This window comes from Hakea prostrata, chromosome 3 (assembly GCF_041222555.1).
Source record: "Hakea prostrata isolate BN-2017 chromosome 3, UWA_Hpros_2, whole genome shotgun sequence".
Taxonomy (NCBI): domain Eukaryota; kingdom Viridiplantae; phylum Streptophyta; class Magnoliopsida; order Proteales; family Proteaceae; genus Hakea; species Hakea prostrata.
Genome location: NC_142602.1, coordinates 30,158,334 through 30,230,422, shown reverse-complemented (window position 1 = coordinate 30,230,422; position 72,089 = coordinate 30,158,334). Strand labels below are relative to the sequence as shown.

At 37.9% G+C, this 72,089-nt stretch overlaps 1 protein-coding gene across 1 annotated transcript; it reads right to left on the bottom strand.

Annotated features, from left to right (window-relative positions):
• Positions 1 to 11,936: 11,936 nt before the first annotated feature.
• LOC149022047 (endoribonuclease Dicer homolog 2-like) lies at positions 11,937 to 69,143 on the bottom strand. Its single transcript, XM_089150239.1, has 22 exons — positions 68,704 to 69,143; positions 68,422 to 68,599; positions 68,198 to 68,311; positions 67,541 to 67,675; positions 66,625 to 66,709; positions 65,991 to 66,055; positions 62,714 to 62,851; positions 56,820 to 56,948; positions 56,592 to 56,721; positions 56,331 to 56,430; positions 53,192 to 53,384; positions 52,949 to 53,109; positions 52,215 to 52,433; positions 47,741 to 47,967; positions 35,226 to 35,500; positions 34,678 to 35,126; positions 33,864 to 33,967; positions 30,989 to 31,185; positions 29,595 to 29,804; positions 29,045 to 29,446; positions 16,824 to 17,102; positions 11,937 to 13,087 (listed from the first exon to the last, which is right to left on the bottom strand). The coding sequence occupies exons 1-22, from the start codon at positions 68,805 to 68,807 to the stop codon at positions 12,740 to 12,742; spliced, it is 4,242 nt and encodes a 1,413-aa protein (XP_089006365.1). The 5' UTR covers positions 68,808 to 69,143; the 3' UTR covers positions 11,937 to 12,739.
• Between the last annotated feature and the right edge of the window lie 2,946 nt (positions 69,144 to 72,089).

The window sequence follows — 72,089 nt, the reverse complement described above, 5'->3', positions numbered from 1 at the left end:
TAATGTGCCCCGAATGCACCACACTTTTGACTAGCATATCATCTACGTAAGCCTCCATATTCTTCCCAATTAGATCACTGAAAATTTTGTTCATTTCCCTCTGACAAGTTGCTCCTGCATTCTTCAAGCCGAACGGCATGACTTTGTAATAGAAACTTTCCCGATCGGTCAAGAAAGCAGTGAACTTTTCATCTTCTTGATTCATGAGAATCTGGTTGTACCTTGAATAAGCATCCATGAAACTTAAAGTTTCATATCCTGTTGTGGCATCTATCAAAAGATCTATCTAAGGCAATGGATAACAGTCTTTTGGACAAGATTTGTTGAGGTCCGTGTAATCAGTACACATCCTCCACTTTCCATTGGACTTCTTGACCATTACCACATTGACCAACTAGGTCGGACATTCAATAGGCTGAATGAACCCTGAATTCTTCAACTTCTCAACTTCGCTTCTGATAGCCTCGTGCTTCTCTATTGAAAAGTTTCTTCTTCTCTGGAATCACTGGTTTGGCCTTCGAATCTATCCAAAGCTTGTGCTCTACTACTTGTCGATCTATTCCAGGCATGTCTTCAGCAGACCATGCGAATACATCTCTGTTTTCCCGAAGGAAAATCTTCAATTCTGACTTGAACTCCTCCAGTTGCTCGGATCCAATATGAGTTGTTCTTTTTTCATCATCAGGATCTAGCTGGATTCGTTCCAATTTCTCTACTGGTTCGGGTCTTTGCATCTCTTCCTCATCCTGATCGTCACGTATCTCAATCAGTAATGTCGTGGCCTTCTTCGGGCCTTCTTTGTCCTTCAAATAAGCTACATAACACTTTCAGGAGATTCTTTGATCAGAAGACACTTGACCAATTCCCTTATCAGTTGGGAACTTGATCTTCATGTGCTTTGTTGAGACCACCGCACCTAGCTTTGTTAGGGATGGCCTGCCAAGGATAACATTATACGCCGGAAGCTCCTGAACCACCAGAAAATTCACCCGAATGGTAGTTTCCTTGGGGAAATTTCCAACTGAAAGGTCAAGCTGAACTAATCCTTCGGCAACAGCCGATGATCCAGCAAATCCATACAAGTGTGTGGATATGGTTCCATAAAATCCTTCTCGATCTTTAGTTTCTGATAAGCTTCGTATGACAAAAGATCTACGGAAGAGCCTGTTTCAACCAACACTCTATGCGCCTCCCGTCGTCCAATCTCCACCTCGATGACTATGGCATCATCATGAGGTGTGCAAATACCTCTCTCGTCCTCATCATCGAAGGTGATCGAACTTTCACCATTCTGTCTTTTCCACTTCTGCGCCTCTCCAGTTCCAACGAACTTAGATTTGGCCTTTAGCTTTCGGAGGGACTCCGGTTCGGGTCCCCCACATATAGTTAGGATAGGAGACTGGCTAGCATCAACCACCTCCTTTCCCTTCTTTGATTTGGAAACCTCGACCCGTCGTTCTTGACTTTCTGAACGGTCCCTCTTCTCGACAGCAACTCTTGGCTCTGCCAGTCGCCCATTAATGAAACTGGAGAGGTGACCTTGAGAGATCAATCTTTCAATGTCGGCCTTCAGGTGCCTGCAATCATTGGTGTAATTCCTATAATCCTTATGAAAACGACAATACTTTTCCATGTTACGCTCTCCAGGTTTGGATATGACCTTTGGGGACCATTTCAAAATTTCTTGTCTTTTGATGATATTTAGAATCTCCGACCGAGGGGTATTCATTGGTGTGTACTCGCTTTGATCAGGAGAACGTTGCCTCCACGCCGAACGGGGCTTTCTTGCTCGATCATGATTGGGCTGCCTAGGCTTCGCCTTTTTTCCAGGACCCTTCTGTTCTCCAGGTTTGGATATGACCTTTGGGGACCATTTCAAAATTTCTTGTCTTTTGATGATATTTAGAATCTCCGACGGAGGGGTATTCATTGGTGTGTACTCGCTTTGATCAGGAGAACGTTGCCTCCACGCCGAACGGGGCTTTCTTGCTCGATCATGATTGGGCTGCCTAGGCTTCTGCCTTTTTTCAGGACCCTTCTGTTCTTTGGTTGGCATGTCTTGAAGTAATAACTCCAAGAGTCTCCGATTTGTGAGTCCAATGAACAGTGCAGTTTTAGCTTCTTGTTTGTCCAGATTCTCAATCTCCATAGTAACTTTGTTGAATCTTTTCAGGTACTCCCGAAGTGACTCGCTTTTCCCTTGCTTTATGGTGAATAGAGTCTCCTTTGTTTTTTTTATCTAGATTACACTCTAGAAACGACCGATAAACTTCCGCGCCAATTCCTCGAAATCGACAATTCCTCCCAAAGGAAGATTTGAAAACCAATTCTATGCTGCTTTGTCAAAGATGAACTGAACACCCTGCAAAGGATTTCATCAGAACTACCAGCCACTACCATAGTTTGTTGATAATAACTAATATGGGCAATGGGATCTACCGAACCATCGAACGAAGAGAAAGTCGAGAGCTGGAAACTGTGAGGAAACACAAATCCAGCTATTGCCTCAACAAAAGGGGTTTTGGATGACCGAATAGATGTCATCGACCATCTTCCCTCGGGAGAGCAATCCCAACCTTTGATTGATATCTGCAAGCTCCTGACCAATGTGGACCGAATGTCCCCCACCGGTCCGATAGCTTTCTCGACCCGAACGTTTTGAGCTTGGCGAGTGAGTGCGTACTCCTTTGCCCAATCTCATTATTGACCAGGTTTGGCTTGATTGCGGCTGTTCCTTCTAGGTAGTTCCCCAGTTCTCTGCTCTCAGCCTCACTCTCTGGAATCCCCCCACAGGTTCGGGCCATAATTTTGGCCTCCTTCCGGTTGCCTATCTCCCTGTGGGGAATGCCCTCGAAGCGGTGGTATGAGCGTCTCTACTTCTCCTGCATGCCTTTTGGCCTCCTAATGATCAGGAGCCTGGGGAGCCACCACTTGTCTGACCAGCGTACGAAGCGTCTTGTTCATCTCCAAAAACTAGAGTTGCATTTGATCCAACTATTGTTGGAGAGGATTAGGAGGGTTTAAGCGTTCGTTACCGCCCAATCCCTCATCTTCACGTACTTCACGAGCACGACTTCCTTCAAGGCTATCTTTTGGAACGTTCCCTTCTGGAAGTCGAATGCTAGGCTCTCGCTATGCCACCGCAACTGCTGCTGCTGACCTAGTAACCATGACTTTCTGAAGCGTTTCCCACAGACGACACCAAAATGCGTCCAAAATCTGCTCAGCCCTTAGATCACTCAAGAGTGACCTGCAAAACAATCGTCAGATGTGGCCCGACCGTGGGGGTCGGGAGTCCACCTTCGATGGCTAAGTCAGTTATTGAACTGATCACAAAGGCTCTGACTGAATGCAGAGCGAAGTATGAATACGAATGTTGGGAATACGAAGTACTAGGGCCAAATTAGGTCTAGCTTAGCCACAAATAAACCCGCAGCAGGAATTATAAAGTAAGGTTCTTGATGAAACCAGCCTGTAGAATGACTCCCAAGTTCTGGTCAAGTGCAGCTTTTATGGTGGAGTATATGTGCCGTAAATTTCACCTTTGGATGGCTCAATCAAAAGATATGGCTGCAACTCCCAATTCCCAAATTAGTGGACCTAAGGTGCTTCAGCTGACCACTGGATTGCAACCAAAGTCTGGTTGAGTGAAACATTGATGGTGGTGAGGCTTGTTCTAAAAGTTCGATGAAGTTCAGTTATGTTGGTTCGGATTGAAGCTATGAAGATGAAGTTAAAATAGAAGGTTTAGTTCTATGGAAGAAATCAACTAATGGATGGATGGAAAAGGTTGTCGAATGGAGGGAATGGATGGGAGAATGGTATGTTTTAAAACCCAGAGGGGTTTGGAGATGGAAGATGGAGAAGAATGTATTTGGTGGTGCAGCAGACACTCAAGTCTCAAGCAACAAGGGTTTGTTCGAATTTAAAATTAGAGAATCAGCAGCACTATAGTTTCGATGAAAGAAGGTGATCAATGGCAGCCTTCAAACCGATTGTTAGAAAAATCACCAGTCTTTGATGGTTCCCTTCAACAATCTCAAAATCTGAACTAGAGTGTGTTTTTGTTGTGAAAATAAGAAGAAATCTTAGGGGAAGAAAATAGAAAGTAGAAGGATAGGAGGATAGGCCCTCTCAGCCAGGCTCCCTTAGCCATTCCTTTCATTCACAATGGGCAACAATGGTCAAAGCATTCTTCATTCATCAGCTAGAAAAATCTTGGCGAGGGTCTTGCAGCCTATTAAAAACATAGAGAGTTTTGGTGGTTACTCTCTAATTTCATGAAAAGTAGAAACTACTTGATGCAGTTATTTTCAGTTCAAACAGAGAAGAACAAAGAAAAGAAGGAGACAGAGAGTTTGAGGAGAAAACGAGAGTTCACTTTACTGATCGCTTTTCCGTATGCCCTGTTTTACATTTATATTCCAAACTATGTTCTAGATACTTCCACTTGTCTTTAGATCTAGATCTACAATCTGTTTGTAACGGATCATTTACAATTAAGCACTCAACTGAATTACAAAGCTTTAAACCAAATTACAGATTATAATCCTTTAAAAAGGATGGTTTACTAGTCTTACGTGTGGACCTTCGTGGGCCTTCCTGTGGATGGACAATTGAAATATCTTCACTCAGCAATTGAGTTGTATCAATCCCACCCCCATGGGAAGCAACCTTGTCCACAAGGTTGAAGGAAGGAAACTGCTTGGTGAAGTCAGCAAGGGAAACCCAAGTTGCTTCAGTAGGGGACATACCAGCCCATTGCACCAAGACCTGTTGCACAACAGAACCCAAGTGCTGCACCTGGCGAGTTTGAAGAACAGCTACTGGAAAGAGCTCCTCAGGAGGGAGAACTGATGAAATATCAGCGATAGGTGCAGTTCCCACATATGGCTTGAGAAGAGACACATGGAAGACGGGATGAATCTGAGATTCCGGGGGAAGCAGTAAGCGATAGGCCACTTCGCCAATTTTCTGCACAATCTGAAACAGACCAAAGAATCGTCTTCCCAACTTGGTATTTAATCGCTGAGCTACAGTAGACTGTTGGTATGGCTGCAACTTGACATAGACCCAATCACCAACATTATATGTCTTTTCCAAGCGATGTTTATTAGCCTGATCACGCATCCTGGCTTGGGCACGCTAGAGATTACATTTCAGATCAGAAAGTAACTGATCACGAGTGCGTAACTCAGCATCCACAGATGTATGAACCGAAGAGCTGGGTATATAGTGTGCAATAGTTGGAGGGGCTCGACCATACAGAGCTTCGAATGGAGTAGTGTTAATTGCAGCATGATGAGAAGTATTATAAGAGTACTCTGCCCACCCTAGGTACTTCGTCCAATGGCTTGGAGCATCCGCGACATAACAGTGAAGGTACTGTTAAAGGGAACGATTGGTTACCTCTGTCTGGCCGTCGGTTTGAGGATGGTAGGAGGTGCTGAAGGCCAAGGTGGTGTCGTTGAGGCGATGTAACTCACGCCATAAGCTGCTCAAAAATAAAGGGTCTCTGTCGCTGACGATGGAGCGTGGAAAACCATGGTGTCGAACGATTTCAAGCATAAACATGGCTGCAAGTTGTGAACTAGTAAAAGATGTGGGCAAAGGGTTAAAGTGAGCATACTTGGTGAGACGATCGACGACTACCCAGATAGTGGTTTTGCCCTGTGATGCTGGTAATCCAGTTATGAAGTCCATGGACAGGTCGTCCCATACCTGCACAGGGGTTGGTAGGGGTTGGAGCAGACCCGGCAGTGCCGTTGGAGGGACCTTTACCTGTTGGCAAATTACACAACTTGCTACATACGCCTTTGTATCTCTAGCCATGCCTTTCCACCATACATTGGCAGAGAGTCGTTTTAGAGTCGTGATATAGCCAGCATGTCCGCTGATGGGAGAATTATGAAATTCATTGAGTAACACTTGCTGCAGAGAGGAGATTTTGGGTATTACCAGTCGACCACGGCGCAGCAATAAACCATTCCGCAAGTCAAATTCTGAAGGGAGAGTAGATTCAGCTGAAATCTGCATGATGATTTGCTGTAACTCCAAAGATGCTGCAACTTCTGCTCGTAACTGAGTTAAAAAATCTGAGGCAGGGGAGAACAGAGTGAAAGCACAACAGTGTCCTTCAGGTGCTCTAGATAGAGCATCAGCTCCTTGGTTATCTCTACCCGGCTTATATTGAATTTCATAATCAAAGCCAAGCAGCTTGGTTATCCAAAACTGTTGATCAGGAGTTTGAATTACCTGAGAATTTAATTCTTTGAGGCCTCGCTGATCGGTCCGAATAATGAAGCGTCAGCCAAGTAGATATTGACGCCACTTAGAAACAGCTTGGACAATAGCGAAGAGTTCTCTGACATATGTGGAGGCAGCCTGCATTCTCAGGGAAAGCTTGCGACTATAATAAGCAATTGGTTTGCCCTGTTGAGATAGAATAGCCCCAATTCCAACACCGGAAGCATCTGTTTCAATTAAAAAATCCTGTTCAAAATTCGGTAAACCGAGTAAGGGTGCTGTCGTCATGGCTTGCTGGAGGCATTTGAATGCATGAGTAGCATCCTCCGTCCACTGAAAATCGCCTTTACGAGGAAGATTAGTCAGGGGAGCGGCAACGCTAGCATACCCTTTTATAAATTGGCGGTAATACCCTGTTAAACCCAAAAAACCTCTTATTTCTTTCAAATTGGTTGGAACTGGCCATGCCAAAACTACAGTGACTTTATCTTGATCAACAGCTAGTCCCTCTTGCGTTACTACGTGACCCAAGTATTCCACTGCTGTTTCACCAAAAGTACACTTACTCTGTTTTGCAAAGAGTTGATGAACTTGTAACGTTTCCAACACGATTTGTAGGTGTTGTAAGTGATCCGCCCAAGTCTTGCTGTACACGAGGAGATCGTCAAAGAAAACAAGCAAGAACCGTCGCAGGTATGGCCGAAATATGTCATTCATGGCAGCTTGAAAAGTTGATGGGGCATTCGTGAGACCAAACGGCATGACGAGAAATTTGTAGTGACCGTCGTGGGTTCGGAAGGCTGTCTTCTCGATGTCTTCTGGCCGAACTCGAATTTGATGGTATCCGGAACGCAAATCCATCTTGGAGAAGAAAGCTGAACCATGGAGTTCATCGAAGAGCTCATCTGCTGTAGGGATTGGAAACCGATCTCGAACTCACACTGTGTTTAGCGCTCTGTAGTCTATGCAAAATCTCCAAGTTCCATCTCTTTTCTTCACAAGGAGCACCGGCGAAGAGTATGGACTGATGCTGGGCCAAATGATGCCGCTGCAAAGCATTGTAGCTACCTGCCGTTCAATTTCAGACTTCTAAAAATAAGGGTACCTGTAAGGGCGAACATTCACCGGCTTTGTCTCCGGTATTAGGTGTATTTGGTGGTCATGCACTCTAACAGGTGGTAGTGTTGTGGGCTCCTTGAACACTGTAGCATATTGGGCCAAAAGCTGTTTTAAGTCTTCATTAGTAACACACGTAGAATTTCCACTTGGGCCTTCCAACTCTAACTTGAATAACATTTCATAATTGTGGGCTTCAACAACTTTTCTCAGCCCATGAAACTGTATTTGCATGGGTGCATTATCAGTTGCTCCTTGTAGCAGAACCTTTTGATTGGCATCTTCAAATTGCATTGTCATCCGTTGATAGTCAAATATAATGGGTCCAAGTGTGGCCATCCACTGTACACCCAAAATTACATCTGCACCATAGATGGGTAATACATGTGCATCAAAAGTAGCAATGTAATCAAGGAAATTAAGGCTAAAATTACGAACTAACCCTTCACATACTAACCGTGTTCCATCTCCAATTACCACTGAAATATTGCATGCCACTTCCATCGTTAGATTGAGATATTTGACAACCTCACTCCTGATAAAATTGTGGGTGCTACCCCCATCAACCAAAACCTGAACCGGTCTACCCGCTGTGAACCCGGTCAGGCAAAGGGTGGTTGGTGAATTAACTCCCATCATAGTGAACAGCTCTCGAGTTGGATTGCCAGTTAACTCAGCATCACTGTTGGCTTCGTCGGAGTCCAGTTCACCTGCAGTTGCAGCGGTCTCCTCTGATTCCATCAAATAGAGTTGTTTAAATTTGCACCGGTGTCTCGGCATAAATTTTTCTTCACATGTATAACATAACCCCTTTTCTCGGCGCGTTTGCATTTCTGCAAGGGATAAGCGCTTAATCGGTAATGTGGCAGTAGCCGGAGAAATTGCCGGTAGAGATTTGACCGCGGTATAGGACGGCGGTGTTGGTAGCAGAGGTGGCTTGGTAGAAATTGGAAGGATGCGGGGAAAAACACGCCGCCCCTCGTAGATCTTAGATTCATATAACCGTGCGAGTTCCATTGCTTGATCCATATCCATCGGACGACAAGCCATTACCTCATGTCGTATATCAGACCGAAGCCCTGAGATAAAACAACTTAACAAGAACTCCGTAGGTAGTTGAGAAACCCGATTTGCCAAAGCCTCATAACGTGCTTGATACTCTGCAACAGACGTTTGTTGTGTGGATTTTGCAAGCATCGCTCGAGGATCCTCAAAGGGATTTGGGCCAAATCGTTTCTTAATTGATCGCTTGAATGCCTCCCAATTTGTGAAGAGATTAGACCTATACATCCACTGGAACCACTGCAGAGCTTCACCATCCATGTGAAACGACGAGATCTTAAGTCGTTGTTCATCCGGTGTAGCGTGGTAATCAAAAAAACTGTTCAGCTTTAAACAACCAGCCGGCTGGATCCGTGCCGGAAAATCTTGGAAAAGACAATCGCACCGCTCGTGGTTGTACAGATCCGCTATTATAAGAACTGAAAGACTCAGTCGGCGATCCGTTCTTACATCGAGCCTCTGGTGTTGGTGGCATCCTCAATACCTGTTCAATTTTTCCATCAAGATAGGTTAATTTCAGCACCAACTCAGTTAACGTCTCACGTTGTTCAGACGCCGTTGCCTGCAGATAAACCAACATTTCACCGTGCTCCAAAGATGTAGAGCTAAGCTGTTTCACCGATTCATCCATTTGAGCCATTCGAGTTCGTTCCGCCATAGATCCGGCAGGTTGGACCAATGATGCAGTTATTTTCAGTTCAAATAGAGAAGAACAGAGAAAAGAAGGAGACAGAGAGTTTGAGGAGAAAACGAGAGTTCACTTTACTGATAGCTTTTCTGTATGCCCTGTTTTACATTTATATTCCAAACTATGTTCTAGATACTTCCACTTGTCTTCAGATCTAGATCTACAATCTGTTTGTAACGGATCATTTACAATTAAGCACTCAACTGAATTACAAAGCTTTAAACCAAATTACAGATTATAATCCTTTAAAAAGGATGGTTTACTAGTCTTACATGTGGACCTTCGTGGGCCTTCCTGTGGATGGACAATTGAAATATCTTCACTCAGCAATTGAGTTGTATCACTACTAATCCTAAGAATGTAATATGACTTTGTTGGGAAGGGAAGTAGAAACTAATCCTTTCAACAATAAAGCAGAGACTGACTTCTATTGAGTGAAAGGGCCCTGTTTTTATGAGTTCCTTTGACATCATTAATGTGTCACATGGTGAATTTATGGGAGAGAGTTGTTGAATCTGCCTATGGAAGGAAACAACTATTTGGTGAATCAATTTGGTTTTATGCTGGGAAGGTCTATTATGGAAACTATTTTCTTATTCTGGAGGGGACGAACGTTCTTATATAGGACCTTATGGAAAGAGATATGGAGGGCAAGAAGGCTGTCTGTATGGCCGTTATTGATATGGAAAACATCTATGAAAGCGTCCCTAGAGAGTTTATTTGGCTTGTACTAGAGAATAGAAGGGTGTCATGCGATGATGTAAACATAATTAGAGTTATGGATGCATGATGGTGCAATGACTAACTGCAAGAACTCTCCCTGAGGGAGGGGTTCCAGCTTTCTAGGTATTGGTTTGCCAATTACAGTTGGGTTACATCAATGATCAATCAGTCTTTGGCTCTTTTTCATTTGCATGTAAAATGCAGTTACATCAATGATCCTTTTGATCCTTATTTCTATTTATATTATTTTGGAGGAAGAGAGAAAAAAAAGGAAGGCAAGTTTAAAATATGAAGATCAACCTTGGAAAAGCTCTTAAAATAATTATAAGATGGAATATATGGTGTGTAACTTTGACCATACTAGGATAGTTTATTAGATAGTGAATATTGATGAGAGAGCTATTGCACAAAGTGATTATATTTGGTATGTGTTTGGTAGTTTATAGTAAATAAAAGAAGGTGAAATAGAAGATGTGGCTGATTTTTTCGTCAAGAGAAAGGGTTAATTTCATTTCTTGATATTTATGGAATTACTTCAGTTACGTAAATGACATTAATTTATAATAATAAAAGGGAAATGGTTCTGTTACGTAAATGGCATTAATTTATAATAGAATGGAAACGGCATTCCAACGGGGGTTAGTCCAAGTGCTAAGCAGCTTGATCCGCTTAAGCAAGGTTCCGGTATCGAAACCTTGTGGATGCAAAAAATCCCCGCTGGGAGACTCACCCACCACAGCCAGGTGTGCGACCCGGGTCGAACACCGGATTAATCAGGGCAAAGCCTTGGAAACCGGGGTTAGCAACCAAAAAACAAAAAAGAAAAAAGAAAATGGCATTTCCTTTCTCTTTCAGATGACTTATTGGCAGCCTCTCTCCTTTTCAATTTGAAAATGACTGAATTCCTTCTGATGTAGCCAACTCATTCAATGAAAGAAATGACTCTTTAAGTTATATGATATAGCTATTATCTTTTATTTAAATCCCAAAATGCTCTTGTTCTAATTTCATAGATGTAGGTGAAGAACTACTCTCCTCACTCACCTTTTATCTCCCTCCTAACTCCTAAGAAAAAAAATGTCAAAACTAACAGGTTGTAATTTTCAATTATTGTAAAATAATAATAATAATATTAAAATTGAGACGATGATTCTTCTCATGAAAATATCTCCAATTTTCTTGAAATTATGAGATTTTAATGAACAAATTGGTGACTTTCTTTCTAAAGAGCCAAAAGACCATGTCTTTTATGGATAGTCAAAACAAGTTCCTCCAAGGGATTTAACACAGTAGTCCTCTTTGATAAATGAGATATCATAGTTTTTCTATACTATAATGTGGGATTGAATCTGTCAATTTCTCTATTCATCTAACACAATTACAGTTTAATTCACAGTTGAATAATAAGGAATCTAAAATTAGGGTTTCGGGGGAATTTTTGTCACGACAACTTATAATCTCATTTGTCATTAAACATTTCTTTAAAGGGAAAATTACATATAGACCCTCTGTGTTTATAATCAATTAAATCTATTATCCCTAGAAAATTATATAGACCCCTTGTGTTTAGAGGGGAAGTATTTGATATATTTGCTAAGCAAGAGGGGAGGTAAGTGATATTATCCAACTAAGAGGGGGTGTAAGTGCTATTTGTCCAGCTAAGAGGGGAGGTAAGTGATATTTACCCAAAAATCAATTACAGATGTCCCCTAACAAAAATTAATAGCTCTAATGATGCGGTAAAAGAACATTTGTAATTAAATTTTCTTTTCAAAAATAATAAATATAATTGCTTCCAAACACATGGAGTTTATATTTAATTTGTCTTTTCTTAAATATTTAATATTAAAAAAAAAAAAAAAAAAGGAAAAAGAAAAACCTAATGTTGAAGACTTTCACAGATACCTTGACATCAAATGAGAACTGTGTCAACTGATGATTGCACCAAAACCCACCCTTTTTGAATAGTTAATATTTTCATGATAAAAAAATTATATATATACATATATCTGCTTGGTCTGGTTGGGGTTTGAACAGGTTCTAAACATCTGTGCTTCAATATACGAGCTCAACTTTCAAGTAATATCAAATCTTCAACTGATTATGCCACTAGAATCTGGGATTTAGATTGCTACACCTAGAATATTTTGCATAGGAGCATATGGGATGTTTAGAGAAGATGGAAAGTGAATAACATAGGAGCTTTGGGACCAGAGAATGCTGCCTGCTGCCTGGTTCTCTAGAACCTGCAAACGCAGGCCAGATAATGAGAGTGCTTTGATATGATTTCCAGCTTATCAAGTACAAGTAAAAGGGAACGGGCGTGTTTGTGTCTAGGCATAGGAACCACCCTACCACATGACCAGCTGGTGTGATTTTTCACTTCTAGTCTAATACCAGAATGGAAACTTACTATTATTGCAAATGGAAAACTGAATTCACTACCTGAAGTATCATACATATTTCTGAAATCAGAACTGTTCTTGTTTCAAATGTCATTCCAAAAGAAATGATAAACAGACAAAATGCAATCACATTTCCATAATTTTGTAGAAAAGCAAAGGAAGAATTGTCAACAATGCACTTCCTTTTGGGAAAGACAATGTGCTTACATCATATTTCAGTATCTCAGAACTCTGCTTGTTGTTTACAGGTAAAAACCAGAAAAAGAAATTTCAAAATTTACTTGAATTTATTCCTTTTACGTGGTTTTTACCTGGAAACAAATGGAGGTCGAGCTTTGAAAAGATAGTAACTAAACAGTAACCATCATTTCCTGGAAACACTGATTCACAACTGCTGAGTAGAGAGGAGATTTTGCCTGTGTTCATTTAGTGGAGATGGAAATGTAGGAAAGTCTAACCATCATGACTTTTTGAGATGAAACTGATTTTGTTGTGCAATTCAGAGACTGGGAATACTTGCCTTCAAGGACTCCAGTAAAGATTTGGAAGCTAGTTTCTTAGCAACCTTCTTATTTGCCCCATATTTTGTTTCCTGATAAGTAGTGCCTTCTGCTTCAACTTCAATTGTAACAGAAACCACACCTTCCTTAAACAGTGGAGTCTTTCTAATTAGATAATGTCTTCTACTGCATAGCTCATCCAGTTCTCTCACAGGATGGAGTTTTACAGTATTTGGTGTCACCATAGGTTCTAGAAAAGGTCGTATTTTCTCCCAGACAACACTGTTATTATATCCAGTATCAACAAGAATTGCGCCAGCTATAGATTCCATTATATCTCCAAGCACCTGCATGGATTATATGGAGACATCTTGGTTATACTCAGAGAACAAGATAACAAAAAATTGCATTTGAAGCATACACAAGGAAAAAAGTGCAGCCAATGAAATTGAGTAACAATATGGAATGGGTTTAGAAGCGGCGCCCATTTGGTTGGGCTTGTGTTGAGGCTCTCTGCCAACCTGAAAACAACCTGAGCTGAAATAACATGTGCATATACTGATCTGTCAGCAGACAACAACAAAAAAGCATTAGCCAAAACCTTGTTGCATGGATCATATAATCTCATCACCTTATGCCAGAGAGTCCCCTAGAATAATATATTTTGACCTGGTTATAGTAAATAGTAAGCAAGGGTTAGCAAGGGCATCACTGTAAATGACACAAAGTCATGAGACCAGGTTGCAGTGACAAATAGTCAATGATTCTTGCACTATGGACTAGTGTGCGTGGGCATGCAAGTCAGAAAGCATAGGACTAGATTAGCATCTTGAAACATAGGGTCTCTATAACAAGAAGCAGAATTGACTGATTTTACAAGAAGAATTTTCAGCCTCATAATATCAGTAAAGTTCATGTGGCAGATGGCTCCCTTTCTCTTGTTACTGGGAAAGACATCATAACTGCAATCCTGTATCTCTTTCCTCCATATTACATCTTCACAATTTCTCTACTAATTTTATTTTACATTAGTAATCTGACATTAGAATTATTCGGTCAACCAGATGGTTGTTGGATCAGAGGAAAGATACATGGTTAGGTTGGTAGCAAGAGGTTTAACCCACACTCATGGGATCAACTATCAGGAAACATCTGCACAATTGATAAGATGAACATTTTTAAGGGTAATTATCTCCTATACAGTTAACCAATGATGGGACCTCCAACAACTTGATGTGAACAATACTATTCTCTACAAGGAGCTTAAAGAGCCATGTTTATATAGATTGCTGATGTGAACATGATTCAGACCCCTGGCTGAAACCCTAAGTGGCTCCCATTAGCATGGCTCTAAGAAACCTCCCTAGGCTGGCCAAACCCCCTTGGAGGGGGATTTTGGACACTTTCTGCCCTATTTGTTTGCTGGAATAATTCCAGTTTCATTATAGAATCCATTTTGGTTAAAGAGTCTTCTTTTAACTTGGTAGTTGAGTTAGTTAGAGTCCTTAGTTCTTCTAAATTCTAGCATGTGGCAATTAGAGTTTTAATTAAAACAGAATTTAAGCATGTGCTTATTAGAGTTTAAGATAATTAATTCTTTTTTTCAGCATGTATCCATTAGGGACCTTTGGATGTTTAGATTTTATTTCAATGGACAAGATTATGTGATGGGATCCTAATTTGTAAAGGAATCCCACTTAGTGTCTAGTTCATTTTAGTAGGCTATAAACTAAAACCAATTCTTTAAGTCTGATTGAATAAAATTAAGGTGTTTGTGAGAAACTGGGTCGTGGTTCTCCTTGGGAGGGCCATGGCGGATTTTGAAGCATTCTTCCTCGACAATCAACAACCATTCTCAAATTCCAGCAACCATTAACCACAAAAGCCTCCACAAAGTAAGAAAACACCCCAGCTCCCTTCCCCCTCCTCTTCCCTACCCAAGCAAGGATCCCCCCACCCTTCATCTTCAGCCCCAGCCCCTCCCCACGCCCCTGTGCAACCCTATTCCCATTCCCCTTTGCTGCTGTTACCTCGCAGCAGCCTTCCCCACTCCCCCTCCTGTCATCCCATAAATTGGGCCTAAAACAGCCTCCTTGGATTGTAGCAACCAAGGCTGGGTGAATGACCTAAGAATTACTTGGCAATTTTTCATGCCCCCTGAGGTGTCCTAAGTACAGTTAGATTCCCTGCCCCATAAGGAGTCAAGAGTTATTTATTTTCTTTAATTGTTTATGGCATGGTCAAGATAATTGGGAATCTTAGTTGGATATATTTGCAAGATTTTAATTGTTTATGTCATGGTCAAGATAATTGGGAGTCTTAGTTGGATCTATTTGCAAGATTCCTTCTACATAATTAGTATTTTATTTTGTTAATATTGTGGTCCTAGTTGGCAATTAGTTAATAATTTATAGGTGTTTTGAAGATCTTTTTATGGTTACAAGTAGTTGAGTTGAATTGCGTTTTCAAGATGGAGTCCAGGTCTACTTTCTTTATTGTAAGGCTATTTATAGCCCCTCGCCACCTTGTGAAAAATTCAGTTGAAGATTAATACAAATTGAAGGCATAGAGTCGTGGGAAGCTACCACATGACCTAGGCTGAGTAGTTTTCTGAAATTCCAGCATTGCTCTTAGGATCACCTCTGCCTCTAAGTCCTAACCAGTAAGTGCATCCCAGCCCCTCTCCTCCTTCCCTAGTCCACGCAAAGACTTCCCTACCCCCCCTCCACTGGAGGACCTCTCCACCCCTTCCCCTTCCATCACAGACCGCCCCTCCCTTGCCTTGTGGCATCCCCAAGAAACCTTTCCCACCCATCCCAAACCTGCGGCAACCCTCCCCAGCCCCTTGTTTCCATTTCCCCCATTCTTCTTGCCCTTTCTTGATCTTGCGGGAGCCTTAGAGAAGAAAGAAAGGAAGGAAAGAAAGAAAAGAAGAAAGAAAAGAAAAAGAGCAAATTACATTTACTTTGAAAAAACTTATGTTTACACCCCTGGAATTTATTCTATTACAAATGTCCCCTTGTGCCTAACACCATTAGTTTTAATCATTAAAAAGACATATTTACCTAGGTTGAACCTTAATCTAAGTTTTAGAAAAATAAAAAATGTGAGTAAGAATCAGTCAATTTTTAGGGTAAATCGACTTCTTTTTAGGAAACTGCTTAGAAAAATCTGCTATATCAAGGAGTTAAGATGTCATGTATGAATATGAAAAACTCTAAAGTTCTATGGCTAGAATATGCCTTTCTTTTTGGGTTTGAATTAAAGAAGGATAATATTGGGAACTTTGATAATACTTATACATGCTGACTCATCATGTAACCCATTTATTCTAAAAATAAGGGCAGGGCTCTTATATAATTCAAAACACAAAGGGTATAAATGTAAGAGAATAGATACTAAGGGGTGTAAACATAATTGTTTGCAAATAGAGGGGGGTGTATGTGCAATTTTCTCAACGAAAAAAAAAAAAAAAGAAGAAGAAGAAAGAAAACAAGAAAGAAAGAAAGAATAAAGAAAGGAGGCAAGATCAAGATTCTTGAACCCATTTCCCTAATTGTTAAACCCTTACCCATCCCATCCCAAGTAGAATTATTTTTGCTCCAAACTTCCTATCCCTTAGGGTTTGTTAAAACCTTGTCTCAATCCACCAGCCCCATCTTAAGGTATGTTAAAACCCTAACATCATTCCCATTTAAGTTTGTTAACCTAAACTTAGCGAAAAGTTCCTCTCCAAATCATCCCATATGAAACCCTTAACTTAGCAATCATAACACAACCCAAACCCAAGTCATAAATAAAATCCTAACCCTCTGATAGCCCATTTATTAGCTGGTTCTATTTAACAGAGGATCCTGACTGGGTTACACCAAGTTGGCAAACCAGTAGGAGATTGGAGAAGTAGAACAAAGAAACACACTCAGAGTACAGATCTGAAAACATATACAAAAATCCATGATATGCATCTACAGTGGTTTTTTTTTTTTTTTTTTTTTTTTTTTTTTTGGGGGGGGGGGGGTGTTGGCAAATCTAGAGTGATTCTATGCAGTTTGAGGAATGATATACAGAAATGAATTATCTTGCCTTTGGAAGGTCTGTCTCCGAATCCCAGCCGAAAGTTGAACCCGAAGATGAGTGCTCAAAATTGTTGACTGCAGATGTGATCTGATTTTGAAGCAGTGACGATGCATGGAGAACATATTTGTACAATCCAGCCTTGAGCACTGCACGTGCATAGCATTCATTATTTACACTAGCAGACCTCAGGTCAGTTAGCAGTCCTGGGAATATATTGGGATATTCCTCATAAAAGTATTTGGTGATGAGGTAATCTAACACCGAATCCCCAAGGAATTCTAGACGCTGCAATGAAGAAATATTTGTAAGATGGCAATGAAGATTACATGATACAAGCATATCTATGCGAACTTGTCATTGATTAGGGAATGCAAAGGTATGCAGCAGATTGTGAAATGTCCTGTCCATCACCATTTGCCAGTTATTGTCAACACTCAGTAGTGAAAAAGTTACTATATGTCAGTTGAGTAAATAAAACTGCAGTCAAAGAATTTATTTAGTCCTGCCCCAGGCTCTATTAGTCCTTCAATATAAATGAAATCACTCGTTTGAGCATAAGCATCCCAAGTCCTCTATTGAACATAGCCATGCCACCTCACATGTATCTCTTGTAGCTTATCATGTGGCAGGGCTACGCCTAACTCAGCCATAATATGGTCATTCTTTTAGATTATCTTTCCCAATTTTTCCACACATTAATGTCAACATCCTCGTCTCTTCTACATTTAGTGGGAGTCCACTGATATTGTCTGCAGGAATACTTGTTGAAAGGGTTCTTTCAAGGAATTTCTTGTATTATGGTCTCATGGGTTTATACTATACATACTACATCTATGCAATTTGCAATCATTAAAATAAGTTAACCAGAAAATAAGTAGATGAGGCACATTATCCTCTCCAACAGTCCCTCTTGAACCCTAGTCTCTTCCCTATCTTCGCTTCCTTCTTCCTACTTTTCTTCTCATGCTCCCCTACTCTCATTGATATACAATTGCAGTGGAATATGCCTACAAGTTGGTACCAGTGAAGGTTTGAGAGAATAGTTGGAATCTCATGAAATCTCGCCAAGATATCACAAGATTTCAGAAATCTCGAGGTCACCTAGATGAAACCAAAGGCCAAAATGATTTTGGAAGAAATTTCACCATTTTGAGCTAGATCTTACCAAATCAAGGGGAAATTTGACAACAATACTGACAAACACATGATTGATGTAGATTGAATCTCCCAACAATAGGATTGAAATGTGTTAAAATATCACTTTCTATTTTAGATTAGGTTTCTAATTTTTGCTACTTTCTATTTTGGTTACTTCCTAATTTTCTTATTGCTTGGTTGACAAGTAATTTCCTAAGATAGTTTTCTTTTTTGTAGATTTTGGGAGATCATATTCAACATGTAATTTTCCTCTTTCCTGCAACTCAGTTTAGGAAAGTTTTCCTAACTGAGATTGGGTCTTACATTACAAATAAAGTCTTACATTATAAATAAAGTACTAGGGGAGAGCCAACATACATGCATGAGCTCTCTCCCTTCGTCTTCTTCTTCCTTGTTTTCTTTTTCAATCTTGCATCTGGTTTGATTCTCAGTGTGATTTCTAACATGAAATCTGACCAATAATCCATTGCTGATTTAAGACTTGTTTAGGTTTTCAGTTTGAAGAACGGAACCCAATTTAATGAAGATGATAAACCATTCAATGAACCAGGGTTCCCATGAAGATTTAAAAATAAATAAATAAATAAAAATTCATCACTTCCTTTTCAGTTTTCTGAGCTTCTATTGGAGTTTTCTTAAAAGATTTGACGATCTGATCTTAGTTCTTGCTTTGGTTTGAGGCAGCTGTTTGTATGAGTTTTCTCTATTGTCCATTTGTGGTTTACCATGGCAATGCCTGCTAACTCCGCCAAAAAAAGTTTGTGCTTCATTTTGATTTTGAGATTTTGAGTTCTTTTGTGATTTGCGTATCTGATCTGGGCTTGTTGAGAGATCTATAGTTTTTTGAGTGCTCTTTGCTCGATCTGTAGATTGTTCTTCGCATTCAAGATCTGAGAAGTTTCTTTGCTTGTCGCACTTCTTCTTCTCTATTCAACACTTTTTATCAGAGGCTTTACGTAGCTATCTATGTGAGATCTGCTTTTTTCTTGCTTCATCTTTGTTCTGTGTGCAAGAAAAAGGAAACAAAAAAATTTTGGTTTGGTTGTGGATAGGAGATTGTGAATCTGTCTGATTCTTCATAGAAGTTTTTGACAAGTTTTTTGAATAGGAAGAAAATGAGGGAAAAGGGTGCTTTTGTTGCAGAATGATCCTCATCGTACTTTCTGATGTGTATTTGGAAATCTTGGTTGGTTTGAGATTTTTGAGAGAGTTGATTGTCTTGATCGGTTGAAGGACAAACACCAAAAAAATGAAAAAAAGAAAAGAATAGAAAAGAAAATGAAGATAAAGTTGAAGAGGTGATGAAAAATAATGCTTCCTACCCTGGAACTACACTCTTCTAGGCTAGAGCAAAAACAAAGAACTTTCAACTCCTGCTCAACAGAATTGGAAACAAGATGGCTACATGGAAAGCATCGAATCTTTCATTTGTGGCAAGGGAACTACACATGAAATCTGTACTTAAATCACAACCCATATATCTAATGCAATGCTTTCGTTTTCCCAAAACTGTATGCAGGACATTGGACACAGTATGTCAAAGATTTTGGTTGGGAAAGCCCAAAAAAAATAAACAATTGACTCTCATTTCTTGGGAAAGATGTTGTCAACCCAAACAGCAAGGAGGACTAGGGTTTAAGCGTATGGAGCATATTAATAGTGCCCTATTACTCAAGCAAGGATGGAGGCTCCTCAACAATCCTAACTCTCTTTGGGGAGAAATCATCAAAGCAAAATACTACCCCAACTCGTCCATTTTCGACCCCAAAGGTTCAACACTAAAATGGATCTTGGATATGTTAGAGCGTTACAAGTATCATCCCAATGCTTCGATCAATGGTAAAAAGGAAAAGTGGGGACGGGAATAACACATATTTCTGGTTTGACCCGTGGGTAGATTCAACAACAAACCATATGGTAGGGGATATCAACCCCTTTATAGGGCAAAGGCAAGCAACAGTCAGAGAAGTCTATGAACAACAAAGCAATAGGGAGGTAATCCAACAGAATCACACAAGCCTTATACCTCCACCTCCATCTTTGTCAATTCTTTCATTTCATCCACCCCAAACTTGGACTCATGGTTGTCACTCTTATCAACAACTGGTGAATTTACTGCAAAACTAGCAAGAATTGCACTAACTAAGATGAACAGCCATGATCCAGCACCCAACTATGCCCATTGGTGGAGATTTTTATGGAAGCTACCAATGCATCCAAAATTTAAAATATTCTTTTGGCGTCTGTTAAATGCAGGTCTACCAACAAAGAAGATTCTCTCCAAATGGATGACAATAAGTGAAACATGCGTCTTATGCAACAACTCCGAAGAATCGAATTGGCATCTTTTCATATCATGTGATTGGACAAAGAGAATATGGGCAGCGGGACCCTTAGGGCTGCGAACATAATTCAAAAGAAAAAATTCTCTCCTTAATCTTTGCTTTTCTTTCCTTCATGACCGTAACATGGATAAAAATACAAAAAAAAATGGTTTTTTGCAAATTTTATAATTACATGCTATTTTATCTGGCTAGAAAGGAATGATAAACTAATTAAAAATAAAAATCTGAACCAAACTCAGACTCTAAATAAAATAAATAGCTGGATAAGGGACCAATATCTATATAAAAATCATTCAGCTGAAATAACAAATAATGATGTCAATTCAACAACAACTTGCCTTAAATGTTTGATTTCACAAACAAATGTAGGTATATCTACTGAGCCACAGGGTGACAAATGGAGCATAGGACTGATCCAAAATGGAATCATTAGGGATCTACAACAAGGCAGGGCCCAATCGGGGCAACTTTTGAAGTACTTATTTGAAATTATCTGGACAATAATACAAAAAGCTCATCAACACAATGTACAACTACGGTACATTTGGTGTGATCAAACTCTTGGTAAGCATCTCACCAAAGGCAGGGCGATACCACAACTATCACCCACCTTTTTTCCTTTACTAGCAATGATGATACCAATCACATCGAAACTAGAAGTTTGTAATCTAAAACAAGACACTACAAGGGACTGGTTACTTAGTTTGACTACAGGAAACATAAGGTCTAATTCTAAAGACACTATGTCTCATCTTAGATGTAGCTACTACTTACAATCTTAATCCAAATTTCTCTTTATCATCAAAAAAGCAAAAAAAAGTTGAGGAGGAGAGGAAGAAGATGAGGGAGGTTGAAGTTGCAGTGTTGTCTCGATTTTCAGGGTTGAGGGTTTGTTGACGAAAATGACTGGTTCGGTTACTGGTTCAGCTTTTGATTCAATATTGGGTTCAGTTTTTTGGTTCAGCTTTTTTTTAGTTTTGGTTTCAGTTCTTGACTGAATTTCTTATTTAATTTTTGGTTCAATCCTTGTTTGTTTTCTAATTCTATTATATTCTATTCCTGATTCTGTTCCTGCTCTATTTCCTGATTTTGTTTTCTGATTGACATTAATACCTCTGTCCTTTCTCTTATTTCACCTTTTATGTCCCTTTTGTTTGGGCTGCATGTTAGATCCTTTGACAACTTCTTTTTCAAAGAATCTCATCTCTAATTATTATCATACCTTCCAAATTATTTACCTGTTGCCAACTTGTCATTAAATGTGTTTTCTCCTTTCAAGTTACCCTTTGGCTTTGATTTATAGTTGCTTTTGAAATCTCTCCTAATTATATTCATGTCATTCCCATTTCAGTTTTGTGATATTTACAGATTTGACATTCATTTCCCATACAAAAATTTGATTGCAGTGCTATTTTTTGTTATTAATTTGTCTTGTGCACGTGTAATGCTACACTTGACAGGGAGATTGGAGACTTATTCTACATCTACTCAAGATTTGTTAAAGAATTTTATTAGTGAATATCTTTATCCTCTTAAGATGATATTCTACATCAACACCCATATTACCTTTACTTACCTGCCTAGTCCTAGTAACTTACACTTACTTTTTGTCTACTTACTTGATTTGTAATAATGCATACTATCTTTTGTCTATGTACGTGATTTGTAGTAATCCATACTACCTTTTACCTACCAATACTTTTATCTATTACTTGCCTTTTTGCGAAAAGCTTACATGTGACTTTTGGCTCCTTTTTTATCTTCTAGTGTGGAGATCCCTCCTTACTACTAGCATTACTTGGATATTGACCTCGATGTTTATTGTTGCTGTTATACTTATGAATATGGTTAATCTTCATCACCATCTATTATTCTCATTGATGAAAGGTTCGTTTGACATGAAAGATTGTCTATTTAAGTTGTTGATTATCTCCTGGGTGAAGTACTTTTGGTGTTTATTGGCATCTATTATTGCTACATATGCTCAAGTGTACTAAACTTTCTCGATATGTTCTTGTTATTCCAAGTTGAAGCCTTTGATATGTTTTGATATGTATACTGCAACTTGGGGAAGTGTTAAATCTATTTTAGATTAGGTTTTTATTTTTGTTGCTTCCTATTTTATTCACTTTTTATTTTGGTTACTTCTTGGTTTTCTTATTACTTGGTTTACAAGTAATTCCCTAAGGTAGTTCATTTTTAGTAGATTTTGGGATATTCTATGCAATATGTAATTTTCTTTTTCTACTGTAGCTCAGTTTAGAAAAAGTTTTCCTAACTAAGAGCCAACATACATGCCCAAGCTTTTTCTTTTTCTTCTTCTTCCTTACTTTCTTCTTCAATCTCACATCGGGTTTGATTCTCAGAGTGTGATTTCTAATAAATCATTTTTATCAGTTTGCAATAACCCATTTTTCTCTAGACTATTATTTTTCGAAAATGATGTTCAAAACTTGTTAATGATAATGAGATTAATATACGTTGAACACCATGGGTCGAACAACAAAATTCACATTCTCAATTATTTTTGCATATAACTTTTTTATCCTTTTAGTTTAAGATATGCATTTTCTCACATAAAAAATATGTGGTAGATGTATTTTTTGGACATGAAATAAATATATATTGAATCCTATGGGCTGATCTACGTCCCATGGAGTTGAAATACTTTTCCACCACATAATTATGCATTTTATTTTTCCAAAATTAGAACACTAATATAAAAATTATAAAAAAGAATAGGGGACAATAAGGGAAAATACCAGAGTTATTTTTCAAAATTGAAGAAAATATAAAAGGCCTTTCTACATGTTTGTCAAGTGTTTAACATTTCATGTCGTAGATAGATTTGTTATGGAAAACTAATTTTATTTTTGAAAAAAATGGGTTTGTATAAGACAGAAATATTGGGCCGGGAAAAAACATTAGATAGCTAGAACCTTGATTTATTTGTCTAAATAAATTATATTGATGTTCTTCAGTGACCTATGAGTTATAAAACCGTTTTATGTATGCAACAATGATAATGTTAGATCATGAACGACGATATTCACATTGGAAGGGAAGGGGAGTTCGCATAGGTAGGGGGATGACAAATCATAAGGGGCATGGAAGTGGGAATGCATAGAGGCAGAAGAAGCAAAGTTAGAAGCTAGCAAGGAAGTCTATTAGATGTGACATTTCATGGCTACATAAGAATGCAACTAGTATCACCAGAGGTTTATAGGAGGTGGGTCCACTAGACTCAAACACATCTAACTGGCACTTAAAGAGATGTGGTTTTATGTCAAGTGGATGCCATTAATGAAGCCTGGGTTGCCAAAAAGTATATAAAGGGAGGGACCAAGAGGAAGGCAAAGAAAACGAGACATGTAACCTCAATTTTAGGTTCTTTTAAATAACTCCCAAGAATTAGTAACCAAAATATTAAAAAAATATACTTGACCAAATTAGTAACCAAAAGAAGTGGGGAAATGACCAAACTACCCATGGTTGGGTTTAGCTAGCCCACTTGGTGAGCCAATGGGCTTTGATCTAGGGCCCAAATTGCTGGTTCAGCCAGGGGGCAGGCTTGTTTACATCAGAGAGAGCGAGAATGCACTACAGGAGGCATTGAGGCCTTTAAAATGGAGTGATGGTGATGATGAACCCATATTTATGCTTGGTGACATAGAGACAATACCATACGCTAGGAATTTGCGCAAGGTAACGGCAAGGAGTAGCACATCATTGTCTGGGGAGCAAGAGAGGGGCAGAGATAGCGAAGGAGCTGATACCTGTAGAGTTGGAGAAGCAGGAGCATCTAGGTCAGGTGATGTTTCATGGCTACCCAAACCCTTAGAACACAAAGAGTCAGAGAGCTCCACAACTAGATGTTCCTTCACAAGTTGATTCTGTGGTACAGTAGGATCTGCAAGTGTATAGGAAAAAAGGGCAAAGCAGCCCAAAATCAAGTGGGCTTGGAAGAAAATTAGAGCGGATGGTTAAGGAGTCAATTGGAAAGTGGATGTTCTACAACACCAACCAAACAAACATTGCACAGGGCCCCAGTATCAAACTATGATGACACCATTGTTGAGGGTGTCCCAGGTCATAATGGAAACACACCTTATAAGATCATTAAGGTATATTTGCCACAACAGAAGGCTAGGGTTGATGACTATATTGCTGAGATGAGGCCATTCTAGGAGAGTTATGGTTTAACTTCAAGAAGGTTGTGGAAAAGAGATGGGGAATAAGAAATACAACATTTTTTGACACCATGTGCTGCATGTTGCATTGATGTTGTGCTGAAGGACATTGGCAAGATCAGGATTTTGTAGGGATGATAAGGCAACGCAGATGACAAACTTTGTTTAAGATCATGGTTATGCTATGAATTTGTTGAGGGAGAAATGTGGGGAGACCAAGTTCGACCAGGGTTTACCAGATTCACCACTAACCATATTGCTTTAAAGAGCTTTGAGAGTAAGAAATCTAGACTTGGATTTGCATCTGAGGAGTGGTCTGAATGGAGAGGGGCACTCAGGGAGGTAGACAAGCATAGGCTACCATTGCATCTTATGACTTCTAGAGACAATTTGGGAAATGGTGAAGATGATGGACCAAGTGATAAAGATCTGATGACATGATAAATCTAATTATTTAATCTTTTTGTAACAATGCAACTGAACAATGCATTTTCTATGGGGGAACAACAGAGAACTTGAGGTGAGTGCTAATCAAGGTCCTAGCCCAGAGATGTTTTGCATCTGTATGCAAAAGGAACTGGAGCCTCTTTTCCTTAATCCATTCGAAAAGAAGAAATATATTAGGTTCGCAACACCTTAACTACCTAGTGTATGTCCATTACAATTTGAGGTTAAAGATGCAGCACATATGTATGGGCATAAAAGGTAACGGACATAGGGATACCATCAATCTCATCAATGTTTTCCAGGTGAACTCAGATGACAAAGACCCTATTCTGGATTAAGTGAGGGAGAGAAGTGAGCCATCATTGGATCAGCTTGGAGAGAGGACCTATTATAACTGAGGCTGGTGCAAATGAGATTATAGCTAACAAGGGTCAGGTACATACTCAGGATGCAGCAACTATATCATTCGAGGTTACAAGTGGAGCTACTGAAGATGATGAGTGTGGAAAATCTTAGAATCAGATCATAATATTTTATTAGTATCTTTAATCTAAGTAGATCAGATTGTAATATTCTATTACAAGTATTTTTCTTATTATTGCAATCTTCTATTCTAGGTAGATTACTCATTGATTGTAATCTTCTATTCTAGGTAGATTTCTCATTGATTGTAATCTTCTATTCTAGGTAGATTTCTCATTTATTGTAATCTTCTATTCTAGGTAGATTTCTCATTTATTGTAATCTTCTATTCTAGGTAGATTTCTTATTTATTCTAATCTTCTAGGTAGGATATTCTTTCCTATTTCATAGATAGTAGTTGTGTATATATTGATTGTAAAGTTCTGAATTAAATACTGAAGAATCAAACATTTCAATTCTTATTTCGTCAATGAGAATTGTTGATCCACCTACTCAAGTGGTGCTAATGGTGATGGAGACGATGGGGGTATAGATTGAAGCTCAAGCTGCACAGGAACTGGATGAGACCCAAGCTCCTAATCAATGTCAAGGTTACATTTGTGGTGGTTTTGATGTTAAAGAGGATGCTGCAATAGATTTTATAACCTGATACTAGCAGTGGTGAAGGGGATGGTGGTGGTGGTGAATAATGGACTTTGAGTGCATTAAGTGGTTCTAGTGCCAGAGACATCGAGCCCCGTCAACTTCACTACAGAACCACAATACAAACATGCCAAATAGAATGAACCCCATGGTGGAATACATCATCATTTCACGGACCAGCCCCTCCTCATCCACTGGGACTAGGGGGGTTGCTGAGAAGGGCCTCATGGCCAATTAGAGCCTAGTAGATGACATATATGATGCACATTAATAACTTAGCTCTACATGTGGATTGAGTATTGGTGATAGGTACACCTAAGAGAGTGGGTATTGATGTGTCCCCATCTTTTATCAATGATGCTAGTTCATCTAGGAGGGCCTCAAAGCAGAGTCTGTCATATTTCAACCACAGAAGGAAGAAATTTCGGTCGAAATTGTCAAAATTTTGATCGAAATACCTGCATTTTTGAAAAATGAAATGAAAAACCAATTATTTCAGAGAAGTTATATGTTTCAAACCAAAACGATACAAAATTTCAGTCGAAACGATACAAAATTTCATATGGGCTGAAATGATACGTTTCATGATATAAAAATCAAAACCTATTGTATCTGCCATTTCGACTGCATCGCCTCTCCAAATTTTGACACCAAACCCTTTTCTTCCATTTCTCTTGCATTCTACCCTCTTTTCTCCTCATTTTAGCAACTCCTTTACAAGTCAACAAACTTCTCCTTTTTTTTTTTTTGTTTTGTTTATGGCTCAAAGTCTCAAACTTAGATTGCTTTCAAATTAAAGTATGTCTAGTCTAGCGTGTTGATCTATGAATTTTTGGGGTCAAAAATAATTTTTGGTTCTTCCTAGTATTTTTTTATTTTTTTTGTCATTAAAAATTATTTTGTAAATTATATATATAGCTAAAAATGTTTATGTATACTTGTATAGCGATGTATGAGCTTCAAATTAATTATCTATTTTTACCATATTTAATGTATATTTAAATATTAAAAAAATAATTAATTTATGTTTTAAATTTAAAAATAGGAGAGTAATAGCGGAAGCATGTATGCAATTTTTGGAGCATGTTGTGGAGCTTTTAAGATAATTAGTCCGTATGGAGCTTATGATGTTCCGGCCCCTACTGATGACCGGAGTGTTTTTTCATTTGTTGAGCAGATCTTCCACTCTATACCACAACCACCACCATCCTTTTCATATGAAGTTGAGCCAATTCCTTATTTGGAGATTCATAACATCCCACCATTAGGACATCTTAGGCATGTGGATGAGGCCACATACAGAGCTGTAGTTGCCGACTACGTCGACAACTATATGGGGCAAACATCATGGAACTTGTATTGTCATTTGTATGGGTTGCAAAGGGAAGAGGGAGACATGTAATAGAGTAGACTTGTAATTGATAATATTCTCGCTACTTCTCATATATACTATATACTTGAATGTTACATTTTCAATGATTTTTTTGGTAAACTAGTAGTTCCATGGTATTTATTATGCTTGAAATAGGTAGTACGCAAAAATCTAGATCATTTTGAGTCCATATGAGGCCCGAAACTGAAGTTTGAAACTTCAGCAAAAAAATAACAAATTTTGACCGAAATTTCAGTCAAAACTTGGATCAGCCTTTTCCTAGGTCGAAATCCCTGTTTCGACCAAAATTTCTTCTATGATTTCAACCCATATGATCAGATGGTTAGGATGGGGAAGCATATGCCAAACCTATTGTATTCTAGTGTTAGCTATGGCTTCCATTCACACTAAGAGTATGGTGACCTAAATCTTTCTTCAGCAATAAGAAGTTCTCGTACCCGACACACAAGCCACCATAACCATACCTAGTGGTAGCATATGATCCACATGATGGTGTAGATTAATGGGAAGTACATCATAGTTTGGTGACCCATATTCTAGAATGGGATATGGGTCCTATATGGAGGTCATGTCTTATTATGTTCGATTCTTCTCAGAGTTTATATCCTAGGATGCATATGTGTCACAATCAAAGCGCAGCTCATATCGGACTTAACGAAGGATTGAGCAAGGCCGACATAGCATCTTCTGTTAATCTAGGTCTAGAGGAACTTCTTTGTTCCTGTATTTCCTATGAGTTGAGGTTCTGTGATTGATATTTGACTACTTCTAGGTATGTTCTAGTTGTCTTATGTGTTATGCACATTTTAATGTAGCTTTAATGTTACTTGATTATTAATGGAAATTGCTTATCTTATATGTCAATTTATACCTAAAGCATGTTTTGATTTGTGAAAATACAACTGTTTCCCAACAACCAAGCACGTGTGAATCCAAAAGACTAATTTGTGTTATTTTTTATTCCAATTAACCATGAATATGTGTTTATAGGCTTTAAAATAGGCAATACCAGAGAAAAAGCATGCATAAAACGCACCAAAAACAACCACCAAGACCTAGCAGAAATCTGAAACAGCTTTCAGGCTTTCAGTAAGTTTTCTGCCAAAATCTCAATATATTTTCATCCCGAGGCCAGAACCCCAAGATGAAACGAAACTATGAAACTTGTTTCAAAGTTGACAAATGGTCCTGCTCTACGGCTCTGCCTCAAGCTCTAGAACCAGGAGCAGTAAAGGATTTCAAACCATCTAGGGATTTGGAATGAGTCTTCAGGACTTCAACTAAAAGTTCCGATCAAGTGATCAATGGAGTTATGGAGCAGCAAGCTAAATCCTACTATTAGGAACCAACTAACACCAAACTGTTTGTAACACAACAACTGATTCCTTGTTCAACAAGAAATTCCTGAAAACATGACAACTATGGAAATGGGGAGCATCCAGCTTATAAAAGGAGAAAATATCTTTGTTAAGTATGCCAATTACACGTTTTACAAAAAATGGATCATTCATTATGCTTAATTATACTTCCCAATAGTGGTTGCATTATGAATTTTATAATAGACACAAGCACAACATATATGAATAGAGAAGAACTTAATTTTGATTAAATGTGAGAAGATGGACAAACCTGGTAGCATTTTGGTATATCTGAAACCATGAATGAACCATGAGTAAATGCTTCAACCAACAATGAAGGCTCACGAAATGAGTACTTCAACAATGATTCAATGTGGTGAATATTAACATATCTCTCTGCATGTGCCAGGAAGGGCCTCTCATGTGGCACATTAATTAAGTCAACCTTCATTCCAAGCCAATCCATAAACAGTAAAGCCGCCGATTCTCCACCAGTGCTAAGGTATGCACCAATCAATGCTTCAACCACATCCGCGACTACTTTACTCTTGATTTTCCTTCTTCCCTTACTATAAATCTTTCTAGTATCAGGAAGCAACACTTCATCCAACTCAGAATGATCACCAGGAATATGCCACAGTTTCGGATCAAAACACTCGGTACGGATGAAACCCTGCCGTTAGTAAAAGGATATTCAGATGAATTTGGGGGCCATCAAAATAGAAAATCAGAGACAATTTAAGAAAAACTATGATGTTAAGTATAAATTTGAAATACTGACAGTCCAAATAAGAAAATGAAATAATAAGCTAACATATTACTGGAAGCTTATGGTCACATCCTAATTTGCAAAGAAAGGAGTTAGCGATCATTTTCTCTTTCTGAGCACTAAGAAGGCCCTCATGATGGTGTTCATTAGCCCGGAATAGTTGCTGACATGTCACGTACTTGAGGAATGAATCTCCAAGCGTCTCTAGGGATTCCAAAGAAAACTCTTCTAGGCACTTTTTTGTGGTCATTGCTTCCAAAACCTATTACACATAGAAAAAGGTTAAACAATCCAAAACATCAAACAAAAATTGGGATAGAATTAATACAAAATTATCAATGCATGATTGCCAATAAAATGGTATTCAAAAATATGCTGAATGAATGGCCTTTACAGTTTCTTTTAGGTCGCAAAGCCTGATATTGTTTATTCTGTAAAAATTTAAAGGTTCCCACATGAGAGGCTTCTTAGCTCAACCAGATTGTTATTCTTAATATAAAATACAAAAGCCAGAAACTGCAGAAAGGTTCCTTTTCTTACCCACATCTCGATGTTATGTCAATCACATATAATTAAAAGAAAATCTAATTTCATTAACGCATTTTTAAAAGGTATCTCAACCATTATCTTAAGCATTTCCTGAGGACTTAACTAAACAGTCTAGAAGAATTAACTACAGATAGGAGGATTGCAGAACACAGTTCCATATGCTAACCATCAATCACAATGCCTAATATACCTGGCCAACATGCGGAAACTGCCAATGTTGGATAATGGATGGAACAAGATATCCCAAGTCTTTCTGAATCAGTGTGTGTATGTGTGTGTGTCTGCTCTCTCTTCCTTCCTTGAAGGCAAAACATTATAGGGTTGAGATTATAAGAACTATGTGAATGTGTATGGTGACTCTGGGTTTTTTTTTTTTTTTTTTTTTTTTTTTTTTTTCTTGATATAATTCATCCATTATCATCTGTTTTAAAGAATTAACACAACCAATAGTACTTGAGAGTTTAATTAATAGCTAAAGCAACCAGTAATGGTGAAAAACAGATGCGCTACCTGTAAAATAGATCATTGAGACCAAAATATTAAAAAAAATTAGGCAAAGGTTGTCAGGCTTTGCTGAACCTGCACCACTGCACAGCAAGTGGACGGCACTGCTTAAAACAAAGGCCACACAACAAGGTATGTAGGCAACTAAGGTGCCTGAAAGGACTAGGAGACTCCTTGCAGATATGCATAAAAGACAAAGGATAATTATCAAAGCTAACACTATATATCTCTACTTCCATTTTCAAACCCCTATGAGATAAAGAATATTACCCTATTATACCAAGGGGCAACTTCGGAAGGTTACAGCTTCATTTCAACAAACTATGGTCACACAACGCAAAACCTTCTATATTAAAAACACATATTACATAAAAGGAAAATAATTGAGAATACCTTTTTGGGTGGGATCGAAACATTGTGTGTGAAGTGATCCGACTGCAACTTCTTTAGGTTGATGGCAATAAAAAGAGATTCAACCCGATGCATGATGGATGGAATGAATGAGAAAGAATAGATAACACCAACTTCAATGGGAGACATAATGACCAAACAGAGTTCAGGAGGCAATTCAACGTAATTGTTACTCTGCCCTGTAAAAAGGAAAAAAGTAGAACAGAAGAATATAGATCATGATCTGTGAATAAGATACCAAGCATGCTATATAAAACATGGAAGATTCAAATCTGACAATTGAATGGGCTCCCTCATGCTCTTCTATCAGAGATGCAGCAGGACCTACATGACTAAGAGCATGAGAGAATTAACTCTCATTGGAAAAGGTGAGCTTCCCCATCCCGCTGACATTGTTTTCTATACTACAAAAATATTAATATAAAAAGAGAAGGGACATATTTGTTGGAAGGAAAATTGATACATCCACTTTCATGAGGTCAATGATAGACGAAACACAAGTATACACCTGCAGATAGTCTAGTGCAAGAAGAAACCATCAAGATCTAATTTGGTTGACGAAGTGCAAAGATCCATGATGCCGGTAACCATGCTCATGAATAAAAAATCCATTAGGAAAAGGAGAATAAAGTGGGACAATGTAAACAGGAGAGAGAAGAAAGGTCCCCAAGTAACAAGAATATGCATGTTTGTTGAGGTGTTCTGAGTGGGAGGTGGGGTAGCATCTGAATATAGAAGCTAGCATAAAAAAAGATGGCTTTCCAAATGAAGTTTGTACTAGAATTGGAAGTCCAACTCCTAAGATTCCACTTCATTTTTAAGGTGATAGAATGACTCCACCTGGTCCAACTTACTGTAGGGCTACAAATAGAATAACCAAAATATCTTATAGTCCAAAACCATCCAGGCAAAGCATCTTATACATCCAGAATGGAGCCAAAGGCAGCTAATCTATTTTGCCAGAACTAAGCAAGCAAGAGGACAAGAAAAGAAAATGTGGTTAGAGTCTAGTGAGGCGAGACTAGAATGTGGTAGTGAATAAAGAAAACCTAGGTGGGAAAGCAAAGGTTGGTTCTCCATACTGCCTTTAAAGTAGAAAGAATAGGGATGGAGTTGCTGGGTGTAGGAAATGTCTCAATTGGAAGTGGTACCAAAGGTGCCAGAACAGTAACCAAAGCCAGATAGTTTTGTCAGAAGGGGTGAAGTCAAGGTGAATGGGGAAGGGAGGACCATGTCCGTTGGGTGATGAAGGACAAACAGAGGGTAGCTTTTGACATCATTGACTTACAAACAATATAGGAAACAAGGTAAAGGACACCATTGGGCCCCTAGGATCAGGCCAAGAAGAGATAAAAGTATCCATAGAAAAATGAATGAGGTAGAAGATTGGGCAGAAGAGAAGAGGAGCTGTTTCCTCCAAACCAAGTAGGTTGCTGGGCATTACGAGCCATCCAAAAACGAATCAGTCTTAAGAAGATAGATCCTGCACCAATCACAACTAGATATAAGAAGCTTGTGGGACAAATTTGACCAGAACAGTCTGGCCAGCAAAGGGTAGGAGCTTTCCTCTCCAGAGCTACAGCATTGTGGATCAGGTCAAGGGAGTTTTGTGGTGCCTATTATGAAAACTGTGAATGAGGGGAAGCCCAAATAGATAACCCAGGGGGAAGGGGGAGCCTATGGTGAAACTTATGAGCTGGAGAAGGATGGGTTTAAGAGTTTCAAAGGCATCAGACAAAAATTAGGTGGGATTTTTAGATGATCATACAGAGGCGAGAGAGAGATTGTAAGAGCTAGGCGATCTCGGTGATGTTTAAGGCTTTGAACATGGGGATGGGAGCTTTGGCATGGGCACTAGCCACACTACAGGAGAGAACCTCAAGGAAAAGGGGAAAGGTGGAGAACTGACACCCTTACCATCTAGGGGGAAATCTCACTGGAACAATGGTCTTTTACAAGCTTATCTCTATTGAAAAAACCTCCTCAGTAGGCTGAACAACCTTCAGTAAAACATTGTATTGGAGTGAATCTTAAAATTGAAAACTAAGTCAAACAAGTTGTTCCTTCATATTTTCACCCTTGGTTGGCGGTGATGTAAAACCCTATGCGGTAACTCTTGTATACTGCCGATTCCACATGGTTTTTAACAACCATACAACCTAATTGGCTAGTGAAACAAGTAACTCAGCAACAATCGTTGAAGAAACATAATGTTGATTAAATCTTCAAGAAAATAGTCAAAAGGAGAAACACAAGAGTACAGTAAACAATACATAGACACCAAGTCCTGCATGTCCTAAACAAGCAACAACTGATGTCCTTCAAGGGATGTGGCAATCCCTGCATGGTATTCCAGTTCTCCATGTCAAAGAGTACCAGTGAATTTGATTTTGTGAAACAAAACATACTTATACATTTCATTTTATCATTTGCCGAAATGGTACAGATTGGATAGTCCGACCAAAACAATCCCAGCCCATAGTTTACATAACGTTTTCTTAGGTGAATTTGAATATACAAAAAAATCTTAAATTTTTCTGAAACGAAGTTTTCGAACTTTGCTCATTACACCTCATAATGTTATGGAAAAACAGCAGAAGTTCTTTTTGGTCCCCCACACCTATTTTGCTTAAAAAACAGCTTATTATATGCAAAAGTATCAGCAGTTCTTTCTGTTTTTTCAAATGCCTAGTGATGATAAATAAAAAATAAATAAAATAACAGAATCTAAGAGATTTTTTACAGCATTGCTTATACCTTCATTTCTCTGCTCATCTTGACAATAGAGTAACTTTCACATTCAGGGACACAGAAATTTGAAAATGAAATTGAAATTGAAACAGTGGACAATTGTAACCTTTGTCTTTCTGATGGTTATGCCTTTGAAGTCCATTTTTCACTGTAAAAATATGTCTCCCAACAAGCAGAGGTTCTCCATCATATTGTAATTCAATCCCATGCCTGTCGTACGAAACAAAGAGAATCAGACCCTCTAACCCTTTCATTTCTATTTTTTTCCCTTTTCTTTTCATTTTTAATAAAATCATAAACTTTAGTATGACTAGAGAATTCTAAAAGATGGGTGGAAGCAATGGTTCAAAGGAAGAAGTGCCAAAAATAATGAACTAAAAGGACAGGCACCCTAAAAACTGTGAAAGATTTTTTTTTTACCCCTTCAGTTAGCTATCAGAAAGAAAGTTGTATATCAGAAAGAAGCACCTGAATAATGCAAGGTGAAAATAAAAATGTGATGCTGAGAAGAGGGTGAGTAGCAAAAGCAACAAAGTAATAAAATAATAAATCAGCATATTCAAGGGAATGAAGGAAAGCCCCGGTTAGCGATAAGTTGAAGCAAAATCATTTGAAGTTTCTCAGCCATGTACTATTGGATGCATTTGTGATGAGAGATGAATAGATGATACAGCACATAGAATCGAACATAGAAGAACAACAGGAAACATACCTACCTATGAAAAAGTATTTAGAAAAAATGCAGATGGCTTCCAGATTAAAGATAGTGACCATGAAAAAGTATTCATGTAGCTGACCAAACTTACTTGGGATATAGCACATAGAACTTATTTTATAGAGTAAAACTACAAAATAATCCAAAGAACACATAAATCAACATGCAATGTAAAACTATATGAACAAGCAGAGAGACTACACACCGGAGCTGGTAATGTTTCTTGTATGTAAAAGCATATCGACCCCCTTTCATCAGTGAATTCGCATCCATATCATATAGGATCCCAGTGACACAATATATGCTACCATTATGAGGAGTCAACACTAAGGAGTTCTCAAGAATGCAGCTACATATCACACCATTTTTTGTCTGCAAACTACAAGTAGAACCCTTTGAGGTACAAGGATGCTTATGATGGACCTGAACAACTTCAGTTGGCTGTACTGTACGTTGAAAACAAGCAGACCTGACACACTCCCAATCTATAATTTTAGATTCCAGATGGCAACTTCTGCAAGGAAGTAGTAAATAGTCAATCATCTGATGACTTGACTCCAGATGAGAACTGTCTACAGCATCCTTTGCTTTGTACAAATCCTTTTGAAGAAGCAGCTTCAGAACAGTTATCTGGAATCTCCTAGCTGTAAGAACCTATAACAGCCAATTTACCAAGAGAAGGGAGAAAAAAATATATGAAGTTCTGAGATTATATTAGCATAAGCTTAAACAAATGATGATCAAACTTAATACCTGTTCGGAATTAAGATGCATAGTTCCATGGTACAAGATGTTCACTGTGACAAAACCCCTATCAATTTCTAAATTGAAGTCATAATTCATAGATCCAAGCTCCAGGTCACACCGCATAAGGAGAATAATATCATTGAATGGAACATCATACTCGAAATTCCGCTTTAATTCAATTAAATAGCAAAAGTACAATCCCTCTTGAAAATTAAATGATGGATGACCAACAAGTTCTCCTGGAAAATAATTATCATGTTCATCTTCATATGATATATTCCCTGCATCACAGACGATGAACAAATAAATTTCCAATCAATAAGGAATGGATTTAATACGTATCCAACTGAAATAACGAGAAACAAGGGTAAATCATCCAGCAAGAAACTTAACTTGGCAATAATGAAAGCAAAACAAAAACAAGAATTCAATAGGGAGATTGGTAAAAAATCATTGGATCAATGGATTTACAGTTCTTCAGTAGTTCGGTCTAAACTCCAAGTCAATAAAGCACTAAAAAGAAGAAGATTAAAACATTTTATGGCCAAACGATAACCTATTTGTGTAAAAATTCATCAATGAAACTGACCTCTTCTTTTCAATGAATGAAAAAATCATTACCAATGAAAAAAGAAAGTAACTGGAGAAAACAAATGGAAGCCACCATTTCTTTTTTGGTAGAGTGATGAGCAACCTTTAATACTAGGTTCCAAACAAGATTATGGTGCTGACATAATAGCAGTTAAATTGTACTGTCTGCACGCAAAATCAGGTCAAAACATAGCACAAATACCCGCTAATTGATGCTTACAAACTTGTAGGCACTGGCCCGTCCCATCTTGTTGTCTTGTAGAAAACTTGAAATCAATCTGAGTTCCTTTTGGTAGTTCCTTCATTTGATCACTTATTGTGGTCAGTCCAAGTGTCCAAGTCATACTAAAAGTTATCAGCACTAAGTCATTAACTTCCTCTTAGTGTAGTCAGCCCATTAAGCTACCTTAAGAAGATACATTTAATGCTTTCCATTTCTCTATCATAGTAGTCAAAATGATACGCAATTCAAGGAGTTCGCCAAGCACTCAGGTAACAAGGTACCTGCCTTTGCATTTTAGTATTTACTAATGTATTTTGCCTTGGTGCCTCCAATCACACCTCATAGGCAGCTCTTGTTACTACAGCAAAGCCTTCTATTCCAGTGGACAATGCTGATTCATATAACAAAATTCCTTCGAAACTTGCGAAATTTCCACTGAAATTTCCCATTTTGGGAACCTCAAAACGAAAAAGTAGGGGACCGAAAAAAATCCCAAGTTTCGATTGAAATAGTCAAAATTTTGTTGAACTTGTAAAACCTGGAAACCTGTTGAAACCTAGTTCAACCTAACTGGACCAGCTGGTTTATAAGAAAAAAAAATTCCAAATTTTGTGGGAAACATGGGAAATTCCTGAAAGTTTTGTAGCTTTCCCAAATTTTCAATTTTTTTTTGTTTCTTTCATGTTTCCCCAAATATCACGACAAATACCCCCTCCATCAGGACTTCCCTATCCAAATTGTGTATTCCCTCAAACTAGTTATCTTAGGCATGTTGATGACTAGACTTATAAAGTTACAGTTGTCGATTACCTTGACAAACATTGGCATAAAATGTCATGGGACGTCTATGTTCATTGGTTGGAGGAGAGGATGTTACATGCATAGTACTACTCAGCTCACAGGATGGATCCACTCTTGGCACTCCTCTTGGCACTTAGCTGTACTTTCCTTTTATCGTCAGTTACTTTGTATTTGATGTTTTGAAGTTAAAAATTATATATTGAATGTTATGTACTTTAAGTAGTTAAGTTTATAATGTACTTCTTGGACAACTTTACATTGATGTTATGTACATTGAATGACATATCTACATTGATTTTTTTAGCAAAATACAGCAAATGTGTTCTTTATACTCTAATTAGCTTAAATGTAGATTCCCACCCTAAAATACTCCCTAAACCCTGTCGAGACTTCCAAGTCGAAACTTGCACGAAAAAATCCTAAGTTTCCTTGAAATTTTCCAGTTTCCCATTTTCACCTGGTCAAAACTTAAGTTTCCCTCGAATTATTTTTCTAGTGCTGATTATCAGTAGGCCCGTCTCTACTCATTCTACAGAAAAAATATGACTTACCGGAAATTATATAGCTGTCCCAAGGGGGCTGGAAGGGAGGAAAAGTTGGTTATGCTCATCCTCAGGATAACTGTTAGTTTTAAATGAATATGATTCAAAATAGGTTTAATTATTTATGTTTGAAGAACCTTAATTTCTTTACCTTTTCATTTACAAATCAGCTTTTGGAGTTATTTTTATGATCTTTATGATGCTCTTATTTCAATTAGTTATCCTCTTAATTCCACTTACTTAATGGCTTCTCCTGCTCTATAAATTGAGGAACTCTTTTGCCTTCTATAGATCAACTATCAATGGATCAAGTGTTGAAATCTCCTTGAAACAAGTCTCTTTTGGTTTAATCAATTACCTCTTTTGTTAAGTTAAGGTTCTCTTGAGACTAATCAAAGCTTTCTTGGAATTAATCATTTCTCTCTTAAGACAGATTCTATTATGTTACCAAAATACAAGTATTGCATGTTATGTGTTCTCTTGGTTCTGTCTTGAGATTTGACAGAGCATAACCCTATAGCATACGAAGGCATCCAATAGTTGAGTGCACAATTATTGAGGGAGCCAGGGCTGTTTTATCTTGAAGGTCGATTTGCATATTCCCGGTTGCAAGTTGCAACATGGGGTGGCATCTACAGTGTTAAGGACTGTCAGATGACATGACTCAGCTTATTTTCTAACAATTTCTGCTACAGGTATCAAGAAGGTCAGTGAAGGAGATATTATCAAAGCCAGCTTACCTTTAAGGCAACAGTTAGGTTAGACCACTCAATACTTTAACAATTAGTTTCCAACACAAAGGCTCAGATGAATCTATTGTTGTAAGTTCCACCCACTGGATTTACCACTTTTTTAATCTTCCAATTATGATTAAAAACGGAGTCAGATCTTGTACTTAGCATCCCATAGCTAAATATCTTTCTTATGACTCTTTGTCTGACTCTTACCATGCTTTTATATCCTCTCTAACATCTATATTTGTTCCTAAAAGTTGGCAGGAAGCCTATGCTAATAAGAGATGGAAGGCAGCATGGTAGAGGAAATACAGACAATGAAGAAAAGTGATACTTGAGAGTTGATTACACTTCCTTCAAGAAAAAAACTTGTGGGCTGCAAATGGGTGTTTGTGGTTAAACAAAATATGTATGGATCAGTCAATAGGTTGAAGGCTAGACCAGTTGTGAAGAGGTTTACCCAAACCTATGGGATTGATTATTAGGAAACTTTTTCCCCTGTTGCAAAACTCAACACTTTCAGAATTATATTGTATATAGCTGTGAACAAAAACTGAAACTTGCACCAACTAGATGTAAAGAATGCTTTCTTACATGGGGAGTTAGAGGAAAAAGTCTATATGAAAATCCCACATCGTTTCTCCAATGATAATAATGTAAGGAAAGTTTGTAGGTTGAAGAAGTCAATTTATGGGTTAAACCAATCTTTTAAATGCTGGTTTAGATGCCTCCTAAAGGCAATGACTTTTATTGGGTACAAGCAAAACAATGTTGATCACACATTGTTTGTCAAGAAGTCAGGTACTAATATCACACTTCTCATTGTTTATGTGGACGATATTGTCATCACAGGGAATGATGGTAAGGAAATTCAAAGGTTGGAGGACTTTCTTCGCAGAGAGTTTAAGATTAAAGATCTAGGGAAGTTATAGTACTTTGTAGGGATTGAGGTGGCTCGATAAAAGGGTAGATACCTATCTCAAAAAAAGTATGTCCTAGATTTATCATCAGAAGTGGGAAAGTTGGGGCGTAAAGCAGTTGATACCCCTATTGAAGCTAAAGCTAAACTTAAGGAAAAAGAGGGAGAACCAGTGGACAAAGGAAGATACCAAAGGCTGGCAGGGAAGCTTATTTACTTGTCCCACACAAGGCCAGACATCGCTTATGCTATGGGGATGGTAAGCCAGTTCATGCATGATCCATATTTAGCTCATATGAAGGTTGTTACCAGAATACTGCAGTATTTGAAGGGAACTCCTGGAAAAAGAATAAATTTTGTCACCCACTAATAATCTAAAAGTAGAAGCATATACTGATGTAGACTAGGTTGGATCTCCTGATAGAAAGTCAATTTCAAGTTACTGTACCTTTGTTGGAGGTAATCGAGTTACTTGGAGAAGTAAGAAACAGAATGTAGTAGCTTTATTCAGTACCGAAGCTGAATATAAAGCTATGGTTCATGGAGTTTGTGAGCTACTATGGTTGAGAGGCTTGCTAGAAAATATTGGAGTCCAAGTTCCAAATCCTATGATGCTACATTGTGACAACAAGGCTGCCATTAGTCTTGCGACCAATAATCCTGTAACAACATGATTGAACTAAGCACATTGAAATTGACAGGTTTTTTGTCAATGGAAAGCTTGAACAAGGGCTCATTTGTATGCCTTCTGCGAGGTCTGTAGACCAAGGGGCAGGTATTTTCACTAAGGGTTTGAAGGAAGGAGATTTTCTTCCTATTGTAGGCAAGTTGGGCATGACTAACATCTATGCCTCAATTTGAGGGGGAGTGTTAGTTAAGTCCTACTAGGAGTTCAACTCTATTAGAGTTTTTGATTGTGTAATTTTCTATTTTCTTGTTACCCAAGTAAGGGTATTTATGTAATAGTCTTCTTTCCACTTTATTATAAATAAAGGACTTAAGATCACACTGATCAATTCAAGCCATTCTACCATAGTCGTGTTTCTCAACAACCCTTGTTCACATCACCAAGCTATCCATAGGAGCATTTGAAGTAGCTTTATAGGTGTTGTGAACAAATAGTGCAAGTGAGAGAAGACATCATTAAGAGAAGGAAATTTCTTTGTAGTACGTGCAAGGCTTTTATCTAGTTGTTACTCACCATAAATTTTGCAACATGAAACGCAGCCTAGTGTTGTAATTGATCCAGACTAGTGGTAAAAATGTTGACATATCTAAAGTTCTTTAAGGTATCCTTTGTGTGTGCTATAGTAGCCATTCAAAGACTTGTCTGACTGAGAGAAGTGAAAGAATTTCTCGTAGAGTTCATAGCTGCAAAAAACTATTCTGCATGGGAGTACCTCTTGCAAAGATCTACCCACACCCTCATGAGTGTGATACATGACATTAGCCACAATAAATGATGGTTCAACACTATTTGACAACCAGAACTAATAGTAGAATTCTCATGCATCCACTCATCATGAAGATCAATTTTAATAGGATACTCGAGATTAGGAATAGGAGGGTCTTCAATAAGATATTTAATTTTACACTTTAGTATGGACACAAGCTTAGACAGCTTGAGCCCAAACTAAGTAGTTAAAGCAACCACTAACTTTATTATGGTATTCTGAATAACATGGATGTTAGTAGAGAGGGCACATAATTACTCATCTTGTTTCAATCAAAAGGTAAGAATAACTAATCGAGAAGGGGATAATACCATCAGTAGCAAAGATGGTACCCGATATAAGGAATAAACCCCAAAAAGTGTCTTTTGTTTCGAAGATCAATTGCGTAACAAGATCTACAAGTTATGAAAAACATTCAAATTAAAGAAGCTACTAGACAAAATGGGCTTGGAACTATGACAAGGACAGTAACAGCTACAGTATATGATGAATCAGTTTGGGTAGAGCAACCATTAGTACACAAAAAGGACCAACATTAACATTTAATATAAGGAGTTATAGATTATTATGTTAGAATGTTAAACCTTTTCTACACATGTTGTTGTTAATATATTCATGAAAATCCAACACGGTCAAAATTTGGGTACAGTGCCTTAGAATTTTAACACCTCTAATCAGCATAGGGACTGAAAGGAAATTTAGAAAGAAGAAGAGAAGAAGGAGAAGAACCAGCAGGCTAGAACAATGCTCTGCGATTCTGGATGAATTTTCCAGAATTGCAGGCTCTTTATTTATAGACTTCAATTCTCAAATTACAATCTTGTACGACAAGTAATTATATCCTTTAAAGAAAACGAAACAAAAACAACAAGAAAAGGATAGAATAATATGACAGAATATTTCGTCCAAAGTAGAAACAACCAGAAATAGAAAATATATAAAATAGAAAATCTGGAAAAAGGAAACTCTAGACTCTAGCCATCCAATCCTTGAGTAATTTTTAACACTCTCCCTCAAGCTGGAGTATACATACCAAAGACTCCAGCTTGGAATAACGAAAACATATCAAGAAGCTTTATTACACTTGAGCATATGTTGCAACACTAGGCACTGATAGACACCAAAGAACTTCACCTAGGAGATAATCAATGGCAACTTAACTAAACAATCTTCATGTCGAACGAACCATCCAACAACAAAAATAAAAGGCAATGGTGGAGATGAACCATATCCATAAGTATAGCAATAACAATTACATCAAGGGCACTATCCAAATAATGCCAGTAGTAGGGAGGAATCTCCACACAAGAAGATGAGATGTGCAGCCAAAAGTTGCATATAAGGTCTTCGTAAAAAGGCAAGTAGTAAGTAAAAGTATAGTCAGGTAAAAGACAGTATTGGTTACTACGGACTAAGTAGGTAGGTAAAAGGCAGTATGGGTTATAGACTTATAGCATACCAAGTAGGTAGACAAATGACAATATGGATTATTGCAGATCAAGTAAGTAGGTAAAAGGTAGTATAGGCTACTACAGACCATCTAGGTAGATAAAAGGTAACCAAGAACATAAATGTTACCGCAGAATACCATCTTAGGAGGATAAAAGGTCATCACAAATAATACTCTTCAAAAGAGATAATTAGATATAGACTAAGGCTCCAATCTCCCCTTCACGTATAGCATTACACGTGGACAAATAATGATGGCAGATTACCAATATCTCAAAGTTTGTACTGAGGAACTACTTAGGTACTTGAATTACCATGTTACTTGATGAATCCAAATATAAGAACTTCCAATCATTATAGTTGAAAATTTTGAACCATCAGCAACAACTCAAACGAGGCAGTAGCAAAATTTAGTAAACCACATAGTAGCAAGGGAACCACTAACCAATATCAAAGGAAGACCCAATAACTAGTAGTATGTCACTATATCCCAAGGATCCAAAAATAGCAGCCATTAACAGAAAAATTACTGTAGAACTAATGATCGTTAATATAATACTTCATCCACCAGAAGAATAACACAATTGAAGTAGATTCTGGTAGACAGAGAAGCAGGGGAAAATGGGGCTGCACTAATTAAAAAAAAATCATGCTGAGTTCCTATTTACCAGAAGAAAAGAGGTTGTGGTTGATTCTGGTAAAGAGGATATTAATCAACAAGAACATCATAAATAACAGCACAGAAATAGTAACAATCATAGTCCAAAAGTATCTTATTAAGTATGTCCATACATCAACCCAGAGAGCCAGAGAAAAAGGAATGTTGGCAGGTTCTTTCCTTAAATTTAACAAAAAGGTAATACACAGTATATCATCACAGAATCCTTTGACAGTAGTAAGAAGAAAAACAGCAAGTTCTTTCCAGAATTTATAGACTCAATGAAATAGGGCAGCATTATATAATCCAATCAGTGACAGTTTTCTATATATAACATGATACAGGATTTCTGTCAGTCCTGATAACTAACAAGAGATATGGAGAAAAACCAGCAGTAGTACTCACAAGCATATGCAAGACATCACAGCAATAACAGTAATGATCGGACCAATAGTAATAGCTTAAAAAAAACAAATGCCTCACAGTAGCACTCTTAGCGATTTGCAGGAAAAGAAACTTCCCCAAAATAAGAGTAACTATCGATGCAAGTTGTGAATAGGATTCATAATCCATTGGACAAAGAGGAAGACAGCCTAGAGACGCAATCAATTCTCAAAAAGTGAAGAAAAATTAGCTTGAATCTTGTATCTTAGCTGATCACAAACTGAACAAATAATGGCAAGAAGATTTTCACTTGATCTTGTGTCTTCAGCAAATCACAAAAACCGAACAAATAATTGTAGAAACAACCTTCGTCCTTTGGACCTTCAGTAGCAATATTAGATAGACATAGATCATGTCATAAATTGCTAAAGAAGGATCTTAATTACATGGCTACAGCAATGATAGATGGCTGCACACCAGGAAAAATGAGAGAAGAAGAAAGAAAGAAAAAAATCGGGAAATCATCAATGGCGAGAGAGGAGGCAATCCCCAGGTTGATTAAACCAGCTCTGATGCCATGTTAGAATTTCAGCACCTATAATCAACATAGGGATTGAAAGGAAATTTAGAAAGAAAAAGAAGAATAGAAGAAGACTGAAGAAGAAGAGAAGAAGAGAAGGAGGAGAAGAACCAGTAGGTTCGAACAGCACCCCATGCTGGATGAATTTCCCATAATCACAAGCTCTTTATTTATAGACTTCAATTCAAATTACAATCTTGTAGGAGTAGGCTGTCCTATAAAAAAGGGAGAAAAAACTACAGGAAAAAGACAGAATGTTCCGATCAAAATAGAAACAACAAGAAATAGAAAGAATGAAAAATAGAAAGTCTGGAAAATGGAAACTCCAGACTCACAGCAATCCAATCCTTGTGCAAATCTTAACACAGCGGTTTATCCTATTGGCCAGAGTTGTCTGTCATCTTTGGGGACTCATGCACGATGGGGACCAGGATCTTTGAATAAGGCCACAACGACAATATTATTGACATAACTTCATCGAGAAATGAAAATAATATAGACATTAAATGGACAGATGTTGCAATTTTGATCATCTTATATTTGGCAATGATGTTAACGTAGTACTGTATTTGATTGATCAACATAGTAGCCAAACATGATCTTTTCACATAAATGAAATTCAGATTTGACTGACTTAAGAATGAGAAAGAATTCAGATGTCAAGCAAAACTGAAACTGAGGACAAATTGCCCTACGATGTAGGGCTGACTTATGAACCAGATTGGAGCTAGGTGAAGGGTAGATCACTAAAATAGACTTGTTAATAGATGAAAAAATGAGGGAACAATATAAGGGAATACAAAAGCATTAAAAGAAGAAAGAAACATATGGGCTTCACACCACAAAGTGGATCAATTGGATCGAACACCAGTCTACCTTGATCAAACACAAGGAATCTCCATAGAGAAGAAGAGCAAACTAGGGGTGCAAGTTTGGCCCTGACGGACTTGACCCACCCTAAGTCCGAATAGGACTTCGGCTCAAGATTTTGGCCCTGAGGGCGGGTTGGGGCCAAAATATTTTGGCCCTAACTAGGGCAAAGGGTGGGGCCTGGGATTACTCTTTGGCCCCCCAAGCCTGTCTTGACCCGTCCCTGATTTTTGCCTAACCCTAGCCTTGATTTTGGCCCTAATCCTAGCTCTAATTTGTCCCTAAGCTTGATCTCGATGAATTAGCAACAAGGACAAGTATAGAGTCAATCAGGGCCAAGGCCAGGGCTAGGGACAAGGCTAGGGCCAATCAAAGCCAAGGACAAGGCCAATTAGGGCTACGGCCAGGGATAGGGCCAATCAAGGCTAGGGCAAGGCCAATCAGAGCCAGGGACAGGGCCAAGTATAGGGCCAATTAGGGCTACGGCCAGGGATAGGGCCAATCAAGGCTAGGGCAAGGCCAATCAGGGCTAGGGACAAGGCCAATCAAGGCCAAAGAGAGGGCAAATCAGGGCCAGAGATAGAGCCAATCGAGGCCAGAGACACAGCCAATCAAGGCAAGAATGGGCTTGGCTTGGCCTTGTAGGGCATAAGGTCAGGAACAATAATCATTGACCCTGAATTAGGGTTAGGGCGGGAATAGGCTTAGATTAGAATATATAGGGCTGGGCTTGGGTTTGCAAAAGCCAGGCCCAGCCCGCCCCTCCTTATTGCAGCCCTAGGGCTAACAAAGCAACTTTGATTTCAAATAAGGACTAAGTTCCACCCTCTTACATTAGTCCGTTTATATAGATCCTATAAGATATAAATATTAAATGCATCATCCAACCACTCGTTAACACCCCCCTAATAATGACTCAACCACTACCTTACTCTTGACAAAGTAAAACTCCTTTGCCATTGAGTTATTTATTTTCAAAATAAAACCCCTTTATTGACTTTTCAAGAATTAGACTTAGGCTTTGGTCTAGCCCATGAAGATCAAAATATGTAGACTGACTTTAATTCACCAAAATAGTCCTAACCCATGAAAGTCGCGGGCTGATTTGGGTCATACCCTTGTGAGCCATTGGGCTTCTTTTTTCTAGCATATGTCTTCAGCCTTGCATCAAATGTCCGTACATTAAATTCTATAACCTTTTGTCCTAAACGGAAGCCCAAGATATTTTTTAGATTTAGTTAAATTAGTGGCCATTAACATTATAAGTCATACATGAATGGTGTCAATCATTTTATTTATGTAAGTTGGTCAACATAATGGCAATATGTAATAATTGATTATTTATGTAAAAGCTGTTGCAGAACAGGTATAACAAACACCACAGCTTGTGTTTTTCTGCACCAGAAATTTTTTGGAACAGAGTTTACAAAAAGACCATGTTAGAGCCTGAGAACATTTTTCAGGACAGGAAAAGAAAGGAAAAAAATGATAAAAAGTGAAAAACAGTTGTTTCGGTAACAGAGGCACTTACCAAGTGTAGTCTAATTTTTTATCTTGGTTATACAGAACCTTTGTTCCCCTACTTCGACTGAAACCCCAGATGCTGAAGATGATAAACCAGGGTCCCTCTACAAATACAATCCAAAATTACCAGGTTCTGTGTAGTAATATTACAATCTTCCAATGTCTTTTGCAGGAAAGTTTTTCCATTTTTCTCTATGGTTTGCTGTTTTTCGATACATGTTGTTAACAGTCAACTCTGTTGTGATTGGCCAATGGTTATACAATCAAATACATGATCAGTCCATTGCCCACTTGCGATAATCTAAAATCAAATATATGCTGTTACAATCAACTTGTGAAAATCTCCCTTCTAAAAATCTTTAATACCAGATATTTTACTGGTTGGTTGTGTATCTTAGGATCTAGCTACAACTTGTTCTGAAACATTAACATAGGATTCTACACCATATATCTTTTATTCAAGCTGAAATATTTTTCCTCAAATGAAGTATAACTTTAAATATACAAGGAAGTAGATTACATATGACGCTCTTGATTGATTTGAAAGCGTTTTAAGCGTCCCCAGTCCTTTAAATTTTTAAATATTGTCTAAACCTTATAAAACATGGCAAAAATACAGATCTTTTTTCAGTTTATTTCATCTGTAAATTAGCTCAAATTGTATATAGATTTAGGAAAATAATAATAATCACATTAGTAGTAGTAGTAGTAATCATAAAATCAATAACATGTTTTATTTTTCTATGCAGTAAAGCAAGTGAGGTAATTGCAGAAGGAACTTCAGTGTTCTTGACTCGTATCACTATGATTTATTAATTGCAAATAATTATGTTTGCTTATTTATGATTTATCATGTTTAAAATCATTAGCATTGAATGTACTCATGACTTATGAGCATCATGAATCGATCCAAGATATCATTGTTCTCCCCAATGTCCCCAATGCCTAATACCTATATTTAATAACTAGGTTGCTCCTAAAGCAAAGAGTAAAAAACTAAGAATTTGGGAATCTTGAGGAAAAACTTTGACAATAACATGCCTACGCTATTAATACCCAACAACAGAATAGTATTCTGTTCTCAGCTTCCAGATATAGGGTGGACAAACCCATCGACTGTGGCAAAGGACAAGTAGGTGACATAAGCATATGATACAAGTTATTAAGCTACTGAAAAGAAAAGAAAAGAAAAAATACTTTGCAAAATGCCCAAAACAAAACACAGACAAAAGGTTGGCAAATAACAAACTCAAGACAGCAATGGCAAATCCCAAAAGGTTTCAGTTAGTTGCACCATAACTTAAACCAAATCGTCATCCAGTCAAAATCGACTGACAACTAGCTAGCAGCATCTGATGTATGCATGAATCAGGTAATAATGCCACCCCCCCACCCCAACCCCCAACCCCAAAAAAATGAAAAAGAGGAAAAATACACACACAAACCAAAATCTACAAGGCACATTCCCTAGGTAAAAGTTTTGATAAATTGTTCCATGCGAAGTATGATTCATTCCTGACACAATCATAAGATACCTAGAAAAATCAACGTAAAGATCTTAGTATTGGGAAATCCTAAACAAAACAGATAGAACCAGAGTCAGAAAAGGATATTAAAGAAGTCCAGCACTAGAAAGGATTAGAACAGATTGTTTTCCTAACAACTTCCAATGGAGCTGAAAGATACAGCAGAAAAATCAACAATTATACTTCTAGAAAGAGATTTCATGGTTGCAACCTAAGATGTTGTATAGTTCAAATACAATTTGTTAAAACATGGCTGAATATCTTACCTACTACTTGAGCATTTGCTTCTTCCTCTGCTAGTTTTGGCAATAAATTATCGGTTAGAGCGCCGACCTCATGGAGCTTCCTGCATGCTTCAAGGCATGCAATTTTCTTCAACTTCTTAACCTCACCTTGAGCCAAAACATATTGTACAGGACTGCTCAAGGGAAGACGCAAGGTGCAGCATTCAGAATCCTTATCAATACTAAACCTAGGAGCTGGCCGGAAGTACCTATAAACAGGAAAACAAGACAAGAAAAGCTGCACGTTAAACACAATTGTTAAGATGCATAGGCAACCAAAGGCAATGAAGGGGCACCAAGCCACTTAAGAAACATGGGGCCTGCATAGGAACACTAGCATTACAGCAACAGCATTACAATAAAGCAACACAGATTGAATTTATGTATTAATTTGCCAATATATCTAACATCATTACCCGAACACCAACATAGCAATTCACCCCCCCCCCCCAAAAAAAAAAAAAGCACCTATAGAAAACTCAATAATGCATGCTATTATTAGAAACAACTTTACAGCAACAGAAAATCTCGTAAAGATATGCTACTACCAGATTTAGGGAAGAGAAGGGAGAGAGAGAGGAGAGGAGAGGGTTCCAGAGGAAAAGAGAACAGATTTTGGGGTTCAGAGAAGATATTGAACAAAGAGAAAAAAGAAACAAAACAAAAATGAGAAGAGGAAATGGAATACAAAAGGAGCATAGGAAGAATAGAAGAAAAAGAAAAAAGAAACAGGACAACACAAATAAAAAGAGTAGAAGGCACCTCACCCAAGTCCAAGATATTCGACAATACAGGATTGGCTGCTTGTTAGACAATCCACTGTTGGATTAATGACAGGATGTGTGTCCATAAAATAGAATTTAATAAACTTAAATTGAACAATTGTGGACCATGACTTTTCTACTAAATATCATTGTCACAAGGCTCATAAGTACCAATAGAATTGTGTCTATAGCAATCTACTTAGGCGGTTAGGGTCCAAATTAAATGCAGGTGACACAAAAATAGGGTTATAACTGCCCTTTTAGGAGAACACCCAAGTAAGTTATCTACCGCAAGTCAATTGACCATTATATGTTTTGCATGAGTTTGAAAAAGATGTTTTAGTATATAATCTTGTCCATCAACAAATGCAAAAGAGTGAAGTAGTTTATCCCACTATTTGCTTCTCTATGCTTTGTTGATTGAGTTGATTTCAAGGGACATTGTAAATTTACCCCTATGGGAATCTCATAGGAAAGGGGAAGGAGATTGCAAGAGCCAGATCTGGAGAGAGATGGGAGAGGGAACATGTTCAGCTCATACGTCGGGGAAGCCTGCCTAATACCACTGACCAGAAGAGCTATAATGGCTTCAACATTGTCACGGAGACACTGCAGATGCCTTAGGAGATGTTCCTTATAGATGCATGAATTTTCAGTGTGTGTGTCTTCCTGAACTCCAGGTGGGTTGCAGGTTGCCCCTTGCAGATCTAGCTGGTTAAGCAATCGTAATGAAAGATGAGTCCAACATGCATTGAGAGGCCCAGAAAAGTGGAAGACAGAGAAAGAGAGAGAGAATGTGGTAAGGTCTAAGGACGGTGAAAGTGGATGCTTAGAGCCCTGATAACCAAAGTGTAAAGTTGGCTGTTGATGACATGAGACTGATCCAAATAAATACTACTTTTTTTTCCAAACAAGTACATCTCACTTCAGCAGGCTAAAAGAAACTGGCAAGCAGGACACCGGGAGAAAAAAATACCCACTCACATCAGTATCAAGAAACCCATTATAATTTTTGACATGGCAGTGACTCTTTCTCAAACTGAGTCTCTGAAAGAAGCATAGTGATTCCAAACTGATAAAACTTTCTGCTCAACAGCATAGATGGGTTTATTAAGGTGAGCAACAAGATGCAGAGCAATACAATTGTCCACCGCAATCAAGTGATCAACAACCCATAGGTTGAAAAAAGTTATGGAACTGAGAAATCAATTCCAGGAGACCAAGATCAGAACTGAGAAACTTTCTGTGTTCAGGTAAAGGCAGAGGGGGATGCAAGGTTGAGGAGCTAGAGCCAGAGCCAGAGTTAAACAATGGGAAGAAAAGACAGAGGGGGAGGAGAGCTGTAGAGATCAGGTACAGTTTTAAAAGTTGTGAAATTCCCAAGTCTGCCTTCTACATTTTTAAGAGTTCAAATGCAAAAACATAGACAAACAAAACTGAAGTTATGGTGAACTAATCTATTTCCCTACACTTCATGCTGTGAAAGATGACGGTCTTATTCTGTTAAATAAATAATATTTGAAAAGTTTATTCAATTTTTTTTGTGTTCAGTCAAAAGTTATGATACTAATTTATTAATGTGCAATGTATTATGGATTATGACAGCCATTTAATCCCATGAACGCAAGGTCCATTGTGGATGTTGACTTTGTGGGGGAGAAAAGTTAATGAAAATTGTCTCCCATTAGCAGTTTTTCAGTTGGATCACATTGTAGGATTATTCTTTTAATTTAACAACTACCTTTTAGAACGTAACCACTTCAAATGATCTTGCCCATTAGATTGTTATTCCACCAAATTTTGTTTAAAAAATTAAGACTGAAACCCTAATTCCATGATACTAGAAATTTTGAAAGCAGAGAAAGTCTTCATCTTCAAACTTGGGATAAAAACATTGTAGAAGGAGCAACCAACAGGGATCATTTCCGATTTCCACATTCTTTTGGAGGAACTCAAGTACTCAACACCAGTGAGTTCTAGGTACTTCTGTTTTAGTTATTAACTCATCAAGTCCATTCCTGGAATTACTTATTCAGCATCATTAATAGCAAATCACTCCTACAAGTATCATCTCCTTGCTGAAGTGAGGAATCACAGATGCTCTGAGGCTATGGTTGAAGCCTCAAATACTTACTGTTGTATCATTTTCTTTACATGCTTTAAAATATGATCTCATGTACCATACTGCACCATAATGGTACACAAAAACTGATGCATGAGTCTGGAGACAAGATGGCACTTAGGTAATGCCCTACCAACCATATTGTTGGTAGTAAGACTAAGGTTTCCTAATTCAAATAGGATTCCCCTTTAAATCCCCTATTTTAATTATATTTTATTATCTTATATTTTCTATATTGATTTCCCATTTGGTGTTAGCTTGGTTTCCTAATAAGTCTAAGATTAGTTTATGTACTTGCTTTTCATATTTCTTTTCCTATTCAAGAGTGGAATTTACTCAGATTGTAATTATAAATACCCCATTGGGGACTATGAATGAAATAATACCATCTGAGCAATAATTTCTTCAAATTCCAACATGGTATTAGAGCCAGGTTGAGATTACTATTTAGAGAGTCATTTAAGTTTCTAATTTGAAGAATTGGGTTCCCATAAACCTTTCAGAATTTATTCTTTTTTTCCAAATTTGTTCTATTGTGCTTCTATTTCGTTTGGGTTAGATCCAATCAGTTTTCTTCCTATTGGAATGCCTTTTTTTAGACTTGTGCCGGACTAGATGTCTATTACCATTTGGAGATTTGCCATTTATCTTGGCAAATTTCCTCTTTAGAAACCTAACATTGTTTAGAAACCTAACATTCTTTTTTTTTTTTTTTTTTTTGCAGAATTAGATCTCTATTACCCTTGGAGATTTGCTCTTTCCTTTGACAATCTTCCGCTTTGGAGATCTAACCTTGCTCTAGATTTGGTGTTTAACATGTGTAGAACCTGATCTCTATTACCTTTGGAGATTGTCCCTTACCTTGGCAAATTTCCTTTCAGAGATCTAACATTTTTGCAGATCTAAAGTTTAATTTTTCTTGCTATCCTAGCAGTTGTTACCCTCAAAAATATATTTCACCTCAGATTTGTGCAAAAATTGGTCTTGACGATATTTGAAGATTTTACTTTGTTCATAACTTCTATCTTGGAAAAGAAAAATTGGATAAGCAATCATTAATTGGTGACATTTTATCAAAAAGATTGGGCACAGTTGTAGATATTTACTTGGACAAATGTTTCATCCTATTTTGACCAAGTCGAGCATGTGTAATATCTATGCCTCAACTTGAGCCGGAGTGTTGGTGTAACTGAGGTTTCCTAATTGGAATAGGATTCCCCTTTAAATCCTCTATATTAATTATATTTTATTATCTTATATTTTCCATATTGATTTCCTATTTGGTGTTAGATTGGTTTCCTAATAAGTCCAAGATTGGTTTATCTACTTGCTTTTCATATTTCATTTCCTATTTAGAGTGGAATTTACTCAGATTGTAATTATAAACACCCCATTGGGGCCTATAAATGAAATAATACCATCGAAGCAATAATTTCTTCAAATTCCAATGCATACACAAAAGTGTAAATAAAAATGTAAGAACAAACAACAAACAAAAATTTAAATGTGAATTTAACAGTTTCTAAAAGATTCAATAAAAACACTTTCAGAGAGAGTTTAAGGAACATACCCATCAGAAGGGAGTCGTGAGCAATAGAAGTTGATGAGAGCAACACTAGAGCTTAGTGTTACAATGGCACCAGTAGATTCAACACGGTAAAATTCCTCATCCAACATTTCTGTTTCAAGTGGCACACAGGGAAGAGAAGCATGAAGTAGGGATTGTTCTCGCATAATATCTCCACTTGCTAAATATTTTTCAACTCTTGAGAGTGTAGAGGCATCCTCACTAGAACAAGAAGAAAATGAAGATCAATAAACTGACCCACCCACGCTCAAATTATAACAGGTAACTAGTTTTCTATGACATAATAGATTTTAAAGATTCTACATCTCATTCATAGAAACTTGCACATTGTGCATATATTATGCCCTAGGCAATTCACATGTATGTTTAGAGGAACTCGAATTTTGATGAAAAGGATTAATACCATGAGAAAAATAGTCACCAACATGGATAGAGATGGATCAATGTGTAAATTTGTGATATGTGAGTCCCACCAAAAACTTGCAACAAAAACATAAATAATTCTAAACTTCAAAGGAAGAACGATAACTGTCCAAATGTTTGAGTTTCGATAAAATTGATATGTACTTGCAATAAACAATGAATAAGTTTTTTGTTTAACTGTAAACTTTAGTGCAATAACTGAACATGGGAGAACAATTTATATGAATAATAAGAATAATTGAAAGCAAATTACAATTATTAGAAGAGAATCTCGGAATGGAGTAGAACACTACCTCTCAACAAATATTAGAAAATCCGAACCCTGCATTCTAGCGCGGCCACGTGACTGTATAAAACTACAAACAGTGTTTGCGGGATCAAATCTTATAACCAAATTACAACCTTGAACATCTAATCCCTCTTCGAGAATCTGGGTTGCAACAATAATGTTAACCTAGTAATGTTGTAGCAGAGCATTGTCAGATGAATGCAATGCATCAGAAAAATAAGTTGACAGGGAGACAAAAGATAGATACCAGGCCATTCCTAAAGGATTCAACGATTCCAATCTGCTTTTTCCTAATCTGAGAATGCAATTCAGACTGGTTCCCTGCCATGTATTCTGTCTTCCAGAAGCTAAGTTGTGGAAGTTGCCCCAACAAACATTGAAGAACAATAGCTGTAATGACCCGTTCAACAAATATTATACATCTCAAATCTTTCACCTGCCTGCATCAAAACCATGTCACAAAATCCACTGGCGTGAACTTCAATAGCACAGCACAAGATTAACCAAAAAAATATTTAACAGACCATCATAAAGAATACTGGTGAGTAAAAACTCCAACTCTTCATTGTAGAATAGGGGCAAAAGAAAAGGCTAAAAATTGATGGGAAATTGTAAGTTTTGCGACATGGAAACTTCAGCTGTTACACCCCCCCCCCCAGACATGTGGTGTCAAAAGGGAGAGGGGGGATGCAAAAAATGTGGAAGAAACACCTGTTGTTTCAAGGAGTTCAGCTGCACCTTATGCTGTAGCTCTATTCCAAAGCTCCATAGAAGGTAAGTAGTGGGATCCGAATAGAGTACAAGTTTCTGCACTCATGACCATGAACCAAAAGATTGAAAACTTTACCTAGGTACCCTATATGGGTCTGGTTTGTTATATCAACAGAACACATTTCTCCAATCCCCAAATTGGAAAATGCAGATAACAAACTCAAGCCCCACATTTATGATGGGTTATGAGACATGCTAAAGGTAACTATGATCTAGAAACTAATATATAGATACAGAAATATGGTTTATAATAGTGTTGTCAAAGCGTCCTAGAGGCGGCCACCTAGGCGGCAAGGCGATTTTTCAACTGCCTTGTTTTGAACCACTTAATTGACGCACTGTTTTTTTTCCCCCCACTTTTTCACCTAAGCGCTACCGCTTTGTCGCCTTATGCGTCTTATTGCCGCCTAGATGCTTAAGCAGCCACTTTTTCGACATTTTGTGCATAATATCTTTTTCCTAACTTTTTTTTTTTAATCAAAATTCTACAAAGCCATATATAAATTTAATAGTTTAGTCATTTTGGAATCGATGCCCAAATTGAAAAGGAACTCCAAGGTCAAAAGTGAGCAGGACCCCATGCCCATCAACAACAGAATGTGAAGCATAAGCCATACTCAACATCGAGAATCAATGAATCATTAAAATGGACAATGACTTAGAAATCAGAATAATGAGATCTATTAATTTATCGTGTTGACCTCTGTTAGTACATAGTCATTGTTATGATGCTTGATGAGATGAACTTATGTTTGTGTTTTTTTTTTTTTGGGATAATTTTTCATAATTATGATTCTTGAATGCTTTCTTTTTTGGATGAATGTGACTACTGAATGTTTGCTTAAATTATTATAGAAATTAGTTGTATTAAAAAGTAGTTGTATTGAAAAATTTTGACCCAACAACTTTGGTTGCCTTATTGCCACTTAGGCTCCACTTTGTCGCCTAATCGCCTAGGCGGATCCCCAATCGCTTTGGTCGCCTTGCCACCTTGACAACCTTGGTTTATAATATGAAAGAATAACCAGGAACACGGAATTTACTTAGGCACTGACCCGTATATAGAGCTCTGATATCATGTCAACCAAAAAGCAGAAAATAGAAAATAGGGAGAGGAAGAGAAGCAGCAGCCAGAAGAGAGGATGTATCGTATTGCATTAAGGTGGATACAACCATTCTAAACCTGTAGAGCTGAATTCCCCATGTCTAAAATATTCAATCCATATATCTAAGGTTAAGAAACCTTCTTAGTCCAATTTGAGTTGGTTCCGTTAAAGATCTTGGAAGATTGGCTCTCATACATTTGAAGCTACATCAAACAAGCTGGGCATGTTAAACATCTATGCTCCAACTTGAGGAATAGGGTTAAGTGAGTCACAAAAAGGCAAAAGAGGAGAGAAGTAAGTCTCAAGTGCTAATCTGCAGAATAGTTTTGGGCCTGTTTCTATGTCCTTCTTGAGCATTTTATTTTTCCTCTCCCTTTTTTCCTTCTTCTTCTCTATTTTCTCCACATATTTCTTATTTATGTACCTACCATGGGCATATAGGAGCTAAAAACTAGGCTCCCTGAAAGAAATTCAATGAATTACCCATATCAACATGAAAATTCAATTGATTGAAGAGCAGACTTTTAAGAAATACTAACTTCATTAAGCAAAAAGAAATTTAAACCTACGTTATCTCTCATACCCTAGCGTAGGATCTATAGAAGTAGTTGGACTTCTTTTAGCTTTGACAGGTTAAACAGGTAAAAGGATTTCTAGAACATTTTATTGTGGAAGAATAAATAATCATTAACAAAAACCATAAAGGGGAAGAGAGAAGGAGAAAATACGAGAGGGAAGGGAAAGAGAGAGGGGGAGGGAAGGAGGAGCAGTGTATAATCTACTAGTAAGGAGCTGCAAATAGGAACCAAGGCCTCAGGTAACAACAAACGTCTGTTGCTTGGGGTATCCAAAATAGGGGGATGGGGCCAAACTGGAGCCTAGAGGAGCAATCAAAGGAGATGCTTTTCAAAACCAAGTACAGAGACACGGGGTTAGTGGTCCATCTCCTAAGGTCGTGCACCCACCATAAGTGATATACAACAGCCCCAAACACCAACTAGCCAGTATAGACACAAATAGAATGGCCAGAGTAGGTTCTCAAGGCCCACAGAGGATCTAGAGCAAAAGCATTGATATGGCGAGAATGGGGCCAGATGGCACTAACAGCTTTCTCCTAGATGGAGTGGAAGAAATGGCATGCCAAAAAGAAGTGTTCTAAATCCTGTAAACCATTCCACCAAAGGATGCAGCCAGGGGCAGCAGAGATATGTTGGTCAATGAGGAAGGCTTGGTAGGGAGATAGTGGTTCAGGGTTCTCCAAGATGGTGGTGTGAAAAGGGTTACGACTTTGAACCAAACCAAGGGGGACCAAGGGGGACCAAGGAGGACCAAGGAGTGGTTCCAAGACTAAGGGGAAGAGAAAAGAGGTGGGTTACCAAATGATCCCGTTAGGAGAGGATTGGTGGAAGGGGGAGGAGGACCAAACCTTTGTGAGACCCGGATCTCAGAAACATTATTGTTGAGAATAAACAAATTTCACAAATGAAGAGATTAAAAGTCATCAAGAACCTGTACTCCAAAAGAGAATCAATGAGACGATCAACCTTTGGAGTTAAAAGGCCAGCATCTATATTTTGTGCAATATTACCTCCAATAGTCCATCCTGCACCTACACAATGAAGGGACAGATTACTTCAAACAACATTGTTCTTTTGCATGGAAAGGTCAACGAGGAGGAAAACTAAATCCACTGGATCTTCAGGGAAACAAAGAACAAAACTGATGAAATAAGGAATAAGAAAAAAAGAAGCCCAGAAAGTATGAAATTACTTGGAATGTATGTCAAGAACAACTGTAATACATCTCGATTAAAATCTTTCACAATCCTGTTATCAATAACATGCTTTCCTCGCAGCCAGGGGAAATTATCTATTTCAGTACATGAAAAAGTTTCGGAAGCCTACAATTTGAAGAACAGAAAATATGAGACACAAAAAGAAAATACCTGTCTGAATAAGAGAGTTATAGCCCAACAAGCCATACAATAAAATTCTATACCTTTAAGGCCAACCAAACACCTAACTGGGTTATACAATACAAAAATGTTGTACAAATTTTCGATATCTTCTTTGACAGAGAAACTTCAAAACAATCATCGAGATGCCATTCTTTCAGGGACTGCAAATGCTGAAATCCAGAAATATAATCAATGCAATAATAGAAGATTTACACATTTGTTATAAAAAACAGTCATAAAACCAGTGAAAAAATAATGATGGTATTTGCATGCGAGCTTCCTTGAAGGAAAATCAAGAGTTAAGTTATAACTTAGCAGATCAGCCTTGATTTGGGCTTCAGATTTCAAATCTAATAAGAAACAATGCACAATTAAGTTAGGATGCTTAATTAAGGTGAAACATATAGATAAAAATGATCATAAGCAATTCTGGGGGAGACAAAGCAGGTTCCTCCAAGATTCAGAAAAGTTGACCAGATCGAACAAAAATTATGTCGACGGAATAACCATAAACCAGAGGAAAGTTTCCTCCGTAAGAAGTTGAGAATCAAATGGCTTAAGCCGTGGGACTCAAACTCCTCTTTCTTCCACCGCTCCCTCAAAGCTTGACACAACTACAACTACATCCCAACCCTCCTCTGCGCTAATGGTGTCTGGACTTGAGATGTTGAAGGTATCAAGAGGGAGGTGCTTGCCTTCTTGCCTTCTCTTATGACTCCCTCCTCCCTCCTCCCCTCCCCCTAATCTGATAAGAAAAAATTATCCCCTCCTCCCTCCTTGATACTGATCTTAACCACATTCAGGGGCAAAACAGGGCCGAGGGTTGCTCCCCAAAACCCTGCGGCCCCTAGTACCACCTGGTGTATTTTGTTCATTTTTGCAAATTTTCATTGAGTCTAAGATAGGGTATAATTGGGTCCATTATTTTTGTGGGAGCCCAGATCTTTTTTTTAATTTTTTCATTTGAGCCTTTATTTTGAAAGTTAATCAAGAGCCCTGAGTTTGTCCACTAGAGTTGTCCTACTCCTTGCAAGAAATCTACATCTACTCTTAGCATTCAAATTGGATTCATCTGGAGTAAGTTATGAAGGTTCCTTGTGTGAGTCAAAGACCTAGTCAGTTAGAAGTTTCAGTTTAATTTGAATTACAAGTTAAGAGTCCTAGTTTGTTTCCTTTCTAAAGTTGAGTCCTATTGTGAGGTCCTTCTTAAAGGCTGCAAATAAGCCTCTCTGGAGTCTGGATTGCAAAGGGCAGCTTATGATTAATGTAATAAAGCTGACAGCCTTGAAATAGAGCTTTTCTGCAGTTTCCATGGAGGGACTTGCAACAGCCTTGAAATAGAGCTTTTCTGCAGTTTCTCTCAAGTCCCAGCATTCTTCTTCAAGTTAAACAGCCCTATTTCAATTTCAAGTACCAGCCCCTTCCCCCTCCTCCCCCCCCGGGGCCCATTTTCCCCCCTCTTCTCTACCACCCGCAACCCTCCCTACCCCTTAGCCCTGATCTTCTGCAACCCCAACCCCTCCCCCTCCACTGTAAGACATCTCCAGCCCCATCCAACCCTCTGACAGCACTAAGAGCCCTTCCCCATTCCATTACCTAGCTCCTTACCCTGCCCAAACCCTAAAGTATCATCCCACCCATTCCCCTCACTTTTTCTTCTTCTTTTCTACTTCTGATACCTGTGGCACTTCTGAAATTTCAGAAAACTAAAATTCAGAAGTGCAGCAAGGAATTGAAGACCTATAGGACCCTATCCTCTTAACCTAAACCTTCTCCTCTTAGAATTAAACCCTACACCCAATCCGTACCTTCAATCCCAAAATCCAGCCCCTCCCACACCTAAAACCTAAAATTCTGCAACTTAGCTTCATAATAGAAACCCTAACCCTAGAAATTTTCAAACCTCAATTGTCAAACCCTAACTCAAAATTATAATACTGAAATTACAAAAGTAGCAAGGTTTAACAATTGAAAACATAAAACCCCAAACCCCTAAGCCTGGAAAACCTACTGTAACCCTAGCCTATCCCTTGCATCCCTAGAATTTGTCCTAAAACCATCCACCGAAGGGTATTTCAGCCTTAAAAGACTGCTGATTCTCAGGGAAGAGGATCCTGGAGTGAACATAGATCTACATCATTATCCCAATCAACTTAATCCTAGATCCTTGTTCACATCAGATACCCTCCTCGCCATTCCCTCGAATGCTGAAATTCTTATTGCCATTAACTCCACAAGCCCAATTAAGTTCCTGGACCAGATGGTTACAGTATGGGTTTCTTTTGAGCCTCCAAGAGTTCTACAAGACAACCTCATCAATAAGGTCTGTAGCTTCTTCTTTAACCCCTCTCAACTTTCATCGGTAACCCAAACCTTCCTCTGTCTCATCCCAAAGAAGCCCAATTCCTCCTCCCTCTTCGATTTTTGGCCCATTTCCCAATACAATCTCCTCCACAAGTTCATTGTCAAAATCCTTGCCACCAAAATTCGACTTGTCATTCCCTCCCTCATTTGCAAAAACTAATTTGCCTTCATTGTAGGTAGGAGTATCGCTAACAACATTTTCTTTTGTGTCAAGATGACCTCTCCTCGCACTCCCTTGCGACCCTCCTAAAACTTGATCTCCTCAAAGCATTCAATTCCATTCATTGTGATATCATCCTTGATGTCCTAGCCTCTATGGGGTACCTCCTCCCCTTTTCTGTTGGATAGAAGCCTATATCACTTCTCCCCACTTCTTTGTTATCACTAATGGCTCCCTTGCTAGCTTCTTCCCCTACCAGGTGGGTTTCTACCAACGTTGTCCCCTTTCCCTCTTTCCTCTTTCCTCTTCTCTCTTTCCCTAGAAGTTCTTACTAAAATCATCCTATCCAATACTGACCAACACCTCACTCCCCCATCCCAAGGCAAAACTCTAAAACTTTCCCATCTTGATCTTGCCTTTGTTGAAGATCATATGTTCTTCAACAAAGCCTCCCGTTCATCTATGTCCTCTATCCTCTCCTCCTTGGCCTCTTCAATTCCCTCTTTGGTCTTCATGTTAATCTATAGAGATCTCTCTTTTTCTTGGTGGGTGTCTCTAGCACAGTCAAAGCCACCTTTACAACTCACAAGCTTCTCCCTTAGTACCTTTCCTATCTCCTACTTGGCTTTCCCCTCACTCTTGGCTTGCTCACTAATCACGGTGGTCTAGATTTCCATCAGAACCACAACAATCTCCACACCCTATCTTCCCCTATTCACAGCCACCTAAATGTCAACATCAACTTCATCCTATGTTAGAACAGCCCAAAAGATGTTGACCACCTCTTCTTCTCCTCTCTCTCCTTTTGGGTGAAAGCCATTATCACCATTTGTCCTACTCCAGATGCTCCTTTGAGTTCTCCAAGGAATGGGTTTGGTTTCCAAGACACTTTGTTAGCCCTTCTACTTGTGATGTGATAAGTATATTGATGTTCAATGCCTCGATCTCTTATGGTGGGAGCCAAACCTTAGAAGATGGACCTCCAACTCCAAAACTCTTGATTTGGAAAGCCATTTGCTTTGATGTTTCTACTAGACTTCTCCCCCCCCCCCCCCCCCAAAAAAAAAAGTTTTTGGATACCAAAGGAACAAGATTATTGTTGTCTCCTGGGGTCAAGGCTCTTCTCTTTTGCTAACTAGTTAATTATAATCCCCCCCCCCCTTCTTTTTCTTTCCCTCTTGTACATTTTCTTCTTCCCCACTGGGATTTTGGTTAATTATTACCCAAAGAAAAAATCCAAAACCAGATTTAGTAGTTGAAATAAACAAAATTAGATCTCCTAATAATATCCAACTAATGTAGGAAAAGCACAAAGAAAGGCATTGGCATATTTTATACGAGCCTTGGTAAGAGATATTGATGTAGCCCAAGTCTGCCCAATCTTCAAGATCCTCTCAAATAGAACAAGCAGCAAATTATGGTTTAAACCCTTGCTGTCTGGGTTGAAATCTCATTGGACAGCAGCTTTTATTTACAACACACACCTTACGGATAGGCCAATTTGAAGCCCAAGTCTTAGGGTTAGGTTTAGGGTAGTCTATGGTTAATTGAGAAAGGAGTTTTAGGGCTCAGCCAGGTTAAGTCTGAGGCTGGAATTAACGAAAAATTACATGCTTTAACAGAGATGTAATTGCAAATTCCAAGTAGTTAGGGTTTGCATGTTTTCAGACTTCTAGGGGAATTCAAACAAGTTAGGGTTTGTATGTTTTCAGGCTTCTAGGTTTAGGCTAGAGATAATTCAGATTCCATTATTTCATAATGTCTGAATTAATCCCTGAAGGCAAGGGTTCAAACTAAGTTTCCTAGTTGGATTAGGACTCTTGGTTATGGTTAAGGTTTGGTCCAGTGGGGGAGAATTTAGGAGGGAAGGTTACTAAGGTTATCAGAATGATGTCCCAAAATTTTGGGACAGATCTAAAGGTTAGATTGCCATAGATCTGACCTTGAATTTAAGTTCTAGGAAAAAGTCTAAAAATTCCAGAATAACTCCAGTAAATTATTATAAAAAGAGAGAGAGAGAGAGGATATGCAGAGGTGAGAAGATGCTAGTCTAGGGTTAGAGGAAGGGAATGGGATTGGGATATGGGCAGGGAATGAGCTTACTTGTGGAAGAAGAGGCTCTTGGACAATTGCAGAAAATTGAAGGTTTCTTGCAGAGAATTGAAGGTCACTGGTTGTGGGGCTCTCTCCCACTGAATCCAAGTCTTCCTTCAATGCTTGTTTTTTCTTCATTTGTTACATAAGCGGATGGCTATATTTATAGCCTTATATTGAAGGAAAATTAAACTAGGACACAGAAAAAGAAAACCAACCTGAACTAAACTTATCGAATCCAATTTGGATTAGAATTTCCTGTTACAACTAGACTTGACTTTCAAAACTAGAAAGGACTCTTGAGTAAGAGATCCTTAGCAAACAGAACTTGTAAAATAAGAACCCAACTTCCAGAAGGAATCCTACTTGGAAATTGGATCCCAACTGGGACTGTTAGACAAGGACTCTATCATAACTCATCAAGGAATGATAGTAGACCTAGGATCCTTGTACGGAATGGATTCTAGCTAAGGGAATCCCTACTTAATCGGGACTCCTAACCAGACTGAGACTCTTCAATAGCTTGACCAAAACAAAACCAAACTCAAAACTAAAAATAGGTATAGACTCCTAACAGCATTCTACATCCAACTAGCCCTACTGGGGCACCAAAAGAGAGGATAAAATGACCAAATACCCCTGGTCAGATTCAGCCAGCTCTTGGTGTTGCATGTCTGTGGGCTGAATTTGGGCCTAAAATATGGTGTGGCCCTGTGGTTAGATAAGATAAATAATGCAACTCTAAAATCCTATTGAAACCAGGTCTAGGAGGTACAAGTAATTTTATTCACATCTCTTAACACCACTACTAAGAAAACTTAGGTCATGTGGTTCTAACTTCTGCCCATATTAGAGGCACCCATTACCCAAATTCATGGCACAAATGAACAAAAGCATGGCTAACATCTGCAAATTGACAGCATCAATAAATCAGTCACATCAACATGTGGTTTTGACATTCCCATGATAACCTTCATCTATTTCATAGTTGCCTCAGCCAGTTAGTAAGTCCTATGTATTTACAACATCAGCATAGATCTGCAATAAGATCAGATTCAAGTGCTCCATTCAAAATTAATAACAGAAAAAGATCTGGATTGAACTTCAGAAATGCCAAACTCTAAAAGTAATTTCTCTTCTCATGTCAAGTACAGAAGATTAGGTTGTTTGGTACATCCAAGGAAAACACAAAGTTAAACCTTAGCGTGACATTATAATATCCAAAGATGAGGACAAAAATTAATGCTTGTCTTTAGCCTTTTTAATTTTTAATTTTTAATTTTAATAAAGATCTCATTATCTAAACAGATCACTTACCTTTTTCTTTAATCCCTCCAAACAATGAGATAAATGACAAATTTGGGGGGAAATGTCCATGCCTTTATAGAACTTCAACTTTGGAGTTGAAAATGGTATAAACTCAGCCAGAACCGATTCATTAGCAACCGTATACACCTGGAACCAAAAAAGAAGGATATGCTAACACCAGTATTCAATGTGAAGTGCCAAAATAGATATTACAATTGTAAAGAACTAAAGATGAACCGATAAATGGAAGGGGAAAGCATAGAAAAGATGATCAGTTTCTTCTGCAGCATTCCAGTCAAGACAACCAAAAGGGGAGACATGGCTCAAAGAGTCAAGGGGGTGTATGAGGAAAGTGTACACTGGGAGGCACTTGATAGGGCACTCCATACTTTGAGCAGTAGGGCGGGGAATGTGGTTCAACATTTTAGCGCGAATGAGATCGGTGGCCAGGAGATCTGATTAGGTCACAAGCTCCATTGGAGCTGAAAAGATCCAAAGTAACAAGATCCCAAATTACATTGTACCCACTACCTTGGGCCCTTCTAGGAATGCAGGGGAGAGCATTTACATAATATAGAAAGTATTAGGATTAGGTATTGCGGGTACTTAGGAAGTAGGAACTAGATTATTTGCTCATGGTTTTAGATCATATTTATCCCTTTTTTTAACTTCTCACCTCCCAAGGGACTAAGGGAGTCATATAATTTAATGAAGGAGTAATCAGTGTGAAAGAGAACACTCTCCAACTCAACACTCTGTCATCCTCTCTCTCTTGCTTTTCTGTTCTCATTTTCTCCTTCCTCCTGCTACTCCCATCTTTCCTCTTTAGTTCTCGTTGTTTTGCATTCCCTACATTCTAACACTGTAACACAGTCGAAGACTGAAGGCATGAGAACTATCCTACTGTTACTCTACTTCTATTTCTCTTTCTTTAGAACCTGAAGCATAAAACGGTTCCAAGAACCATGAGATACACTTGGAATAGGATGATACAAATATCAAAAGGAGATATATGAAGCAACAGGAATTCAAAATACTGTTCAAGACAGTGTTCAGGTGAATAATGAAGATGGGGTAGGGCTCATTTTTCTACTGTTCTAAAGGTACAGTGGGCAGCATGGTGAGAAAGGAGCTGGGCTCGCTAAAGTCATCCAAGGGTGGCTTCCGATCCCCAAGGCCTAAAGAGGTGAGTTAATGGAAAACAACTCATCAAGTCATCCTCTTCCAAGCAGTCTGGTACTTCCAGCTTTGTGTTTTTGCCCTATTTTTGGCTCAAAATGCTTTGTATGGTGAGTTTAGTTGATCTTGGTTGATGGGTTACATCATTTAGGACGTACACATTATCATTGAACGAATGTAAATCATTAATATGTGATTAACTTTCTTCAAATTTTTTATGACTAGTGACTTGTGGGAATTCCCGGGTATTAGGAAGAACTTTTTGGGTGTTGGTCCCCACTTAGTTTAGGAATCATCTCTACTTTCTATGTGTTCTTATGCTATGTTCAAGGCCAGAGGAAGAAGCCAAGGACCATCCTTAGTGAATGACAAGGATTAATTCAGCTGTGACAACTGTGAGAACTACAGTGAGATGCCGGATATTGTATAGCTGTCCCTAGTGTGGATGGCAGCAAGACATGGGAAGGTAAAGCACATACTCGAACAACTGAGGTTGGAGAGTATCTGGCTAGGTCTTTTTCTACACCGACAGCTTCAGGTTCTTCAGCTTCCACCTTAATAGGACTCTACATTTGCTTTTCAACTTCCTTTTGTGGATAACTGAGTGTAAAGCCATTGTACATGTAACAGGCAATTGGGCATATCTCAGTGCAATGACTTCAACTCTATCTGCTCTCCTAGGGGGAAAGTTAGGATTGTTGATGAATCCATTTCTACAAATTTTTTTGTAAGGTGGTTTCCATCTTACCTCTGTCATGCATATTGACTCTGTTCTTCATGTTCCCAAGTTTAAGAGAGACATCTTATCAGTCAATCAGCAAACAAAATCCATGAATTGTAATGGTAATTTTGTTCTTGTGGTACTTTGGTTCCATCTGATAGTATTTTCCAAGATTTGGTGAGAAAGAAGGTCATCGGTAGTGGATGTGAGGAAAAATGGACTCTAGCTTCTTGATCCTGTAACATCCCCTTTACCTACAGCTCAGTCCTACACATGTGGGCCTAGTGAGTCAGTGGCATCATTTGGTTTGTGATGTTGCACACTCAACACCCTAAATCTTCCCCAGATCAAACAAATTTATTTGTATTAGACCAAGCAAAGAACTTCACATTTTATACATTATCAATTGAATACACTAGTCTCATGGAACTTTTTCTCTTCTTTACAAATAAGGTGTTTTGTGCTTCAAAACTATAATTAGCATGTATCCTGAACAGTTAAATGTTTTTCTTCAGTGTAACATGAGTCTCTTAAATACGATTTGGTATGATACATCTCCTAGAAACACCTTTCAGATAGGATATTGATATCAATGTTGAACACTGCTGGCTTAATCCCTGCAATTGCAAAGAGGCTGTCTCCACACCCAGACTGAATCACTTGGTAACAGAGTGTAGCAACCTTACCATTGTACCATAGCCCTACCTCTTCTCACAGAATACTCTAGTTGATTAAATTCAATTACGTATTCAAGTAGTAAATTTTAATATACAGCAAGCAGGTCCTACATTCTGTTGGAGTTAGGTTGGATACAAAGTTGTTTTTTCTAGTATGTAAAGATTTTAGAGTTAAAGAACTCATTTAGCATCTGTTAGTTTCCTAGTTTCCATCTAGTAGTAGGTCCTCTAGATGACATCTAAATGTTGCAAAAGAATAAAGGACTCAAAAGAAGAGATGTGGGGAGAAGGTTTTACAACCAGTGAAGAAGTAGTGGTGTTACGATGTGCGTTAAAGAGATTAGTTCTTCTCCACACATGTATTACTTACATTAATAATATGAAAGAAAATTATAAACACCTCCCTAGGGAGGTAAGAGGCAAATAATGGAAAATACAATACAAAGCAACTAGTTAACAATGCAATTCAACTTTTAATCCCTCTAATGCTGAAGCTCACAATGCTGCTACATTCCATATGAAGCCCTCTAACTAGGCTCTAAGTTTAATGTAATTTGATAAGTCTGTGTACAACCAACTGGAAATAGTTTGATACAAGTAGGTGCATATTTTGCCATAAGAAATTTAGTAGGGCATCCACTCAACATGAGTACAAATATGTAGTATAAATGTAGTTAGCCAGATAATAAAAAAAGTAGATTTACACAACCTTAGAATTCATAAGACTCTCCAACTCCAGAATTTGACTTCCGAAGATGCATTCCAATGCTGGGGCTACACCAAAAGATTACAAGTATGCACACATGCGCACAAGAAAAGGTAGTGAGAGCTTTACAAGAATAATTAATGTAGTGGTGATGATTGGGAGCTGCTTACCAACCTTAACAAACCTTAGTTGAAGTCCAAGGTTAGGGATTTCATATTCAATAAGAAAATTCAGAGGCTAAAAAGAAAGGGTAGAATGAAGAAAGTTTCACATAGCAACACCCAAGACCGATTTTTAAACATATAACCCATCCCACCAATTTTACCTAGGTAGCTAAAAGACAATAATTAATGGTTCAAAGAATATTATTGAGGCCATATCTGATTTACTTCAACTGTGAGGGTAGAAACCCAACCCTCACCCCCACCCCCCCCACCCCCACCCCCCCCCCCCCCCCCCCCAAAAAAAAAAAAAAAGGAAAGAAGAAAAAATTGCAAATCAAGGCTCTCCAACCCTCAATTTTAGCACCCATAATCTGATGCTTAAGTTAAATCTCAAGTCCAAACTGCCACAACCAAAATATAAACAATAAAAACCAGGAAAACAATAAAGCAAACTAGCCACAAGATGTTCCTACCTTTTGACTTTATAGGAGAAGCAGTCATGCCAAATATCCTAGGAAGTTGAGTAGCACCAGAATGTAGTTCCCTGTGATAGAACTCCTGCATAACACATTCATCGACCATGCAACCACAATTTCAGGTAAATCCACATATTAAGAACCAGTCATATTTCAAAGTGGAAGGATTCTACTCAGGCTCAGGACTTCAACCTATGTATGCACCTATTCGCCCTGCTGACCATCATGTTCGTTATGCAATGAAATGCAAGTACCGTGGAGAGAAACATTGCATGAAGGATTCTAGTAGAAGCTCTTCTACACCTTCTAAATGTTTTTCCCATGAATTTGTTGTTTCTAGTATATGGGGTTTAACTTCAAGGTGTTAGAGGGGCTGGCAAGGGCACTGGTCTAAATCAAAAGGAACCTATTTTTCAAATCCCTTAGCTACTTGAGGCCACTCACCTTGGATTTAATGGTTTATCATTAAATCCTTAAATGACCGGACCTGGCACCCAGGGGAATTAGTCGGGCTGAAGCCTGGACAACCTCATTAGCCTGAAAAGAAAAAAGGTGGACGCACAACCTGGCTTGATTGTTATAGAAGTATTTTGCCAACTTGCAGCAACAACTGTGACACTATCACATCCCTATGTGATTGTTGCAAAAGGGACCCAGGGCATCAGGAGAGACAAAAGGTAAATGTTAAAAGACTGCAAACATCAATATATTTTGCTGCACTAAAACTGTCATACACTAATTTTATTCCTTTGTTTGGCCTTAATTGCAAACTTTTCACCTGTTTTTAGTTCCTTTCCTTCCTTAGGAAAACAAGAAAGCTGCTATCTAAACACAAAAAATTGCCAGCAGCAGCTGTTAATGAAAGATAACATAATTTTGACATGTGAATGGAAGGATGTTGTACTCGACTTACAGTCATAATACAAGCATACGGGCTTTTGCCCCTTGCGTTATGGCATTCATCGAAAATTAACAGCTTTATCATCTCTATTTTCAAAAAGCTATGCCTCAAGGCATCAAGAAGGATCTGAGGTGTCATCACAAACAACTGCAAGATATAGAAAAGTGCTCATATATAATGAAGAAAATATCAAATGAGGAACAGATAACATGCAGAAACAGCATCATAAAATAAACAATAACAGATTATTAGAAAAATATTAAAACTAAATATGAACTAAACTAGGATAATAGTATCCCAATTACAGTACTACAAACAAGATTTGTTTCAAGGAGGAAAAGAACAAATTTAAGATTTGTTTCAAGAGAGATCAGTGGAGAAGTGGAGAAGTGGAGAATTAACCACATCTCCCCTAATCTATTGAGGATTCTACCAATCTCTCAAATTGGTAGCATATATGTCATAATGTAATTTGAACTTATTCTTGAGTTTGACTGATCTCTGGCAATAGATAATAGGCAAAAGCTTAAGCCTTCCGACCACATTATACAACTTAAACAAACATAACCAATAAAACCATCCATGAGACGACCGTTATACCATGTATGACATTCAGAATAAAATTTTAGCCAAAAAAGAAAGAAAGAAAGAAAGAACGGCAACCCTTACCTCATATGTTTCAAACTCCTTCTTCCAAGTGGCAGCATCCCAGTAATCTACTCCCATTTCACCCCAATATTTTCCAACTTTCAAGTCTGTGTGTCTCTCCACAACTTTAGCTTGCTGATAATAAAAAACCCAGATGAAATTAAGACTATTTACATTTGTTCCAAAACAAAAAATAATCAAATTCAACGTTTAGACATTTGACAGGAAAATGTGAAGGAAAGTACTTGAGAAACCAAAACAACAGTAGGAACCAAGAAAACAGCAATGAATGGAGATGGTTTTCTCAGATGAAACGCATAGTTCTTTATCAGCATAACTGCTATAAGAGTTTTCCCAGAACCGGTCTCAAGGAAAACAATGGTGTTCTCCTTCATTGCCTTCTCTAAGGCTTCCAGCTGATAACTGCAAGATCAACCAAACAATCTTCAAATTCGAACAAGCTAGAAATAAACAATGCAGTTGAATTGGAAGGGGAAAAACATATATGTAAAAGCCAAGATTGCTACCTTCGAGCGAACGTGAAAGGGTCTGCTTCACTGATCATCATCTGGGTAGTTTGATCTGCAACTCTACCTCTCTTCATTTTGTTCTTGAGAAAGACTATGAGCATTCAAGATACGGCTTCCAGGTGGACAAAGAACCATAGAATCTTGTGTGAATTTATATGACAACAAGGTTGAAAGAAAGCTTAGTGAAGAAGCCATTACTGGAACTGTGGAAAAATGTACGTAAGTGAAGTTAATGATTTGCTTGACAGCAACGTAAGCACAGTCTTCCAGGTCCACTGGACTCATAACTCTGTTTATTAACCGTTAGCCGAGTTGAATCAACGGTGAGATTAACAGAATCTTTTTCTGGTAGAAGATTCTCACAATCCCACTCTGCCTTTCTTGATAGATACAGAATCCACTCACCTGCTAAGGCTTTCGTCAAGCAATTTGCCCTGCTTGGAGGCCAAGCAAAAAACAGTATCTCGAAGGACAAAACAAGCAAAGAAAAGTCAACAGTGTGAAAACTGAAAAGGGAAAGCGACATGTGCGTGATGGGACAGATTATTAGGCAGGAGATCTTCTTTGGATGCATCCCTTCGCGTTGAAGTATAGAAATTATAAGTAATTATGGATAAGGCCAATGAAGGGTTAGTGGAATTGTTGAGAACATTACCTTTCAATGGAGAGATAGTGGAGTGATTGTTGGTTTAATCCTTATCAGCATATGTAATATCTCTATCCCCAATTTACCTATCTATAAAGTGTCTTTGTTGCCAAAAAATAAAAAAATAATTACAGAAATTCAATACACAGTTAGAGAATTGTGTTTTCTTTATATTTCTTTATCATCAATTAGGAGACGCCCTATCTATAATCACTGAGAACAAGTTGAATTAAAAATAAGTCACTTCAGGCTGCATTTGTTTGCTGAAATAAAGGTAGGGTGGGAAAAAATCAGTGGAAAATTTCTTGAAAAAAAATGTAAATTTCTTACTTTTCCCTTAAATCCCAAAATGATAGATTGTTTGGTTGCTTGGGTGGAAAAATGAGAGTCAAGCTTGTCTAATGATGTGACAGCCCAACTTTCTTTTCCACCCCAAGCTATTTTAAAACCCCACATATTTGATGGGACTTTATGGGAAAGTTGAGAAAAATAAAAAGTGGGACTCACCACTATTATTTTTCTACAAAATCCTTTCCTTTCCTTTCTTTGTGGTGTTTTTCTTTTACACATGGGACCCACATATTGTTTTTTTTTTTCACACTCCACCTTTGCAAACAAACGCAGCCCCAATGAAAGATATGTGAGAGAAGCAAAATCCCCTATGCTCGAGAGTAAAAGAAAAACACTAGAAACAGTTATGAGTGTTTAAAATCTATTTTTTGAAACAAATTAACAAGGGAAGGTGGTAGCAAGATATTGGTAGAGGTGGACCTTAAGCATTAGATTTTTAGAATTAGCCATAACTGATGAATTTATTTCACACATAATTTATGAAAATTCAGTATTCTTTATTTTTCATGGACTTTAAACCTACTTCCTCTCCTAGAATTTCTCCGCTACTTACTTGCTTCTTTCATCTGACATTATCCCTCAACCTTTTTTTCACTTATTCCTTTTGAAGTTTTGTTTCATTACAGAAAAAAAAAATTCAAATTAATTGGAGAAATTTTAGGAGCAGTAGTTAGACTATTACAGCTTCTAGGGACCCACCACAAATCAAGTTCCAAGGCACTCTTCACGTAATCCAAAAGCCCCACTGTTCCTAAAGGACTATGTGACATAAATTCTACACTCAAAAAGTAAGATGGGAATAGTATACTATAAGATAAGGATAATCTTGAACATTCATGTAATAGACACATTCTAGACTATTCCTGTAAAATGATTGCTGTTCTTATTAAAGCAATCGGATGAATGAGATAACGATATGAAAAATATTATCCTAACTTTTTTTTCACGTTTCTCACTCTCTGTCCTCTTCCCTCTAATTTCTCTTTTTTTTACTGGTAGAAATAGTCTATATATTAAAGCGTGACCCACGCAAAGCATCGAGATTACATAAATCTAGAAACCTAGGATCCCTCTAATTTTCTCTTCTTATATTAGATCGCAACATAGACATTAAGAAATTACTATAAAAAGAAAAGGTAAATAGTTAAGTAAAATGTAAGATGAATTTTATGAATGTACAACCAATCCATTCTCACGGCCGCTACCTTTTGCTGTTTAGAAATTTTAATAAAATATAAAAATTTTGCTATTGTTATGTATAGAATGTCAAATTCTATAAATACTTCTTCTAAAATTATGTCACTTAAATCCAATCTGCATACCAATTTTACTTTGAAAAACGAAGGCAACAACATCAAAGGTGGTCAATCCAAGGTTGGTAAAGTGGTAAAATCCGTACTTCTCAATTGAGAGGTCATGGGTTCGGTCCACAAAGCTCCCCCAATGATGTAATTGAGGTGCGCGCAAAGTGGCACGGATGAACCTCAGATACCAAAAAAAATTAAAAATCAAAGGTGTTTTTCAAAGAAAAAATTATCATAAACTAATGATTTTCGGCTGATTTTTCTACTTCTTGAAGCAAGAAACACCCATAAACTATTTTTCAGTGGGTTATCAAATGAGTCCTTAGTTTAAAGTTGCTTCCATCATACATTATATTTTCTGTTCATAAATAGTCCATTATAATATAATAAATTACATTTACATTTCCTAAGTTTATAAATTATTCCATTTACATTCTTTATCAATATTTTTCTAATATGTTTACACCTCTTATGTCTAAAATTATGTATCATTTGAAGTCCTATCATTAGAATAATGAAGATTAAGGAATGACTCATCATCTATTGTGTTTTCAAAATTTTCATATTACTTTATAAAAAAAAAATCAAGAAATTAGGATTTTTGTTTGTGGCATTGTGTATTCTAGTTATTTCTCCTCAACTATAGGAAAATTCAATAGCACAAATATATTTTTTAATTTAAACCTATTGCATTAATTACAAGGAACATTTAGAAAGAGCTCAAAGGAGCGTAAACATAATAGTTTAGAAACTCAGGCAATGAATATGTAGTTTTCTCATTATGATAATAGATTATAGATTATAAACAATAACCATTTAGAAACGAGATAGAACCCAAATGTTTTACTTTCCGTTTTTACCAGACAAAAAGGTACCTAAGGTTATAGATCTATTTAATAGGCTCTATTTGATAAGGCTGGGTTTGTTTGTTGGAATAAAGGTGAGGTGGGAAAAAAGGGGTGGGAAAATTATTGAAAAAAGTATAGATTTTTTACTTTTCTTTTAAATCCCAAAATGATACATGTTGGCCTGGGGTGGAAAAGGAGAGACAAGTCCTTGATCAAGGAAACTTGCCAGGAGCC

Bases quoted from the DNA above. Each gene is read 5' to 3' on its own strand.
- LOC149022047 (XM_089150239.1), bottom strand. From the start codon at position 68,807: ATGCTCATAGTCTTTCTCAAGAACAAAATGAAGAGAGGTAGAGTTGCA. The intron at 68,312-68,421 runs GTACTTTCCTTC...TTTTATTATCAG, and splicing joins CTGTTGTTTTGGTTTCTCAA to CAAGCTAAAGTTGTGGAGAG. The intron at 52,434-52,948 runs GTAGTGTTCTAC...TTCTTGTTCTAG, and splicing joins TTTCTAATATTTGTTGAGAG to TGAGGATGCCTCTACACTCT.